The sequence below is a fragment of the Hibiscus syriacus genome, unplaced genomic scaffold, assembly GCF_006381635.1.
Source record: "Hibiscus syriacus cultivar Baekdansim isolate YM2019G1 unplaced genomic scaffold, ASM638163v2 tig00005108_pilon, whole genome shotgun sequence".
In the NCBI taxonomy this organism is placed as follows: Eukaryota; Viridiplantae; Streptophyta; class Magnoliopsida; order Malvales; family Malvaceae; genus Hibiscus; species Hibiscus syriacus.
In genome coordinates, this window is record NW_024062044.1 from 1 (window position 1) to 68,509 (window position 68,509).

The 68,509-nt window shown below is 32.2% G+C and overlaps 2 protein-coding genes and 2 pseudogenes across 2 annotated transcripts; 2 read left to right on the forward strand and 2 right to left on the reverse strand.

Moving 5' to 3' along the window:
- Positions 1-619: 619 nt before the first annotated feature.
- LOC120198925 lies at positions 620-2,987 on the forward strand (annotated as a pseudogene).
- Positions 2,988-3,990: 1,003 nt separating this feature from the next.
- On the forward strand, positions 3,991-5,192 carry LOC120198926 (annotated as a pseudogene).
- Positions 5,193-9,102: 3,910 nt separating this feature from the next.
- Positions 9,103-29,301, reverse strand: LOC120198927. The gene is made up of 3 exons (XM_039200160.1): positions 29,272-29,301; positions 13,154-13,160; positions 9,103-9,603 (listed from the first exon to the last, which is right to left on the reverse strand). Exon 3 carries the CDS (start codon positions 9,596-9,598, stop codon positions 9,215-9,217), a length of 384 nt encoding a protein of 127 aa, XP_039056091.1. The 5' UTR covers positions 9,599-9,603; positions 13,154-13,160; positions 29,272-29,301; the 3' UTR covers positions 9,103-9,214.
- On the reverse strand, positions 13,142-15,059 carry LOC120198928. The gene is made up of 6 exons (XM_039200161.1): positions 14,717-15,059; positions 14,492-14,602; positions 14,030-14,361; positions 13,519-13,694; positions 13,270-13,333; positions 13,142-13,183 (listed from the first exon to the last, which is right to left on the reverse strand). The coding sequence occupies exons 1-6, from the start codon at positions 15,057-15,059 to the stop codon at positions 13,142-13,144; spliced, it is 1,068 nt and encodes a 355-aa protein (XP_039056092.1).
- Positions 29,302-68,509: the final 39,208 nt, after the last annotated feature.

A 68,509-nucleotide genomic window follows, 5' to 3' on the forward strand; every position in this document is an offset into this window, starting at 1 on the left:
AGAAAAAGAGCAAGGAAGAAGATGAAGAGCAGAATAGGACACTTACGTTCAAAATGAAATAAAACTCAAATATTACTTCAAATTCTAATAATGGTCTAATTACATTTCTAGTCCTTGGTTTTTTGTCGCGTGTTTAAAAATCTCCTTTTTGTGGCTAATTGGGCCCAAATACAATCCAATTAACCCAACAACTTAATCATGAAATCTACGGGGTCTACTTACCTCTCGGATAACCGAAACTACTAGCTCAAAATTTGAGGTGTTTTACAAACATATTCGATTCTTTTCTCTTTTTTAAGAAAATAATCAATCCCTATTATCATCATTATTGATCAAGCATCATATGTTATCGGTCTTCATTTATAATAAGATCCGTATAAAAACATTCATATTTTATTTTTTTCTTATCAAATGTTTTTTTTCCCATAAAATTCACTCAAAATCAATCATTTGAGTTGATTTAGAAAACTCAATCTAATAAGAAAAAAGTATAGGAGTATTTTTTATTAATTTCCTGAGTTTTAAAGAGTTTGAAAAAATTCCAAACCAATAAATAGAAAAACGATAAAATTAATTTCAATATCTAAGGTGGTAAGATATTAGGAATAAAGGTTTGTAGTAATAATGTATCATTCAATGTTAATAATATATTAGTATCATCAATGAAAGCAGAGAGAATTGGATACTTAGATGACCTCTTTGTGTTTCCCTGCGTGGAAACGATGCTTATGGCCCTATTCCTTGCGGCGACATCGATCTTCCTCTTGAAGATGCTCACTTTACTCCCACTTTCATATTGTTTGTTAGTAAGCTTGGACTAATATTAGTACTCGAGTACGTCATTCTTAATCTTTCAGCTTACGAGTCGTCTTCCAGTCGTCTCACTCTTCTCCAACAGCGGTCTCCAGTTGTTAGGTATTGCTTCAGTTATAGTTAGAATGATTCGATTTATTTTCAGTTCCAAGTAAGCGCTGCTGTCATTACCTTCTGAGATGGTTGACATTGAATACTCATCATATTTAAGGCCGTTTACTACTTAAAACTGAACTAGAAGGATAAGAAGAATTGAATTTATTTGTAAACTGCTTGTTGTTATTTTTTTACATGGTCACTATTAGAAAGCGGTTATGTTAACTAAATGATTACTCAGTTCGATACAGGGAACCCAACTAATAAAACTTCTTAATTTATATAGTTAAGTGCCAGGATTGGTGATCTATGCTAATGTATTTTTCTTATTTCAATTGCCTTCTTGAAGCACTGAATTACTTCTTTTAGATTGAGTACTGTTTCATTTCTGATTGTCCTGACTGAGGGATCTACCATGCCAGTTGAAATTCATTTGTCACCTAGCTGTATCTTTTTGCCATTGTTCAAATTTGTCTTCCAATTAATTTTTTTCTCCTTCATTTTCAAGCTATACAAACTTGAACGTATATGGAATGATTTGATCTTTGAATGTCATTCTAAACAGGGGCGAATGGTTGAATTTGTCAAAAACTTGGCAAATTTTGCTGCTGCAAGTGGAAAGAAGCATTTTGTTCTGCTTTCTAGCTTGGATTTTGGAAGTGGCAGAAAATTGACATGTCAAGGTATTTCATCCTGAAATTTTCGGTGGTCAGTTCATGTTACCATATGTTGGGGACATCAAGTTATTCTTTGGAAATGTAGAACCTTGATTTACTTCTCTTCCAGGATATAACCTTGGAAAGTGGCAATGTGGTCTCAGTGGTCTGCAGATACATTACCTATCCAGCATCAATCCTGATGGAAGAGACGATCGCTGTGAGCAACTTGGATGGAAAAGGCTGCAAGAATACAATCCTGCTCAGAGATGTCGGAAGTATCTTAGCACCTTAGCTGAGGGAAATACTGTGCTGGAAAGAAATTTATCTTTCGAAGATGAGTTGGAAGACGAAGATATTACCCAAGTTTGCCTTTTGCAGCACTCTTTTCTTGTCTGAAGGTATACTTCTCCTTTTTAAGTTCATAACTGTTTTGCACTATGTTAAGGAGACTGCCTTTTGCAGCAATATTTTTGTGCTTTTATTTTAAATTTCTTTCTTTCAAGTACAAGACATGGGTTTGTTTTCTGTATATAAAGAACCTTGAATTTCTGTGGCTTACTTTGTTATTTTCTACACAGGCCAAAGGTTTGAAGATTACATGCTTATTATGCTATTGTTCAGAAGGGATATTCAATTGGCTGAGGCAGCATGCAGACTTTTGGGGCTAAATCCTAGTACTTTTCCTGGTAAGGCTCCTTTATACTTAAGAATCAATATTGCCTGTAACAGCTACTCTATTATGTTTTTTCAGAGCAATGACCTCTTTCATGAATATTTGCACATAGTTTTAAAGATTTAAATATGGTTGCCTTGAAGATTTCAACTTTAGAAATAAAACATCATTATATGCATTATCAAAGTTTTCTTGCAACCATATGCAGTTGCTAATGAACACACACCCAACACTATTTTCCTAATCATTTGGGATGTGTTTAATAATGGAGGACTATGTTATTCAGTTCCTTTAATTGCATCAATTTTCTTCAAATAATGTTTTTTCCTCTAAATTCTTTTGGTGTTTGCTTCATATCTAATCTCCAGATTTGTTTCATCATAAAGACTAATTTTATGTACAGTTAAAGAACTTTTAACCACGTCCATATTATTTGTTGACATCCTTTCTTGGTCCGTTAAATATTTCTTTAAGAATTTCAAGTACAAACAAGTTTTGTTTTTCTTCCAGTAACGGGGGTGGTGGTTGGGTTATCCCTTTCTCAAGGCAGACTGTTTATGGACCACCGCCAGATGTCTTTCTTTTAGGCTTAGATCTTATTACATTTTACTTGAAAGTTCACAAGCTAAATCTGCAACCCTTTGTTGAAACTTGAATGCTAGAGAAGGAGCATGTATTGCCCACTGATGGTAGCAGGCGACGTGAAATGCTCAAGTCGTTACATTGGTTGTAAAATGTTTCCTGAAAAATTTGGTCAATTATGAGCTTGGAGAAGGAAACCTTTTTTCTTCTTGTCGATGAAGTAGACCTGGTTTGAACAGGTTGGTAGAATTACCTTTTTGTGCCCCTACGTCCCTCACGTCAAGTGCAGTGAAATCGGGGTATAAAAAGGAATGAGAGATGATTTGTCTCGGTTTTGGTGTAGCGGGCCTCAACGGAAGGCCTGCCTGATTATATTATCGAAGAATCAGTACAACTTTAACTGCACCACAGAAGCTGTCAATTTTTCATGCACAAATATTGGTAAACGACATTGTTATGTCATTGGTTGATAGTGCTCCACTGCATATTGCCTAATATGCAGTGGAGACGTGAGATAATATTCATTCAAAAATTGACATGAAACCTGCATGAGTTTTACAAGGAACATGCATGATAAAAGTTTACGAAGATAGTAGGTTTTATTATTGAAGGTGATATTTTGATTGCTAGTAACCTCTTTGGTCGAGAGCTGGACCAATAGAAACATCTTTACATGTCACTACAATCTCCTAGGGCAATATTATTATTTTTTTGTCATTACTTCACTAATTAGTTAGTGATATTCCGTGAAGAAATGCATTTATTTGGCTGAGTGGAACATCTTTTTCCCTTATTATATTGGAGGCATCCCGTTTTCCACTAGTAAAGTTCTTGTCCTCATAAACCTTGAAGGCCATTCCTTTTGAACCAGAAAATGAAAGATTTGGTTTCTTTGGTGGTTTTACAGACACAACAAAGATGAATTCAACGCCGTCTGTTCTTCTGACTTTGATGTATTTCAGTGGTTGATCCGGACCATGATCTTCCAGCGCGCTACCCTCAATGTCTTATGTCAATTTTGGACATCTTGAAGTGAAATCAAGGGGTGTCTTCTTCACTTTTCTACTTTAGTAATATGCTATATACAGTTAAACACTTCCTTATCGGATGCATCATCTTTCTCTTCTACTTTTGAAAGGTTTCACCGAAGTTGGCCGTCTTTCTTGGAATTATTTGGTTTGTGGAAACACATGCATGGAGCACCAAATCATTGAATAAGTCACTACCATATGAACTTTAGACACGACGTATCTACGATCATTTCTGGTATATAAGTTTTGGTTGGTGGATTAAAACAGATGCAAAATCTTCATACCTGAAAACAAAAACTTCCATGGGCACATTTGTAGGACATTTGGTGCCAGGCCTGGCACTGACCCTTCTTGGCCTGTGGCACACCATCACAATATTATAGCCTATTGTCTCAAGGGCTCTACCAAATTTACAGTAAGGTTCTGGTATCCTCTCCATGGCCATGTTTCTAGATTCAAACATTTGGAGCTGATTTTATATTGGCCTTTTCCCTGTTAGCAATTTTCATGCAAATATTAGACTTACCTTTTATTCGCTTTCCTTTCGAACTCGATGGCCTTCAGCACGCAAGCATATTTTTCCATCAGTCCATCTTGCTATATTTGCAGGTTTCACTCTTTCCGTGGAGTTAACTCAGTCCACTGAGATTCTATCAGCTTTTTCGGGAATTATTGTGGCATCTGTTTTCAGTCAGGAGCTTTTCTTCCTCCATTTTCACTCTGCCGATCATATTGGACTTGAAGGCCATTATCACTGGATCTTGCAGCTCATAGTGCTCTTCTCCCTACTGGCAGCTATAGCAATATGTTTCTACCAACTAGTTTGCCCGCAGTTCTTGTTCTATCAGTTTCTGTTGTATTCCAGGGTTGTTCGTTCATGAACATGGGGTTTATGCTATGGAGTCCTCAGTTTGTTCCTCGAGGATGCATAATGCAGTTGGCTGAAAGCAACGGTGACAACATGCACGGTGCAGTGACATGTTTCTCACATGAAGCAGATATAAGGGCCAGAGCATTGGCCAACTTGCAATTCAGTTGGATACTCTCTGGAATTATGATATTCACAGGATTCATCTGCCTAATTTTTTCTGGAAAGCACCCCGAGACCACAATCAACCGAATACGAGCAACTTCAAATTAGAGGCAGCGATGTTTATATAACTATGGATAGCTTCAAGCCAGCTGATCCCTAGGTGTTTAGCTTTGTTTGATAAACATGTAAGTGTATGATGCACAACATTGGTTGATATTGAACATAAACAATCTCTGAATAAATGTAATGTGTTGTAGATGTATTATAAATACGATATCCCTCACAGTAGCCACATAAAACACCAATTAAACAAAACTTATAAAACATGAAATTTCCATTGCAGAAGCCATAAAAAACATGTTGCTAACTTGCAGTGTTTAGACAAAGCAATCAGTTGCAGTTAGAAATGATAAGGAACTAGAGAAATTTGTCAAAACCATGATGGTGTTAGGTGCTATTACATTGGAATCACTTTCTCAATGTCATCAGCCTCAACAAAACATTTACATCCACCAAAACATTGCCACTTCAATCATCATTACTATACCATCCCATTGCTAAAGTATACAAAAAAAATCCAAAAATGAAGGCCAGTTTACAGATTAACAATTCAAATCTGGTCCAGTACGAACAGTTAGCATATTATACAATTTTCATAAGACCGTTACAGTTCACCACAGAAGAAGAGAACCAAATGAGATTCCAAACATCATTTCCTTTGCAAGTTTCTCCATTTATCTTTGAGGTCAACCTGATATACAACAAAGAACATATATTATAAATTATCCATCAAAATGAATAAGTTCACACATCATATAAAGCAGGTGATATACTTACAGAAGTTCTCTCTCTAGATATTTCTTGATAGGTTTCCAATATGCGTGTCCACTGGTATCCATACCTGCATTATGAAAATAATCTTAGTGGGAAAGCAATGGTTATAAACTACCAAAACTATCTCTTCTCATATTGGTTAAACAAATAGTAACAACTACTAAAGCAAAAACCTAGAGCAAATTTAATATGCTAACAGGATTATACACCGAAAATTAAATGCAGAACCTCGGTTATATGTTAACCACTTACTTTCGTACACCCTCTGCCAAAGCATTTTCCTCCTCGTAGGTCCATTTATTTACTTTTCTCCGTCTCATCCACCTTTTAGGTTCGTCTATGTTTAGGAGAGAGATGTGTTCTGTCCTGGGGCTTGGTAAAGTGCATCTATTTGTCCCTTGGGAAGAGTCATCAACTGAATCCTCCAACTACAACAACAATCATACATAAGACAGATGAAAAACCAAAACATTATATGATTAAATGAACAAATAGGGATTTAACTTAAAGAATGCAAGACAAAATATCAAATGACCATAAAAGTTCATCCCAAGATTTCACAAAACAATGCCAAGTCAGACAGAGCATAAATAGTAATAACAGTTAAGGATATATATAGAAAAAGAAAACATAGCAGGAGATTACGATTATGATTTAAAGCATGCAATGCAATGAAAAGCAATAGTTAAAACAATGGAACATGCAATGTAATGCCGGTAATGATAATATAATATATGCGCACACAGACCTCAGTGCGAGCAGTGGCATTCCTGTCCTTGGTGCTTGGCACTTTCTTGGGCCTAGCCCTGCTAAAATCTTCATTCCCCTCCTTAGTTTGAGAGGGTTCTCCCGTATGATTAGCAAATGGAATAAGAGCATTTCCATCTATACTGTCGTGGTCTTTTTTGATGGCCTCATTAGGTGCCCCCTGTTCGTTATTTCCATGGCCTTGAGAGCCTTCAGAATGCAATCTTTTAGGTTCTGCCACATATGATACAACATCTTAGAACAACATATTATACTGCAAATTAAACATATAAATGACATAGCATAATAAAAATATTAAGACTTTGGAATAAAATCAAAAGAAGAGAGGGAGGAGGAGCCTACCGTTCCCTTCAGTAGGAGCAGAAGTAGGAGCATAGGCAACATCATCAGCAGTGGTGCCTCCTCTAAATAAACTCGAACTAGGCGCCGCGCTTCATCAGCAGTTTCAATGTGTAACAGCCTCTTAGCGGTCTCTCGATCCCACCGTGCCGCTTCGATATCCTTCCTTCATCTAGCTAAATCAGTCGAAAGAAGGCAGGAGGCACCAGACAGCTCCAAATCCCCAATTTCCTTTACCAAAATCCTCCATACGGCGTGAAAATAGTCGTCCCACGAGAAGTGTAACCACCGCAGCGTAAGATGTACAACAAGGGCGCAAAAAGCTTCCCGCATGGCGTCAGAGGCATGAACCCCCTGTCCACGATCGAATTCATCGACGAGGATCAAGGATTCAAGAACTCCATCGTGAAAATAGTAATATGTCGTCCTTTTTTTAATTGATCGGAGAATCAAGGCTTTAGTATGGAGACAATATTGATCATAGTTGCTGTAGTTGCCGCCATTGTTTCCGTTTGGCTGAGTGTAGAATTGCTTAAGAATGCGTAGAGCTGAAGGCGAAATATCCTCCATTTTTCCAAAACTTTCCCCTACTAGTATTGCTTAAGAATGGACAGAGCAGTTTTATATCGTTAAAGCCTTCATATTATCGCTTTAATGATAATCATTAATAACTTCATAGTTTTGAATTTAATAATATTATTATAAGTAATTTTAATCTAATTATAATTTATTTTCACTATTTAATTGGGATTAAAGATTGATTGCTTCTGTAATATAATTATATTATATTTTTAACATTTTATTAACATTAAATTAATGAATGTAATATGAATGAAAGTCTTCAATCCTATAGTTTGTCTTAATTAAATAAATGTAAATTTTAAACTATTTATGATAAAAACATATTTTTTCTTAAAGTTTTTAAAATTTTAAATTTATATTATATTTCTTCAAAAAAAATTATATTATATATAAATTGAACTTTTAAAATATTTTAAAGCTCTAACCATAAATCATAAACCTTCTATCCTACCTAATAAAACGTAAACTCTAATCTTAAATCATAAATTTTAAACCCTAACATAATTGTCAAAGTCCCTTAATCTGAACCTAAACCATATACACCAAACTTTGCTATGAGTCAAAGGACATAAGCCTGAATTAGGGAACTATGAACCCCATGTAACCTAAATACTAACTCTAAACCTTGGACCTACATCCTAAATGTATAATAAGTGCTAAAACTTAGTCTCTAAATCAAAAACCTTAAACCCTAACACTCAATCCTAAACGTTATATTGGGCATATGACCCTTAGTCTAAACCTTATACCCTAAATCTTACCTTAGGTCATAAGTCTTAACTCTGAACCAAGAAATTCTGAACCTTACTCACTAATTCCTAACTCTAAACCTCAAATCTTATAGCCTAAAATATAAAGTTTGAGATTTAAGGTTTAGAGTTTAAAAATTAATCGCTTGATAACTTTGTTCGGGGTTGAAAGCCCGTAGCTCTAGTTTGGGAACCAGAACCTTGAAAAAGCCAGCCTTGGGTTAGAACAAAAAACCATGGATCCTACCCAGTGAACTTTAATTCTAAATCTTAAAACTTTAAATCCTAAACTTTAAAGCCAGTCCGCGGTTCTTGTTCTATCGGTTTTGTTGTATTCCAGGGTTATTGGTTCATGAACATGGGATTTATACTATGGAGTCCTCAGTTTGTTCCTTGAGGATGCATAATGCAGTCCGCCGAAAGCGGCGGTGACAACGTGTGTTTCTCAAATGAAGCAGATATAAGGGCCAGAGCATTGAGTAACTTGCAATCCAGTTGGATACTCTCTTGAGTCTGGAATTATGATATTCACAGGATTCATCTGCCTAAAATTTGCTGGAAAACCACCCTGAGGCCACAATCTACCGAATGCGAGCAACTTCAAATAAGAGGGAGCGATGTTCCTATAACAATGGATAGCTTGAAGCAAGCTGATCCCTAAGAATTAACTTTGATAAACATGTAAGTATAACATGGACAACAATGGCTGATATTGAACTTAAACACTCATGGATAAGTATATAATGTTGTAGACGTATTATAAATAAGTCATATTAGACATCAGTTAAACAAGACATATAAAACATTACATTTCTATATATAAGCCATAGACACATGTTGCTAACTTGCTGTGCTTAGACAAAACAGATAGTTGCAATTAGAAATGACAAGGAACTAAAGAAATTTGTCTATTAATATATTTTATTCGATATAAGCTTCAAACAGCAACCCAAAGTGCTAATTCAGTTGGAATCGAAAAACAATTACGTTTTCACATAGCAATCAAAGTACAAATTCGGTAGAGACATTGATGAAGCAAATCTTGAATTTCTCACTCATGACTCGGCTTCTTCCAAAGACGCTTCGATTCGAAGGAGAACGAATCCCACGGCAACTCCGACAAGAACAAGTCCATTCATGATCGCTGCAATCCTGAATATCTCACCAACTGCATTGCAAGTTGAAGAGAGTGCACCACCACCACCTCTACCTTTACCACTTGATGGAGCTTTGAGTGAGCTGACAAAGTTTGCAAAAGATTGCTGAATGCACACTGGTTGGCCAAGTGAGACTACTCTGTTATGAGCTTTCAATCCACAGAAAGAGTTCGACCCGGTTATGTAATTCACATGAACACTACCAGACTTTCTCCTGGGGTGGCCAATGGTGGTGGCAGCAGCCAACATGGGTGGAGAGTATGTAGCTGAGGCTGTTGCCATTGCTAGACAGTAAAATGAAAGTTGAAAGACAACAGAAATTGGGTTTGGTTATTGTATGGAGAAGAGATGATGGAAAAGGTGAAGTATTTGGATGAATGGCTGGGAAGAAGATTAGATTAGGGGAAGATTTTGCAGCTTCGAATGCTGGCCACAAGATATTTGAGGCCAATTTCTGGTTATATTAGCCCATTTGATAATATATCCTTTTAAATGAACATTTCCTGCTATTGAGCCTTTCAACATGTAACAGCCCAAACTAGAAAAAGCCCTCAAACAATCTCTCCATGGCCCTACTTTCTCTTTTTCTATAGGTAAATATACATTTTTGTTATCTAATTTAACTTCTAAATTTAATTTGATATTTCAATTCATTAAATTAAACATATTAACTTAATTTTAAGATTCAATTAGGAATATATTTTTTATTTAATTAAGTATTTGAAGTTAGTTTTTTATTCAAATTGGCAGGGACAAAATCTAGTCACTGTGGATGTGAATGAAAAAATAGAGATATAATTAGAAATGTTGTCAAGTTGGAGGAGTAAAAATTGCATTATACCTTTAAAAAATTAACAAAAGTCCAAACAATGTTTCGAAGGCCGAGGGGAGTATTGGACGCTAAGCAACATCGGAACCGACTCGCAAGCTGCTCGCGCTTTATTACAATATGGTACTATATATTTAAGGTGCTTTATTACAATATTTTAGGACTCAAGTAAATTTGAGTTTTTTTATCAAGTAAACGATGAATTTAGCAAGATTGTCGCAAGCGTCAATATGATACTATATGTCGCAAGCTGCTCGCGCTTTATTACAATATGATACTACAGTATGTTACGGCGCGAGACGGACAAACGTCAACCTAACACCATTTGTCGCAAGCAGAAGACGACACGAGATATTTCCCCTCGTGCCGCCATTTTTGCTGACCCTCGTAGTCAAATTCATTAAAAGTGTTTTCTTTAATATCTTCTTCAATTCAACAAAAAAGTATGCCGATCGAACACAAAAACGGTTTTTTACGTTATTTTTTATTATCTTATCCACAACACTGACTGAGATATCGGGCAATTCAGATATATAGATTTCCAAACAAAATAATGTCGCGCGCCTGTTTATGTTTTACGAGGTAGCGATAACAGCAGAGCAATAGCATGAAACCTTGCGAACTAAACCGATCGATCTTGTTTTTCATACAACCAGGATTCGCACTATAAAAAGAACAATGCTCCTGGTTGTTTCTTCATCTTCATCATTCAATACCCAGGCCAAAACAAGAAATCTTCAACTTCTCTACGTCAAATGGCGCTTTTGTGGAAGGTGGTCGACGAAAATGATTCACGACAACTCACGGTTACGGGAAAATTCAGTTCCGAACCATTCCCCAATGCGGAGGCTAGCGGTGTGGCCGTGGTAGATGAATGTAACTCTCCATGGACGTTCAAATACAGGGTTAAGGGAAACAAACGGATCCTGTCGGGTCCCCATTGGGTGCAATTCTTCGGATGCAATAACGTCCAAGTTGGTGACCAGGTCGTCATTTACCACAACGACGGGTGGGGGCCTCAAGCAGACTACAAGATCCAAGTCATCAGACGGCCATCTTATTAAACAAATTATGGATCAATTGCATCTGTTATTTCATGTTTGTGCATCGTCTCTGTTACTTCGTGTTCTACTTTCATATTTGAAATATATACTCTTCAGTATGTTGTTATTTGTGTCTTGTAATTAGTCATGAATTATTTATTATCGTTCTTGTTATTTTAAGATGAATACAGCATGTTTTCCCCCCTTAAATAGTACTGTATTTGATCTAGTTTTTTATACATGTAAATAAGATACATATATAATATACGATTATGATTATAACGTAATGTAATGCTTGTATCATAATATATATATATGCATGAAGAGTACGTCAAAAACATTCGATTTTGAAGATAGTGGCCTCTGCTCGGATTTAATATTATTGTTTCCTTGTTTGATGGAGCAACAAAATCAGGTTATTCACCCTTAGAAATCACATTTCGCTTATTGCAATCAAAATATAATTGGATCGCAGAAAAGGAAGAGAGAATCAAAATCCTTCTTGCAAGCGCAACAACGACTGAATCAAGGTTGAGGTTTCATTATAATGTGAAACCGTTAAAAATACTATTTAATAAATATGTGATCCATGACTTTTGATCATCCTTTTTTTTATCCACTTGGACTTTTTAGGGAAACAAAGTAAAAAATTAAAAATAAATCCCTTTTGTAAAACTTAAAATCAAATATAGAGAAAATTTTGAAATTTGGAACGTTTTTGAGAAATCAAATACTGAATATATCTATTTTTCTAATAAATATAACAATTTTTTCAACAAACAACCTAAAAATCATTACGAAATGAAACGTTAGTCACAAAAAGCAAAGGTTTAAACCTTTGAAAAATATATAATTTAGATATTTATTTTCTATTAAAATTTATACCATAAATGTTATTTAATGATATAAACAAAAGTTAGTTTTACGAGTCATATAACACTAAACACTTTTTTTATTCATGAAAAATATATAGTTATTGTATTTTTTAAGCTAAGGTGATTCTAAAAAATATTTATTCTAGATACTCTTAACCATTTGACAATAAACACTCGATCATTCCTACTGTAATTATTAGTGCTCAAATTCAAAACTTCCAAAACTAACAATCATTCTTTTAATTACTAAGATAATTTGATTCAAACTATAATTGTTGCATTTGTGAATTCTTTCATTATAAACACGTGTACTATTGACTCTATAAAATTGAGCGGTATTTATTTATTTTTTACTCCTAAAAGATTTTAATTTTTATTTAAGATTTATTATTAAAAAATTAAGAAAATATATTTTAATAACATTCAATTAATTAATTTTTAAATATATTTTACAAGTGCTAACTTTGACGTGGTTGGAGAGGTAGTATGGCAAACATTGGAAATCAACGTGTAGTAGCAAACAAGAATGATCACGTGGTACACAGCAGATTTCATGGCTGCAATTTTACTAAATACAACACCTAGAATATACACATCCACTGCATCAATGGGACACAGACTAGGCTATGTCGTTTCCGCTTAGTGCTCCTGTAATAACTCTATACCAGAACCTTACTGTAAATTTGGTAGAGCCCTTAAACACTCCTGAATAAATGTATGTGTTATAGATGTATTATAAATACGATATCCCTCACAGTAGCCACATAAAACACCAGTTACATAACATATAAAGCATGACATTTCCATTGTAGAAGCCATAGAAAAACATGTGGCTAATTTGCTGTATTTAGACAAAGCAATTAGTTGCAGTTAGAAATGACAAGGAATTAAAGAAATTTGTCAAAAAACCATGATGGTGTTAGGTGCTTTTACACTGGAACCACTATCTCAATGTCATCACTCTCAACAAAACCAAACCATTCTTAAGTAGGCATTTTACAACTAAAGCTAAATGCTATGTCCCATAAAGGCTAAAAAGTATACAAAAAGAAAGAAAAACCCCAAAAGGATCCAAGCATCACTTTCTTTGCAAGTTTCTCCATTTATCTTTGAGATCAACCTGATATATAACAAAAAACATATATCATAAATTATCCATCAAAATGAAAAAGTTCACACATCATATAAAGCAGGTGATATACTTACAGCAGTTCTCTCTCTAGATATTTCTTGATAGGTTTCCAATATGCGTGTCCACTGGTATCCATACCTGCATTATGAAAATAATCTTAGTGGGAAAGCAATGGTTATAAACTACCAGAACTATCTCTTCTCATATTGGTTAAACAAGTAGTAACAACTACTAAAGCAAAAACCTAGAGCAAATTTAATATGCTAACATGATTATACACCGAAAATTAAATGCAGAACCTCAGTTATATGTTAACCACTTACTTTCGTACACCCTCTGCCAAAGCATTTTCTTCCTCGTTGGTCCATTTATTTATTTTTCTCCGTCTCATCCACCTTTTAGGTTCGTCTATGTTTAGGAGAGAGACGTGCTCTGTTCTGGGGCTTGGTAAAGTGCATCTATTTGTCCCTTGGGAAGAGTCATCAACTGAATTCTCCAACTACAACAACAATCAAAACATAAGACAGATGAAAAAATAAAACATTATATGAATAAATGAACAAATAGGGATTTAACTTAAAGAATGCAAGACAAAATATCAAATGACCATAAAAGTTCTTCCCAAGTTTTCACAAAACAATGCCAACCAAGACAGGGCATAAATAGAAATAACAGTTAAGGATATATATATATATATATATACAGAAAAAGAAAACAGCAGGAGATTACGATTATGATTTAAAGCATGCAATGAAATGAAAAGCAATAGTTATAACAATGAGACATGCAATGTAATGCCAGTAATGATAATAATACAAATATGTGCACACACACCTCGGTGCGAGCAGTGTCATTCCTGTCCTTTAATTCAGTCCTTGGCACATTCTTGAGCCTACTAAAATCTTCATTCCCCTCCTTAGTTTGAGAGGGTACTTCGGTATGATTAGCAAATGGAATAATAACATTTCCATCTATCCTGTCATGGTCTTTTTTGTTGGGCCTACTAAAATCTTCATTCCCCTCCTTAGTTTGTGAGGGTTCTCCGGTATGATTAGCAAATGGAATAAGAACATTTCCATCTATACTGTCATGGTCTTTTTTGATGGCCTCATTAAGTGCCCCCTGTTCGTTATTACCATGGCCTTCAAAATGCAATCTTTTAGCTTCTGCCACATATGATGCAACATCTTAGAACAACATATTTTACTGCAAATTAAACATATAAATGACATAACATAATAAAAAATATTAAGACTTTGGAATAAAATCAAAAGAAGAAAGGGAAGAGGAACCTACCGTTCCCTTCGGTAGGAGCAGAAGTAGGAGCATAGGCAACATCATCAGCAGTGGTATCCCCTGGCAATCGACTGAAGGCCTCCTCTAAATAAACTCTAACTAGACGCCGCGCTTCATCAACAGTTTCAATGCGTAACAGCCTCTTAGCAGTGTCTCGATCTCACAGTGCCGCTTCGATATCCTTCCTCCATCTAGCTAAATCAGCCGAAAGAAGGCCGGAGGAACCAGACAGTTCCAAATCCCCAATTTCCTTTACCCAAATCCTCTGTACAGCGTCAAAATAGTAGCCCCACGAGATGTACAACCACCGCAGCGTATGATGTACAGCAAGGGCGCAAAAAACTTCTCGCATAGCGTCAGAGGCGTGAACACCCCGTTCGCGGTCGAGTTTCTCAATGAGTATCAAAGAGCGAATAACTCCATGCTCAAAATAGAAATACTTCGTTCTGTTTTGAATTGATCGGAGTGTCGAGGCTTTGACATGGAGACAAAAAGTATCATAGTTGCCGTTTGTCTGAGTAGAATATTGCTGAAGAATGCGTAGCGCAGGAGGCGAAATATCCTCCATTTTTCAACTTTTCCCTCTACTAGAATTTGAAATTGAAACCCTAAATATTTGTGTTTCTTTCGTTGATTGAAGCAGGAAAGGAAGAGATCTTAGTCGAAACCCTTCTTGCAAGCAACAATGAGTGAATAAAGGTTGAGGTTAAATGTTTTAAAATTGACAATATATATTTTTTTTTGTATCAAGTTTCAATAATCCGGCTTAATTAATTTAGATTGACATATGTTGTAATTTTGGTAGTTAAGTCTTTCGGTAGAAATTTTCTGTATATATAAAAGCTAGAACTTAAAAATTTACTTAAGTGATATTAAATTGTTTACCACTTGAATCAACTTAGTTCTATTTTCTTAACAAAATATATCAATTTTATCAACAAACAACCTAAACATTATTACAAAATGAAACATTAGTCATAAGAAAAAATTAAACTTTTACAAATATTTAATTTAAACACTTATTTTCTATTAAAATTTATACCATTTAACAATCTAAACAAAAACTAGTTTTATGAGGTATATAACACTAAACTCCTTTTTTTACAAAAATAATATAGTTATTATATTTTTTATTAAATTAAAATGATTATAAAATAATATTTGTTCTAAACATTCTTAATTATTTAATAATAAAAACTCAATTACTCTTATTATAATAATTAATACTCCAATCTGAAATCTTTAAAAATAATTATACTCTTTTTAATCATTTATATAATTTGATTCGTGCTATAATTATTGCATTTCTAAATTCTTTCATTAAATATTTGCACTGTTGACCGTGTAATTGTGAGCGGTGGATGTGATGAGTTTGTAAATAGGGAGATAATATATAGGTAAACTACATGGATAACTATTCAATTATGATAAAAAATTATTTTGATCATTGATATTTTAATTTGATCAAACATATCATCTAAATATTTAAATGGTTCAATCAAATTATTGACCGTTAATTTTTAACGGTAGAGGTGATGTAGCAGTTAAAATTTAATTGAAGAAATGACTCTCAGTTAACATTTTGATATAATTATATATTTAATCATTGAAATGATCATCCAACTCAGTTGATAGAGCATAAGGTTCTTAATTTTGAGGTCGTGGGATCGAGTTCCATGGAGGGCGTTTCATATTTTGGAGGTCTCCTACGGAAGCTGCTCTCAACCTAGTGTGGGGGCAGCCTACTATCTTACCTCCCCTTATCCCATTATGAGAACAAGGGACATCTATTTTTTTTATATTCAATAAATTTAATCGTTTATTTTTGTTTTAACGTATTAAATATATTTTATATAAAATATTTAATAATATGGAACATTGGGTATGTAAATGCTTCCACCTCATCAGAAATATGGAACACATTGATGAATCATTGAAACTCATCTTATTATTTCAATCTTTCTTTCCTTTTTATCCTGTTTAAACATTGGGTTTCTTCTTCGATATTTTTTTTGTTTGGTTTCCGATAAAACCGTAGGAAATGAAGGGGAAAAAGGGAATTTTGCAAAGACACAATTTTATTATTTAAGATATATAAAATATTATTAAATATCAATTTTCTGATTCTTTATCCTTGTGAATCACCATAACCCCTATGGCTTGCATGATCTGTCGCACCAACGTCATCTCGTCGACCTCCGAGTACCTCATTTCTGCGACGACTCGATCAAACAACTCACCGTCGGAGCAAAGCTCCAATTCTAAGTGAAAGTCAATTTAATATTCGTAAACGTCGTGGAGGTCGATCACATTCGGATACGACGAAACTTTCTCGATGATATTTCACATCGCGAGGATTTTGTTGGTCAACAACGCGTCAGAGATGGAAACATGGTATTATGTCATCAATAACGTCGCTATTAAAGAAGCTCTATTTTTCTCGGCTCGAGACAATGTCATTGTCGTGGTTGTGAATCTTTTTAGAGTTTTAATGGTAAATTCTCTGTATTTTAACAATCTTCATTACTTCTTTTTATACCTTTTCTTACAATTGAGAACCCATTTAATTTGACTTCAAATAATTACTACTAATAATTAGAAACAAGAAGGCTATTGCAATGGAACATAGATGTATTAAGAAGAAGCAAAGAGAAGATGAGTAATATTGGGGTTTATAGAAAAAAAATATTTAAAACATGGGTAAATTGAAACGTTGTCCCTAAACTAATTTGAATTTACGAAAACACCTATAATAAGTATTTTGTCTAGAGTTTGGGAGTTAAAATAAAAATTAAATTATTTTACTAACGGTTCACGTCATCAAACTAACGGCTTTCAACGTTTACGTGATCAAAACTTAATAAACAGTAACGTAAGTGAACAAAACTTATGTTTTTAAAATTTTGTGAGTAAAAGTGTACAAATATAAAAGAAAGTTATTAAAACTTTCAAATATTACATCTTAATTAAAATAAAACGAAAATAATTAAATACTATGTATTTTAAATTTGATGAGAAAAAGTTTATAAAACTCTGAAAAATTATGTAGATAATCCTTTTGTTTAATAAGTTAAGAAATGGTGGGTCGGCGGTCGCCGAAACTTCTTTTGGTTTTACTTTGTTGAATATATATTATACTAATAATAACAGTTCTACTTTCTTTTGGTTGACTTTTTTTTAAAGATGAATGTATCAATGTATTTCCATAAGCAGGTAATAGCCGCAAACTACATCATTTCTTTTGGTTAACTTTGTTTAATATATATTATAATAATTTTCTAATCTAACAAGGTTGTTATTTATTAATTTTTTATGACAAAAAGATTTTAATTTTTATTATTAAAAAATATATTTTAAAAACGTTTAATTGATTAATTTTTAAATAAATTTCATACAAAATAATTATTTAAATATTTAATTTAGTTCTGATTAAAGTTTAGAAAATTATATCATAAAATAATTTTATTGGAACAAAGGAAATATAATATAATAGTCTTACTACTTTAAGTAAGTACTAAGTTTGACCTGGTTGGCACATGATGATCAACGTGTAGCAAATAAGAAGGATCACGTGCTACTTGACTATACACATCCACTGCATCAATGGGACAGAGAGTAGGCTATGCTTTTCCTCTAATAACTCTATACTCAAACTAATGATTAATTTTTAAATCGATTCATATAATTTTTTTATTTAAGTAAAAATGTATTTGCATACATATTATCTTTTAAATAAAAATTTTAAATAACTTAGACATTATATTTGTATAATAAAAAAATAATTTGTTCAATTTACCTACAACGATTTGTTTAAGTGATAATTACTTTTTATAGACACTAAAATAATACAAAACACAAAAATATAAATAAGTTTTGCTCTCTAGAGTAAATTTTTAATAGAAAGTGATGAAGACTCAAGAATCAACGGAGGAACATTACAATAACTCAAACTGATAACACCTAACCATGAAAAAGGAACATTAAAATATATCAATCGTATACATAACTGTTTTTTAAATATAATTAACTACGTTAATAATATGTTAAATGTAAAATATAAATAGAGTACATTTGAAAAGGGTTGGTGAACTTTTATTTTGATATCTTTCAATTCCGTAATGAATGATAATTTAGTAAAATTTATTGTTAAGTAATTTTATATTTCACTGATTATATTATAATGAAATAAATCAAACAAGATATAACATTGCAATTTACAAAGAACGTATCAAAATAATCTTATTCTTAAAAATAACTTTAACCAAACACTCCTTAAATAAAAACACAACAAAAAAATAATTTCACAGGAACCTATGTTTCTTCGGTCTATATAAACCATGCATGGAAGGGCCACCATCATGAACAATGAGCTTCGTAACTTAACAGCAATCAAATTACAAATATCTTTGTAAGGGCTACTAACATGGTAGAAATATTCACAATCACTCTTAGAAGTGACCATGAATCAAGGCTGATGTTTAACTACCACGACGGCAAACTCCCTGGTGTTCTAATCGACATGGTGGATCAATTGTCGAAGTGAAGATGGCGGTCGGTTCATTATTGACGGCTCTGGATGGAATAGTTTCTTTAATTCATACAATATCAATGATATTGTCACTCTTTATGTTTATGTCGGTGACGACTTCTACACCATTAGTGTTCACTAATGCCAATTAGCTGCAAAAATATAATCTCTAGGTAATTGTTTGGTTATGGTGTGCCAGTGCTACTATACTAGGAATGTTAAGAATCTATATCACATTTTCTTCGAGCAAATATTTATTTTTTAACTTCTTGTACTTTTGGAACCCTACTACGTTTTATTAGAGTTTTTTAATATTTTAAAATTATATATATCACCTCTTTTTTTGTAAAGTTTTTTGTATAAATATTTTAATACTTTAAATGGTAGAATTTTGAATTTCAATGACACAATAAAAAATCTAATATATTATCAACGGATCCTATAAAATTGTTTTGTTTAAAATCTCATATATTCAAAAGTCCATATCTATTTTCCTCGTTCTTAATATTCGACGGGATAAAAAATTCTACAAGCACTCTACCAAAATTTGTATATTAAAAAATCTGAATTTCCTACTTTCGAAATTTGATTATAAGTGTCGATAACATTGAATTAATCGATTATCGAAGATTCCTTTCTTATTAGTAGTATACATATTACATTTTTTTAATATAAAAACACGTAGTTCAAACTTCAAAAATAAAATAGTCAACCATCAACACATTATTGTCTAAGTGGGATTTTTTTTCCTTTCTTGATCGTCTTAATAGATGTTCTTTTATTTGGTTAAATAATAAAATAATAATAATGAAAACAAAAAACAATTTAGTATAGTTTTAAAGAAAATAAGTATAGTTAATATCAATCAATTATTAAAAATACCTAATTAAGTTTTTTTTATAGAAAGCCACTAATTTTATTAAAAATAAAAATATACAGAATTACAATGAAGATTTACAAGCATAACTGTAAATGTAAACTAAATTATAATTAGGACACTTTCCTATAACCATTAACACAAAAACTAGCCACCTAGATCACACAATGACCATAAAAGAAAAATGTTAAAAAACCTAACCAATGCTCGGATAAAATAAAGATACGAACAAATCATCTGACTGTATCGGAAGCGAACCATAAAAGGGTATGAAACTACTAAAAGACCACCGACAAATTACAAATCAGAGTCAAGCGACGTGTGAAAACTATCCACGAGTGTAACACCCATAACTCGTATACGCGAACCAATACGAGTTACAGATGTCACATCAAAAAATCAAAACATTTCTTTAACTAAACTGAATAAAATTTTGTTTCATTCAAACATCACCAGTTTCATAACTTGAAAAAATGTTATAAAATAATTATTAAAAAAATCGTAATATAATATTTTTGGTTACCAATTCAAAACCAGTTTCAAGAAGTGATAGACGGTTATGTTATATTTTCATAAAATAAATAAGATTGTCTAACACGTTTGATTTAAAACCCAATTAATTTTATTTAAGCATAGTTTAATATCATAATATTTATTCATACTATTAATTATATTTAATACTAACTATATTAAAAAAATGCAGACATTTCATTCTCGTATACATGCCAGCTTGTAAATATTTCCTTGGTGATTGATGTCAAACTCAGCTCCTTACTCATTTTCTTTTTTTTCCTACGTGTGAAAATCATCACACGCTAAGCTACACTTAGTGAGGCAATCATATAAATATTCAAAACAATGCAACATATAAATATAAATGAGTAATAATATTCAATGCAATGTGATCATTTTACCTGCGTTCCAACCATGTTACCATAAATTAACATGATATAACCAAATATAAAGTTTCTTACCAATGAACTTGTAATTTATCTCATAAGCTCGTAAGCTTATTTGCATGTTTATCATTTATTAACCAATAAACCAAAGCCCAATTTAAACCCTAAGGACCTTGGGTATTCGAGTCAAATATATGCACCGTAATACTTACACATAAGGTCGTGCCAACCATATGCACCAAAGTGCTTACACATAAGGTCGTGCTCACCATATGCACCGAAGTGCTTACACATAAGGTCGTGCCCACCATGTGCACCGAAGTGCTTAATCGATATGCAGCTGCTGCTAGACTTTATGGCATGCCAACTATACCCTGTCCCTCAATGACTTACTTAGGCATATAGTCTATTTTTTTTCCATCAATGACAATGTATATTAATAAAATTTTAACATTGGGCAGTCTATACTCGAAGTAACATTCGTAATAAAAATGATATATATTCATGATAAAAATCATGTATATAATAACCAGTGATCAATGAATTTTATATTCAACTTTTGACATATTTAGAATATGTCAAATATATGATATATGACATAAATATCATGTCAATATAAACAAGGTAGACATATAGTAAGTCCTACCCAATGATGTATAAAACATTCATATATAATGTTATGCATGCATTGCACTCACTTTGAAATTATATACAAGTAAAAATATAAGTCTCACTAAGCTTTAACTTGATCATTTGCTTCTAATTTGGTTAAATCCCAAAATTTATCATAATTTCATATTTTGGTAGTTTGCACTACCTTCAAAGAAATATTATTCTGTATTAATATACACACTCAAAAATTATTCCATTTATACCAAAGAAAACTAGACTCAAATATAAATATATCCATATAAGTCACTCCTTTTAGTTCAATTTTTACAATTTATGGTGAATTTTCAAAGTTGATCGACATAATCTGTTCTAAGCAGAATCTGATGTCTCGTTTTCTAACATATCATCAGTTAAAATTTCATATCTTTTTATATACACCTCCAAATCAGTTTCCGTTTGTTCTAAATAAAACTATACTGGTATAATAATCCAACGGTATAAAAATCATTCTCTAATCATTTTTTTAGAATTTATGGAGACTTTCTAAACTTACTGTCCAGAACATAAATTCAAAGCAGATTTCACCAATTTGTATTTTCAACTTGTTCACTAATTCTATTAGCTCACCAAATGCACATATATGCATGCATCACAAATCACATAACATTTTTGGAGTCACTTCTTACCATAGTAACTCTGTCACTGGCTCGTCGCAAGCCAATGTTTGTTCGATAACATAAGTACAAATTAAATTTGCACTCACCTGGTGTCCTTAGCTTGCAACCTTCCTTGGAATTTCCCATTTCATCCTTAAGCTTCTCTTTAACTTTAATAATATTTGATCTTGATTTCAAACACTCAATCTAAATGAACAACATTACCAAACATATACAAATTCAAACCAAATGTTAGAATCTTACTAACATAGGTATACTTTGGAAATAAATTCCTAACAAATTTTTCGATGCTTATTCGATACAATTTCCATGTCACAACATAAATGTTGACCTTAATACTTATAATTGACCACTCAAGTTCCTTTTTATCCCAACTTCACATAACATTTTCACTTAAGCTCCCAACCTTTCCATATTTGTGATTTAAACCTCAACTTTTACAAGGTTTCCAAAATAATTCAATTTCACATCCTAACTTCAATTTCAACACTCAAACATTAATGTCTAACATAGTAAATCAATTATTTAACAATTACACAACAATACATAACTTTTCCAAAATTGTCGATTTGGTCCCCAACTTTTTAAAAATTATAGAATGATCACCAAATTTTTCTAAGGCTTTTAGAATACTTCTTACATCATTTCCATCCCCTGCATAATTTTTCCATAATTTTTCTCATCCTCTATAGTCAAGGTCGAATGCTTTGTATGTTCAAGATTAGGGTTTTCATGATTTTACTCGATTTTGATTCGATTCAAGCATGAAATCAACTTCGATTCAACCTTATAAAATCTATAAAATCAAAACCATAACTTAATTTCATCAAAAACACATATTTCTCCCAATATTAGGGTTATGTCGAAACTTCATATGTTCATATGATCATGTACAAGTGATTTTAATCATTAATCATGTTTGGAAATGATTCTACAACCTCAATAAATTTCTAATGGCTTCATAAATTCCATAAACCCTAATGTGAACATAAACCCTAGAATTTTGGATCTTTGAACACAAACCAGATTAGCAAACAATAATGGTACCAAATTATAGCGTTTTTCGAATAGAACAATTTTCTATTCACGTCATGATCCAAAATCCAAAGGAAATTGCTCAAAAATGAAAAATAAAAATTCTCTTACCTTTTTCACGGGAAGAATGAAATATTGGCTGAAAATGGCTAAGTTTTCATAAAATTTCTAATGAATTTCATGTTAATTTAACCTTTATTTAAGCTTAAATGAATAAAATATTCATTTAATGTGAAATGTCCATTTTTCCATTAATGAAACTTGATATTTACAATAATACCAAGCCACATAACCTTATCATATTTCCAAAGTCAAAGATGAACAAAATATTTTACCCTTTTCCAATTTTACCAAGCAATTTTCCAAAATTGCAATATTGTCACTTAAATCCAACAATCCAAATTGAACACGGAAATAAATTATCAAATCCAATGCTCCATATTATTTTCCATCATTTTAAAATGTTGAAATAATATTTATAAGCTTAATTTATAATCCTTCAAATTTCCCAAAAATTCTATTCGATTCGATTTACAAAATTCTTCTCGAACTTTATCGCTTTATAGCTTTTAATACAAAATACGTACGAAAAATCTGATTCCCAAAGAAACGTCATTCTTGGGGTAACTATTCATTTACGGGACCGGGTTACATAACTTTTTAAATTACACTTTAGTCCCTAAACCATTCCAAAGTTTATACTTTGGTCACTTAACTTTCAAATTTTACATTTTGGTTACTAACCAAAATTTTCTGGTATTGCAATTAGCGCAAAAAGCGTATCCAAATTAAACCAAGGGTCCAAAGCAGTGAAGATCTGCATAATAACAAATAAGCGCCATCTTGATCAGTCGTGGCGATACCAAATCCAACCTTGTGAAAAAAGATAAACGAAAAGAACATCGAAAAACCATAAGCTACCAAAAGGCAGAGAAAAACTTGTCACAAAGGCAGAGATAAATATGCCATAAAGCCAGAGAACATGTTACAAAGACATAATTATTCTTACTAAAAACTATAAAAACAAAGAAAAAAAAGATAACTGGCGGGTGGCAACCAGCATCAAAACCAGTGCCACCTTCGGTTAAACAAAATTAAAGAAGAAAAATTAAGATTTATAAATAAAATTGACACAAGTTGTAAAAAAGAAAAGAAAAAGAAAAGAGAGAAGAGAATAAAGAAAGCGACTAGGGTTTTTCTTAATTCTACCCCTAATTAAGTTAATTTAAACTAGAGCTAAAATTAATTAAATAATATGATTTACTTATAATAAATTTGAATTTAGATACAAAAAGAACCAATACTTAATAGATCTATTAGTTAATCGAATAGGCAAGAATATTAATGTTATCTCATTTTCTGTAGATTCAAATTTTAATACTTATCTCAGAAATATAACACCTTTTTACTTAATAAAAAATACAATACCTCATGCTCTTATCAATCGTATTAATACTTCAAAACAAATGCAATACATACAAACATTCAATTTACATTATTATATATAATATATGGATGATTCGTCTGTGCTCGACGAGCTGCAATGAGCACCACTAACGATGAGCATCATTAATTTAATTTATAAAATTTAAAATTCTAAAGGGTTTAACACATAATTATAAATTAATTAAAAAAATTAAAGGTAAAATATTTAAAATAAAGGGTAAACTATAACAGTGATCATTTAACTATTGCCCCTTCCATTTTGACAACCATTTTTGAAATTTTGTCAATTAGGTCACTCAACTATTTAAATGCATTAAATTAAGCCACTTGCCGTTAATATTTAACGGAGAAGCTGATGTGACAGTTAAAATATTTTGTATAATTACACATTTGGTCACTGTTACTTATATATTCTATCAATTTGATCCTAATTTTAATAAATTAAAATAAATTTAACCCTCAATGCTAGTAATAGCAACAAAAATTGTAAAAGTCATCCTTTGCTGGGTAAAATGAATCGACATTGGATCTTGAGAAATTGATTTGGGAAATAGGTTTTTGAACAATAATTGTAAAAGTCATCCCTTACTGGGTGAAAGGAATCAACATTGGATTTGTTGACAACTTTGACATAATAAAATAAAGAAAACAATTTAAATAATTTTAAAAATGAAAAAGAAATAAATAAAAGGAAAATGCTAATAAAAAATATATTTTGTTTACATAATAAAATATAATTTTAAATATTAAAATGAAAAAATATTGTCATCCACATTGACTAATCTCGCTTATAATTTGATATAATTTTATTAAAAAGAACAAGTGAAATGAATAAAATGCACATAGAAATCAAAGCAACCTCTAGATATAATTAATTTAAGTATTAATTAATTATTGAATTTATATTATGTTGGGGTTCCTAAGCCAAAGTCGAAGGGTTAAGTTTATTTTAATTTATTAAAATTAGAATCAAATTGATAGAATATATAAGTAACAGTGACTAAATGTGTAATTATACCAAATATTTTAACTGTCACATCAGCTTCTCTGTTAAATATTAATGGCATGTGGCTTAATTGAGTGCATTTAAATAGTTGAGTGACTCAATTGATAAAATTTCAAAAATAGTGATCAAAATGTAAAGGGGAGTTAAGTGATCAATGTTATAATTTACCCTTTGTTTTAAATAATTTACCTTTAACTTTTTAAATTAATTTATAATTATATATTGAACCATTTAGAAATTTAAATTTTATAAATTAAATTAATGGTACTCATCGTTAATGGTATTCTTCATCTCTCGTCGAACACTTTAGAATTTTCCATAATATATTAAATATGATGTAATATAAAATTTAGAGCCGAGATACATCATTAAAGTTCATCTAGAGTCGCAAAACAATTTTAAAAAAAATGAGAGTCGGCTACCAAAAATCTGTGACGTGAGACTGAAAGCATCATGCTGATTCACACAGTGTTGCAAGCAAAAACACACATTAACTATTTCTAGATAATAATTCTATTTCACAACTGGTCACACTTGGCTTATTTTCACACAAGAATGTCGGTCACTACGATTCTTCAAGCCGAATTGCGAAGAATATTCGAAGGTCTAAAACTCGTGGAAACTCAAAACATCTAGAATATTATCGTCCAATCAGATAATTCAGACGTGATAAAGCTGCTATCTCCGCCGTCCTCCAACTGCCCTTTTCCGCTGGCTCGCTCCATTGCTCGTCTTTGTGAGAAAGAATGAACATCTTTTTTATTCATGTACCTGATGAGGCCAACATGGTTGCAAATTGATTGTCCAAGATTACCTATCCGCCCGAATTAGTCGGTCTATGAACCAATTCCTCCTCCCGTTGATATCTTGAAGTTACTTGATCGAGACTATAATGACCCGCTCTATATTCGTGTAAGGAGCATGTAATGTACAAACGAATATACAATAAGTGACATTTATTGAAATGTACCATTAATGACATGTATTTAAATGTACCGGTAATTAAAATAGGGTAAAATTCATAAATAGACACAATTTTTTTTAAATTGATTAATTTTATTTATAATTGAATCTTTAAAAGTTACAAAATAGACAATAAATTTAAATTTTATTAAAATAAATAAATAACAATTGTTAAATGCTATTAAGGGGTGGTTAACATGCTAAATAAGATATTTGCAACGCCTTACACCAAACTAATGTTCTCATCAAGAACATTAAATTCAACAAACTAATGCTGTTAACGTTTATTAAATTTCATCAAGAATTTCAAGTAGTAACAATGAGTTGATTTTATTAAGGGGTGATTAACATTCCCACCACAGTTTCTCATCAAGAAAATTAAATTTTGTCAACGCCTTACACCAAACTAATGCTCTCATCTTTGTATAAAATATAAGATATTTACTTTTTTCCCGAAAAACAAAATCATTTCTTGTTGTCCAAAGACTCCATAACGCCGCCGCAAAATACACAAACCAGACTAATATTCTTGTTCCTGACCAGCAAGTTTGATAGTAGAAATCAAACAGGTCGTCCACCGTTTGGACATTTCGCCCATTAATATGCCACCACCTACAGAAAGAATTCAAGAAAAAAGCCATGTAAATGCAGGAGACAAATAAATGATCAGCTTATTCACTAGCATCCCCACACCATGGGCATAAACATTGGTTATCTGACAACATGATTTCTCTACTCTCAAGGAAAACTTTAGTTGGTACTCTATTCAATTTTAACATCCATAGGAAAAAATTAACCTTCGTAGGAACCTTAAGACTCCAAATTTTATCAAAATTGAACGGATCATCTACTTCACTACTACTAGGAAAAATCAATAAATCAGTCAGTTTTTTAACCGAAAACATTTCGTCCTTCTCATGAATCCAAATGATGCGAGCAGCAACACTCGATTTTAATTTTGTCGATGCAACTTCATCTCTAATGTCCTGGGTAATGGTTCGTTCCCTATCCAAAAGCTATCTGACAAACAAAGCTCCCCTATCTAGTCTTAGCCACTCTCCAGAGCTGAGCACTTCAAAGACTGTTCTGAATTTTCTTAACACTAACCTATAAAGGCGAGGAAATCTTGACTTTAGCGCTTTCTCTCCACACCAAGCATCCTCCCAAAATAAGGCTGATTTCCCATCTCCCACTAACCATCGAAATGAATCACCACTCATCCATTTTACTATTTCATCACTTCTCAAATTTTTTATTATCCCCCTCCACGTTACAGAAGCGTTTTTGATTAAAGCTAGGCTTACCATCCAAGTCAGTTCATCTACTCCGCATTTATGGCAAATCACTGACCTCCAAAGTGCCTCTCTTTCATTTTCAAACCTCCATCCCCATTTTGCTAATAACGCCTTATTTTTTTCCTTGATATTAATTATTCCAGCACTACCTTTTTTTTAGGGAGACAAAGCCTACCCCAATTCACTCATGGCCTCTTCTTAGTGTTCCCATTAAAGCCCCACAAAAATTCTCGTCTAATCTTGTCAATCTTTGTTAACACTGCTTTTGGCATAGGAAAGATCGACATATAATAGAGCAGCAACATTGACAAAATTGAATTTATTAGGACCACTCTACCAGCAAATCACAGCGTTCTGTTTTTCCAACCAGCCAATTTTACTCTACATTTTTCAATCACCGGATCCCACGTCAAGATTCTTCTTGGGTCCACACCTAATGGGATTCCCGAATACTTAAACGAGAGCTTACTCACAGCACATCCACATGACAGAGCAAGCTGTTGAACTTTTCCATCTTCTACCCCGCACCTGCTAAACACGATTTTTTAAAGTTTATGCTTAGCCCGGAACCCACTTCAAATCATCTTAGAATTCTCTTAATATTTTTGAAATATCGTTGTTTTGGCCGGAGAAATAATATTGTATCATCCACGAAATGCAAGTACGAAATGGTAGAGTTAGGAGCCACATTGTGGATGCCTTCAATAAATCCTTTACGCTCTGCAATTTTCAACAGTAGATGAAACGCCTTCGTAACCATAATAAAAAGTAACGGGGAAAACGGGTCTCCCTGCCTTAGTTCTTTCTGCATTTTGAACTCTTTTGTTGGAGACCCATTTAACAACACTGAGACTTTTACTATCGAGATGCATTCCCATATCCACCCTCGCCATTTTCTTCCAAATCCCATTCGTTGTTGCACTATATCAAGAAACTCCCAACAAACACAATCGTAAGCCTTGGAGAAGTCTAACTTTAAAATCAATTCACCTTTCCCGTGTCTTTCTTTATTCAATGAGTGGATTACTTCATTAGCCACAAGAATTCCATCAAAGATTTGTCTTTCTGATAAGAAGACGCATTGTGTATCACTGATTAATTGACCCACAACTCCTCTTAACCTTCTAGTTAAGACTTTCGCTATTATTTTATACAAACAGCTCACCAAGGAAATTGGTCTATACTCTAAAATATCGGATGGACATTCCGCTTCCGGAATAAGTGCTAGGAAAAATAAATTCACATTTTTTCCAAGTCTCCCAAATCTGTAAAATATGTCCATTGTCTTCATTAAGTCGACATTTAACCACTTCCAGCATTTTTTGAAAAACATTATATTAAAACCATCGGGACATGGTGCTTTGGGCTCATTTCAACTCCACACAACTTCTTTAAATTCTTCTATAGTAAACGACACTTTCATCACTGCAACATCAACCAACGATAATTGCTTGAAAGGAAGATTAATCACCGATTGCCAATCTTTCTTATTGCGCCAAAAATAATTACTAAAAAAGTTGAAAACCTTTGCCTTCAGTTTTATTGGGTCAGCAACACTATCTTCCCCCAAACTCAGACCGAGGATCATTCTTTTTTAGTTTTGAATCTTGACAACTCTATGGAAGAAAGCAAATTTTTTATCTCCATTTTTCAGCCAATTCATTCTTGATTTTTGTCTACAAACATCCTCCTTTGCTCTCAATAGATCCTATAGTCTCTTCGTACAATTTGTTAACTCCTCACTCTCTCGATCATCCAAGCCTTTAGTATCACCTTTCATTTCTATCTTATTTATCCTTAGCTTCATCTTTTGCTCTTCATTATCAATATTCCCAAAGCATTCCTTATTCCACTTTTGCAATGCTCCTTACCCAAGTGTTTAGCCAAGTGTTTATCAGCTTTCTTGATTTAACCAAAGCATTCCGTATTCCACTTTTGCAATGCTCCTTATTCCTCATTCCTTATTCCTTTCTAGAGTTTCCTTAATAATCTCCGTGCAACTTTCTTGATTTAGCCAAGTGTTTATCAGCTTGAATGGTCTCGGACCCCAATCTATAATCTTCTTACCCAATAATATGGGGATATGATCCAATATTGATCTCGATAATCCCCAAAGAGTTGCATCACTATTCTCATGAAACCAGTCATCCTCTACAAAAATTCTATCTAATTGACTCCTCCTATTTCCTGGACCAAACCATGTGAATTTTCTCCCTGATAATGGCATGTCAAATAGCTTGCAATTTTCTATGAAAGAGTTAACCACGACAATTCCAGATTGTCTATATGAGTAGCCATTTCTCTCGCTTCAGTTGCGAATAGCATTGAAACCTCCACCCAAAAACCATCTACTATTGTTTTTTCTCTTTAATAACTCAATCTCATTCCAAAGGGACAATTGTTCACTAGCGTCACATGGAACATAAAGATCCACTAAAGAGCATATCGAAGCATCCGAGGCGCATTTCCCTTTAACAAGAATAAATCTACTCTGAATTAGGGTTGTAAAAAGTTGACCCGACATGTAAAACTGACTGAAACAGACTCGAGTCAAAATTATTTTTGACCTACACTGTGGCGATCTGAAACCGACTTGAGTCGGAACTGGTGTTTACCTGAATCCGATTTAGACCTGGAAATTGTAGATCCGAACCCGACCTGCATCCGACCTGAGAACGACCTGAACCCGAATTGAATCGAAAAAATGATACCTGAAACCGACCTGCATCCGACTGATATGAACCTGAACCCGAGATTGACCTGGTAAATAACTGGTATTACCCGACCAGTTTTCAACCTGACTTGTTTTCAACCTGGCCTGTTTTTAACCTGACTTGTTTTTAACCTGACCTGTAAATGATCCAACTTGTTAATGACCTGATATGATATTTACCTGACTTATATTACCATGGACGAAATTATAAGATTTTAATAAAATTATGAGTTTTTTAACTTATAATGTAATTAAAAAATTAATATGATTACTTTTTAAATGTTATAACAAAATATTTATTTTGATAATTAAATTAATAAACAAACCTATTATATAAAATTATTTAATAAAATTAATAAAATTATTTAAATGTAAATTAGATAAAACATAATTAATAATGAAAATAAAAATTAATATAGTTTAATTTATATAAATTATATGGTTTAATTTATATAAAGAAAAAATAATATTAATAATGAAAGTATTTATTATGTAATATATATTAACGTTTTACATAAGCCCACTCTTTTATTGCAAATATATATGTATTAGTGCTAGTCTATTTATATTAGGGTTTGTGGTTTAGGGTTTAGTGTTCAGTGCTTATGGTTTAAAGTTTAGGGTTTCTATAAACTATATACTTTATTACTTTATATAGTTTATGCATAGTATTTCTATAAATTATATAAGTAATTTACTTTATATAGTTTATATATATATAGTTTATATATACTATATATGGTTTATACATACATATTATATAAAATTATTTAATAAAATTAATAAAATTATTTAAATGTAAATTATATAAAACATGATTAATTAGTTGTTAAATAATTAGTATGTCACATTGCATATTATATGGTTCATAAATAGTAGTACATGTCATATTAATTTCATTTGCATAATTAGTATTTTAGCTGCATGTTAGGTTAATTCACATTAATAGCCCATTTATTTTTTTGTTATGAATAAGTAATAATAAAACCAAAAAATAAGTCCATTTGCATTAGTGCTAGTCCATTTACATTAGTTTACATAGACCCAATATATAAACTCACTCTTTTATTACAAATATATATGCATTAGTGTTAATCTATTTATATTAGGGTTTAGGGTTTAGGGTTTAAAGTTGGTTGAATTCTAAAATTTAGTGAAAATGTCTCATTGGAATGGAAGAATCCAAAATTTCATCATGCTCGACGGATCTTCATTTACACTTACGTGACCGATTTCTCGAGGTTTAGGCATTTCCATGCTTACATTTATCAGTTCCAGAAATAAGTCAGATTATGAGTTAGATAAGAAAGAAAGAACTCACATAGAAATAAATAATAAAACAAAAAATGCCAAGCTTACAAAGGCACAAGTTTATGTTAGAGGAGTAAGTTTATAAAATTTTCAAGGAAGTTGTAAATTTATAAACACTCTTGTAAAATTTAAGAGGTAACAATAATTTTTTTAATTAAAAATAAAAAGAAAGTATATATAGGAATTTAATATTTTAAATGGACGATGTCATCTATTTTTTATATGAAATCTCGTTTCTCTTTAGAAAAATAAAACTAGTTTGTGAATTCAATTCAATTAGAAAAAGAACTATGTGAAAGATGGTGGGTGAATCCCATTGGTTGGATGGATAACCCACAGATTGGCATTTATGATTCAGTCATCGGACGGGTGACATCGTATCTTGCAGTCCTCAGCAATAACAGTGAAAAGCAGCTTAAAAGAACGAATCTTATTAGTGGTTTTCCATCGCCCATATATCAGACATTTGATAAAAGCTCAGTCGTCCATACCTCAATTAGCTACGGTTCAAATTTACTCATTTAAAATCTTTAGTAAAAAGAATTTTTTAATTTTTGGGAATTTCGGGTCTGGCGGGAAGGTTTAGTCCCAAGAAAATGTATTGGGTTAATTAGGCCCTCAAGCCTTCATCAATCAGAAATTTTTTTATTTTGTTATTTAAATTTAATTTTTTTTTTCATTTCAGTCATGGTTTAATTGTAAATCATTTATTGATTTTTTTCATTCAATACAATTTAGTCATGTATATAATTCTAATTATTTTTAATTTTCTCTTCTTTCTTTAATGTCCATAATTATTAAATGTTAATGTTAATTTTAGAATCTTTTATTTTAGTCAGTTATGTTTAATGATATATATACATATATATATATACATAGTTTATATATACATGTACTATAAGCTACATATACAGTTCAGAGTTTATGTTTTAGGGTTTATAGTTTATGGTTTAGGGGTTAGGATTCAAGGATTGATTTAGGGTTTAAAGTTTAGGTTTAGGGTTTGAGTTTGGGTTTAGGTTTGAGTTCTAGTTTAGGGTTTAGAATTTTTATAAACTATATATTTTATTAATTTATATAATTTATGCATATTGTTTCTATAAATTATATAAGTAATTTACTTTATATGGTTTTTATATATATATATATATATATATACATAGTTTATACATACATGTACTATAAGTTACACATATAGTTTACATTGTATACATATACTATAAGTTACATATATTAACTATTGTTTATAGACTATATGTTAATTTGACATATATAATTTATATAAACTATTGTTTATATAAACTATATATGAATTATCAAATGTGTCTATACATAAATAGTTTATAAAGTTTAGGATTTAGGGTTTATGTTTTAGATATAGGGTTTAGGGTTTTTATAAACTATATAATTTATTACTTTATATAGTTTATGCATAGTGTTTCTTTAATATATATATATATATATATATATTATATTAATTATACATACATATATATACTATATTAGTATAAATTATAATATATAAACTATATATTTTATATAATTTATACATATATAGTTTATATACATATATTTATATATATACTATATTAATATAAATAATATTTATAAACTATATACTTTTTATAGTTTATACATATATAGTTTATATACATAGTTTATATATAGTTCACATAATCATAATTTATATATATATAGCTTATAATAATTATATAGTTTATAATATAAATATAGTTTATATGTAAACTTATATATATATATATTATTTTTTCAATTTTTTAAATGAATGCAATTTACTAAATTTTTCATTATTTCTTCACATTTGTATTTATTTCGATTTAATCCTTTTGTGTTTTTTAATTTATTTCAATTTTAAGTCTTTCACTTTTATATGTATTCAATTTAGTCCTTAAATTTATATTTGCATCTTCATTTGACCCATTTTTAGTTGTTATTTATTTATATTTTTGTAACTGTCCCATAATTTTTAAATGTGTTTAATTTAGTCTTTTTATATTAATTTAAACCTCACATTTTAAATTTATTTCGATTTAGTCCCTTACTTATGTGTGTTGTTTAATTTATATTTTAAGATTCTATTTGTAATTTTACATTTCTTCAATTTTGTCCTTAAATTTATATTTTTTACAAAATTGATCCATGGATATTTATTTTTCTCTTAATTTACTCGAAATCATATACAATTACAACTTGCAATCAACAATCATGAAAGATGACAAAATAATTAATAAAAAAATAAAAATGACCCGACCTAAACTCAATCCGTATCCGGTAAACACATGACCTGAATTTTATCTGTCAATGATGTGACCCGATCTGAACGAGATCCGACTGAAGTCCACCCGAAACTGAATTAACCTAGTCTTTATCTACTTCGGACCTGAACTGTTTTGACCTGAACTGACATCGATCCGAACTGAAAATGACCTGACCTGAACCCGATCTGGATCTGGTGTCAAATCAACCTGAAAATAACCCGAACTTATTTGACCTGACCGGAACCCGATCTGGATCTGGTGTCAAATCAACCTGAGTTGACCTGTATCTGATTTTACCCGACCTGCCAATATCCGACTGAAACCTATCCGATTACCTAATTTTATAACCCTACTCTGAATGACACTATCCTCAACCTGTAATCTACTTTTGACCCAAACAGTAAGACGACCCCCCGCTCTGCCAACCGCTTTTGAAAATCTAAAATCAAAATCATCATCATTCCAGAAACGCCCAATTTCTAGTTCATTAAAATCTTCTTTCTTTGTTTCTTGAATCAACACAACTTCTATCCTATTAACACGAATTATCCTGCATAATTTATAAATTTTAGCATCTGACCCCATACCTCATATATTCCAGGAAAGGATCGGACATTCCCACTGTACTTGTTGACTAGAAAGCTATGGATTGAGATTCACCTTTTGAGGCTTCCAAAGCTGCTAATTCACGAACCAAAGCATAAACGTTTTCTTCGCTTCCCTTTTTTGACGCATCCATCTTGCTCATAAATCGGAATTTAAGAATGACCTACCTTCTAATTCAGACAAATTCTTCATCACACTCTTCTTTTTTCTTCTTTTTGTTTATTCACCCATTTCTCTTCTTCCAAGGGGTGGTATTAACTTTTTACTGAATAACTTGAATAAAACTATATTTTTTACTTTTCCCCGCCATGGCTCTTTGATTCTGTTGGGTTCTTGATAAAATCACTTCCTCATGCGGTAGGAATGAATTATTCAACATATCAACCGGACCCTCCCGGTCTTCCACCGAATTGGGCTTCATTCCTGCTTGGTTTGCCAACACACCATCCTCTTAGCCTTCCTACCCATTAAGTCTCTTATTAGCAACTTTGTTTTCAAAGCCCATACAAATTACATCTTCCAAGGCCCTACTATCTGATCCACCTTCCCACAGTGACATATCTTTTAAATTCTCTTTAATTGCGAAGTGTACATAATCTGAGTTGACTAGCTCCCTACTTTCATCAAATGCCTCTCTCTCCTCTGGTTCCACAAAATCCAGACTTTGCTTCCTCACACTCCCAGACTTTTCATCATTGTTGCTCAGGCTCATAATTACTTCATCTCCAATGTTTCTTTCCAACTCATCCCCAAACGATAAGGAGTCACCTCCAAGTATATTTGCCATGCAAAGCAAGTGAGATTCACATTCTTCTAAGCGACTTTTGGTGTTCTTCTCCTCCAATGAACCCTTACTTCTTCCTGTCGACGACACCGAGTCAGCCTCTAATGGATATTCCTTGACCTCTCGCTTTTGGGCATATGTATAATTTATACATGTGCGTTGTTCCACCACTCGAACTATGAAAATATCTCTTCCAGCCTTCAGCTCGGCCACTCCGTCAATTATTTCTGCCTGATTAGTAGCTATTAGAATCTTCATCTTCTCACGGTCATTGGATTGGAAAGCATTCTCTCCCAAAGCTAGGAATTATCCCCACTGCTATATTATTCTCTTGAAAGTGATGTGGTTCCAACACTGCAGCGGAACACCTGGACAGTTGGATCCATGTTATCCTTTTCGTCGATCTATATGATTCGGACCATGGTTGTACTTCCAAAAACACTTCCTTTAGGTAGGACCAATTATGTTCCTTCATAATACTATAAAGCTCCTCTTCGTCTATCTCTATTAAGAAATCTCGCCCTCTCAAGTACTTAGTCCTTATTTCTCCAAGGCTGCCTGCTCGTAGCCTATCTTCAAAATGTCTTGAGCTACAGACAGTCACCATCGTACCTACTAGGCATTTCTCAAGCTTACGTATAGACTTCTCCTCAATATACCCGTGGATAGTTCTACTGCTCCTCATTGCATGCTCCTATAACCCTTTGCAGGAAGGATCCCCGCCCTTGATGTTGTCTGTTACCGCCCCCATATCCTTTGCCAAGCCATTGTTAATATATAACCCGTTAGCATCATTTCCCTGATCTACCCTGGTTGCCACCTGAGAAAGATATGGTCTATTTGATTTCTAACTTTAGGTTTTAGCTATGTAAAGAGCTTCTCTTACTTATAATTTGTAACCAAAAATACTGAATCCATTTAATCTTTGCATCACTCTAGCTGCATCTTCTCTGTTGGAAAATCTAACGAATCTGAAACGCTTCCCTGTCATATCATTCTTCCTAGCTATATAAGAATTAACCACGTTTCCATGCCTGCCAAAGAGTTGTCTCAATCCGCTCCAATGATAACTTAGTGGAATATTTTGAACAAACAGTGTTAATATCTCACTTTCCTTCCAGCTTCCGATCTTGAACCCCCGGAATCCACCGGTCTGAGCCATCGGAATCCTCTTGCAGCCATTGTTTTATATGTCTAACCTAGTTTATCATGCATGCATGAAGGTTTTGTGGTTTCACTTGCAATAACTAACAAAGATGCGAGAGGTTAAATAAATCATTCGACTTGGAAGATTGTTGGAAGATTTAAGCCTCAGCTCGTGATATATTTGTGCGATGGAGTAAGTAAAAACTGGTTCTTCACCCTATATAAACCATATCGTGGGGAGAGACGGAATAAATTCACAAACATCAGAGAGGAGTGGAATCAAATTATAATCGGAGTGTAAAAATGGCAGAGATATTTGTAGTGGCTCTTGGAAGCAACAATGAATCAAGATCGAGATTTTATCATAGTGACGGTAAACTCCCAGGTGTTTTGAGGGTTAGAGAAGAATATGGAGGATCCTAGAAGTTTAACTGCAAGAGTGAAGGTGGCAGCTACTTCACCATCAGCGGCTCTGGTGGAGGGCTTTTGCTGAATCCAGGATTAATGTTGTGATCACTCTTTTTAGAGAAGATGACAACCTCTACACGATTAGGGTCAGATATTGAGTTGTCTTAATCAGAGTTTTAAATCACGGTCTGAAAACGTGATAGCGCCCAATAACACCCGCAACGACCACAATCACTATAAACTCGAAATGACCGAAAACACGATCGTGACCGCGATTTGAAACATTTTCTAAGTAACTGTTTGGTTATTGTGAGTTAATACTACGTATTAGTAACCCATTCGATATGTATTTCTTTTCCTTCTAGAAAATGCTTTATTTTTCATTTTGTACTTTTAAATATTAGTCATTGGTTTCAGTTTTTCTTATACTTGTGTTTAAATCTTTGAAATTTAATAATTACTTGATTAAGAAATTACCACATCAGTTTTATCATTTTCACTCCTTATGATTTATTCGTATTATTTTGGCTTAAATATAAAATAGTTCTCAAACTATACCGTTTTTTACAAATAAGTGTCTAAAGTATTTTTTGATTCAACCCAGTGCCTAAAGTTATAAACGTTACCACTTTAGGTGCCCAGGCCGTCAACAATGTTAATTTCCCCGTTAAGTGACACGTGTCATAATCGGGTAATTTAAAAAAATATTAAAAAATAAAATTATATATTTAAAAAAAATAAAAAAAAAAATAACCACAAAATTCAAAAACCATCATTTTAACCCCTAAACCCATGTCGATCGTCACCCTTTTCCGTTGACGAAGCTCCACCCGATCTTACATCCCCTCGGCGACTAAAACCCATATGAACGTGATCGATCGGTGACGAATCACTGTTTTATACCCCACGAATCCTATGATGAAAAATCACAATCCCATGCGATTTTGAAGGCCAATCGGCAACACCTTTGATGGCGTATGACTAGGAGGATGGCAGAGACTACGTAGACGGCGGTGGTCGTGACTGGAAAGGACGACGACAAGGGATTAAAGTTAGGATTTGGGGATTTTAGGAAATTAAAGTTTTTTTTATAATTTAAGAGAAATTATTTTTTATAGATATAATAATATTTTTAATAATTTTAAAAAAATAAATTCTAAAATCATCATATTGTGACACGTCATTTAACGAAAGAAATTAACACCGTTGACGGTCCGGACACCTAAAATGGTAACATTTGTAATAGGCATCAGGATGAGTCAAAAAATACTTTAGGTATATATTCGTGAAAAGCGGTATAATTTGGATACTTATTTTATATTTAATACTTTTCATAGGATGAAAATCTCTCGTTTGGCTTGGCTTGGGTCCCAAGGGACCATAAAATAAGGCTTAGGTTGGCTCGCGCGATAATAAACCATATCTGGCGATGTTTGAACTTACGTTATCATGCAAACCGGATTTGCATCACATGCAAGTAAACTGAAGTCTTCTTGCAATAACTAACAAAGACAACCAACATTTCGAACAGTGTCAAGGCAGTGGCCATCGGATGTCCTGGGTGGATAAAGTTCTTTATATCATACAATATCGATGATATTGTTGCTCTTCCCATCGAGACGGCCGATGACTTGTACACCATTAACGTGCACTAAAGTTAATTAGTTACTGTAGTATTTTAATCGTGAAAAATAAATCTAATTCAAAAAGTTATAATCAAGCCCCTCATTAATCAATTGTAACAATCAAATCATTGCATTATAAGATTCACATTGGCCATCTCGTTTGATTCATCGTATTAGATTTCTAAGAAACTTTTAAAAGTAGTTTCCCCAATTTGTGTCATCCGCAGTTTAATGACCTCCATCTCTGAATATGTTCTTCCAATCACCAATTGCATCTACTCCACCTTTCAAATTGTCAAATGAAGCTCCTGATCTTCGAGAAGGTCAAAACCCAAATCACTAATTTATAATAAAATTAATTGAGTGACTTGATTATAATATTTTAAAATATAATGACTTATTTGTAAATTTACTAATAATAGAGTGGCATATGTTATAGTATATCCGACAAAAATAATTGAAAATGTTTACTAAGGACACATTTAACACTGTTTGAAACTCAATAATCTATTCTTACAATCAACTAATTAAATGATTAGAATGTAATATTTTAAAATACGATAGTTTATTTATAAACTTACTAGTAACATGGAAACACGTTACTTTAATAAGAAAAATAATAACTCATGAACAACTAGAATCGTCTTGATTTCAATTTGAAACGAGGTTGATTTAACACACAAAAAATCTCTTATCAAACAATCTTTATCTTATCCACTGAAATTTTCTGTCGAAAAACAACCTCGTGCGATAACAAATAACAGCAGAAAAGTAGTCGACATGTTTCCAACTAATAAAGCCGATATTGTCAAACACTGAGGCTCTGCACATCAAGTTTGCATGCGATATATAGCTAACGAACACATTTAAGAAAATATATGCAAAGCTCCGGAAAGCAGTCGACTCAGTGCAATGTTGTAAGATCTAAAGCCTTTTGCTCGCGATATATAATATTATAATCTTTCATTGTTTGATCGAGCAAGAAGAGCTGCTGCTTTTTCACTCTATATAAACCCTTCGTACACAACAAAGAGCTTCATAACAGCAATCATATTACAAATATCTTTGTAAGGGCTACACCTAGTAGCAGATAAAATGGCAGAGATCTTCTCTATCACTCTTAGAAGTGACTATGGATCAAGGTTCAGGTTTCACCACGGCGGCGGAGCTCTCCCCGCTGTGCTGAGGGTTAGAAATGGATATGGCGGGTCTTGGAATTTCAACTGCAGGAGTGAAGGTGGAGGCTGGTTCACCATCAGCGGCTCTAACTGGAGAAATTTCTTTAATTCATACAATATCGGTGATATTGTCACTCTTTCCGACGAAATCGGTGACGACGTCTACACCATTAGTGTGCGCTAAAATTCATTAGTTGCAAAATTAAAATCTCTAGATAATTAATTGTGTTGTCTATGGTGTGCTGGTATATTTATGCATATGTTCTTTTAGGAAAGGTTTCTTTTTAATAATTTACTATTTCTGTAATTTTTTTTATTTTCGAGTTATTATACATATTTTCAATACGTTAGAATATTTGAAGTCAAAAGATGAGTGTTGGATGCCGATCTATTTTTTTAGTTTTGTAACATAGCAAGATTTCGTTTTAGACGTCCGAACTCACTCAAGCCAAAACAACGTTAGACAATTCCCTCACGTCCTGCTCCATAATTAATATCATTTTTTCTGTTTCTCTAAATTCATCAATAAACTTTAAATATAAATTGTGAAATATTTATGAAAAATATTTTTTGGATAAATAGTTTTCATTTGAGTCTACTCAGTGAATAGGGTAATAAATAAAGTTATTAAAGAAGTCTTGGAACAGCTAATTTATTTTCTTATCCACTAATCATTTTCCAACTTTATAAATCAAAACAACCTCGGGCAATCTAAACGAGACATGACAGTCCGATTAATAAATATAAACTATATCGAAATGACAACAAGTGGTAACATGAAATCTTGCGAGCTAAGCAGATCGATATTAATTGTCTGGAAAACAAAACAAGCTCGATTACATGCTATCCAACCATCACGTTTCGAAAGAAAATCGATCGACGTCTCGCTTACAGAATGAAGCTTACGATCCTAAGCAATCTAGTTGAATAGGCTAATTAAGTGTTTATGATTGTATTATAATCTTCTGAAACAATAAAATTGAAGTGCAAAACCTAGTCAAAATGTTTTGTCTTATAGTTTTATAAAAAATGTTCTCTTAAACCATATCTGATGACGTCGCCAAGTTTGACCTAGTTTTCATGCATGCACTTGTAAATATGCATGAAGACGTTGAGGTTGAGGTTGCACTCCAAGTTAACTATCTTTCGATACCTAAAAAAGGCGATTAAGAAAACACCTAAAGGTTATGTAAAAACATTCGACTTTGAAGATTTTCGACAAATTTAACTTTTAAGCCTATGCTCGCGATGCATCGGATTTCATGGTTTTTTCTTTCTTTTTCTTCATTTGATCGAGTAAGAAAAGCTGGTTCTGCTATCCATAGTCTATATAAACCCTAAAAGCTAGACGCAAGGTGGGGCAAATCAGAAATGGCAAAGATATTCAAAGTTGTTCTTGGTAGAAACAATGAATCAAAGTTGAGATTCCATCATAACGGCGGCGAACTCCCCGGCGGTTTGATTGTTCTGAGGGTAAGAGATGAAAAGGGAGGATCGTGGAGGTTTAGATGCAAGAGTGAAGGTGGCGGCTACTTCATCATCAGTGGTTGTGGGTGGAGGGGTTTTGCTACATCCAGGATTAATGCTATGGTCACTCTTTACAGGAAGAAGATGACGATTACTTGTACACAATTAGGGTGAGTATTGACTCTTACGTATAAAAGAAAGAAAGGTTTATGATTTAATCATTTAATATTCATGGAATCAGCTTTTATAGCAGTGAGCGCCCAGCTAACTACACTATCCAACAGCCTAACCACTTTACATTGTATAACCCGCCAAACTCACCAAACTAACCGTAAAGGTGCTAAAAAAACCATTACGCAAAACATGTGAAAATTAACCCACGTGATAGCACTTCCAAATAGTGAGGCACTGGAGCTTATAATTAATTAATCTCTAGGGTTTGTGAAACTGAAACCCTTCTGTTTTATACGTCCTTGGGGGATATATTCTCCATGTAATTATTCGGTTATGGTGTGGCAGTGCTCTGTATTGATCAATTTTGATTTAGAAAATGTTTTTGGGGTTACTTCTATGATATTAGTATATGCTTAATTAAGGTATTCTGTTTTTGTTCAGTTTAATTATTATATGTATTTTCAATTACTAGTTCATGGTAAAGCTAAAATATCATTGATTTCTATTTTTTAATACTCGTGATTAGATCATTAACATTCATGAATTGCTTTAACCCAATTAAAAACTCGAGTTGCTTTAGCCAATGGAATCATAGAAGTGAAGGAATAAGAATTCATCATTTGTTTTTAGGTTTGAGTTTCATCAGTGAATTATATAAATTCGAATAAATATTAATATTATTTGATTAAAAACGTTAGTATTTTACGAGTAAATTATTTTTTGTAACCAAATTTTATTGGTGTTTCTGTTGATTATAATCTGAATCATATTTATTATTCAAAATTTAAGATAAATTACATTAAAGATAATTATGATTTTAAACATAATAAAATTTATAATACAACAACAGTTAATTAAGTTAACGACAACGGGATCATCTTGGTATTTGCAATCAACATATAAGAAAAATCTTTGTACTTTTAGTAAGACATAAATTAGGACAAAGGTTATAGGTGAAATAGCTAATGTCACACGGCTGACTCATACGAACTATTGCAAGCAAAATCCTCGTACCATTGCCATCATTATATATACATATAGGCTATAGCTTCTAGGGAATTATTTTATTTGGAAGTAAGAAATGCACTTGGGAACTCAGAATTTTTTTTATAGTGGGCCAATATAATATAACTAAATTTTTATCTAAAGTAATTTATACATGTTTTTTAATTTAGGGAAAACTAACTATTTGGTCATCTATCTATTACTTAATTTATGTTTTCGTCACTCAATTATTATCTCTTTAAAATCATGGCTAACCTTACATTTTGGTTCTATTTTGAACACTCACCATTAAAAAAATTAATAATAATGTTAATGTAACATTTTTTTAATTATTTTTAATCATAAAATGATATTATTTTATGATGACACATCAATATCACGGCTACATTTTTAAAGATGAGTGACCAAAATAGAAATAAAACATAAATTATGATTTAAAACAAATAATAGTTATGTGACCAAAATAGAAATTAAATAATTAATGAGTAAATGAAAAAGTAACTTATCCTTTTTAGCATAGGGCGGGCCATAGCCTAAGCCTATGCTTGGATACGCCCCCGAGAAAATGGCGGCTCGCTAGAGTTACGGCCAAGAGTCTAGTCATATAATATTGGAAATCGCGCGCGTAAGCATGCACGAAAACTCTGAGGCTAGACGTCAAGTTTTCATGCGGTATAACAATTAAGATAAGGGTAAAGAATATTGTTCTTTACTTAATTATTTTCTCCCTCGTATTCTTTTATTTAAATTTTAATTTACTCGCTAAATTTAGTGATTGAATTATTTTATTTACTCTCCCATTTTTCTCTAACTATCAGATGATGTCACATTTTTTATTATTTTTTAATATAAAATAATTAAAATTTTAAATTAAAATAGAAATTGGTTGGATACTATTGTCGACTACCGTCAACTGCCGTAGATGGTGGTCGTTCGGTTTCAAATTTCATGGGTCTTTTTGAATCGACATCGTAAGTCTAAATTCGACCTCCATTTTGTCAGAAGTTGATATGAAGTCCATAAAATTGAGATTGAAAGTAGTCATGTAAATGAACCGAACAAATACGAACGGAGGTATGTTTATGTTCGTTCATTTAATTTTAACAGAACAAATGAACGAACACAAACATAAACGAACAAAAATTTCTTGTTCGTATTTGCTAGTTAAGGAATGTAGCTTGTTCATTTTCGTTCATGATTGTTCATTCCTTATTCCACTTTTGCAATGCTCCTTATTCCTCATTCCTTTTTCCTTTCTAGAGTTTCCTTAATAATCTCCGTGCAACTTTCTTGATTTAGCCAAGTGTTTATCAGCTTGTTTGGTCTCGGACCCCAATCTATAATCTTCTTACCCAATAATATGGGGATATGATCCAATATTGATCTCGATAATCCCCAAAGAGTTGCATCACTATTCTCATGAAACCAGTCATCCTCTACAAAAATTCTATCTAATTGACTCCTCCTATTTCCTGGACCAAACCATGTGAATTTTCTCCCTGATAATGGCATGTCAAATAGCTTGCAATTTTCTATGAAAGAGTTAACCACGACAATTCCAGATTGTCTATATGAGTAGCCATTTCTCTCGCTTCAGTTGCGAATAGCATTGAAACCTCCACCCAAAAACCATCTACTATTGTTTTTTCTCTTTAATAACTCAATCTCATTCCAAAGGGACAATTGTTCACTAGCGTCACATGGAACATAAAGATCCACTAAAGAGCATATCGAAGCATCCGAGGCGCATTTCCCTTTAACAAGAATAAATCTACTCTGAATTAGGGTTGTAAAAAGTTGACCCGACATGTAAAACTGACTGAAACAGACTCGAGTCAAAATTATTTTTGACCTACACTGTGGCGATCTGAAACCGACTTGAGTCGGAACTGGTGTTTACCTGAATCCGATTTAGACCTGGAAATTGTAGATCCGAACCCGACCTGCATCCGACCTGAGAACGACCTGAACCCGAATTGAATCGAAAAAATGATACCTGAAACCGACCTGCATCCGACTGATATGAACCTGAACCCGAGATTGACCTGGTAAATAACTGGTATTACCCGACCAGTTTTCAACCTGACCTGTTTTCAACCTGGCCTGTTTTTAACCTGACTTGTTTTTAACCTGACCTGTAAATGATCCAACTTGTTAATGACCTGATATGATATTTACCTGACTTATATTTACCATGGACGAAATTATAAGATTTTAATAAAATTATGAGTTTTTTTAACTTATAATGTAATTAAAAAATTAATATGATTACTTTTTAAATGTTATAACAAAATATTTATTTTGATAATTAAATTAATAAACAAACCTATTATATAAAATTAAATAAAATTATTTATAATGTAAATTAGATAAATTAAATAATAATGAAAATAAAAATTAATATAGTTTAATTTATATAAATTATATGGTTTAATTTATATAAAGAAAAAATAATATTAATAATGAAAGTATTTATTATGTAATATATATTAACGTTTTACATAAGCCCACTCTTTTATTGCAAATATATATGTATTAGTGCTAGTCTATTTATATTAGGGTTTGTGGTTTAGGGTTTAGTGTTCAGTGCTTATGGTTTAAAGTTTAGGGTTTCTATAAACTATATACTTTATTACTTTATATAGTTTATGCATAGTATTTCTATAAATTATATAAGTAATTTACTTTATATAGTTTATATATATATAGTTTATATATACTATATATGGTTTATACATACATATTATATAAAATTATTTAATAAAATTAATAAAATTATTTAAATGTAAATTATATAAAACATGATTAATTAGTTGTTAAATAATTAGTATGTCACATTGCATATTATATGGTTCATAAATAGTAGTACATGTCATATTAATTTCATTTGCATAATTAGTATTTTAGCTGCATGTTAGGTTAATTCACATTAATAGCCCATTTATTTTTTTGTTATGAATAAGTAATAATAAAACCAAAAAATAAGTCCATTTGCATTAGTGCTAGTCCATTTACATTAGTTTACATAGACCCAATATATAAACTCACTCTTTTATTACAAATATATATGCATTAGTGTTAATCTATTTATATTAGGGTTTAGGGTTTAGGGTTTAAAGTTGGTTGAATTCTAAAATTTAGTGAAAATGTCTCATTGGAATGGAAGAATCCAAAATTTCATCATGCTCGACGGATCTTCATTTACACTTACGTGACCGATTTCTCGAGGTTTAGGCATTTCCATGCTTACATTTATCAGTTCCAGAAATAAGTCAGATTATGAGTTAGATAAGAAAGAAAGAACTCACATAGAAATAAATAATAAAACAAAAAATGCCAAGCTTACAAAGGCACAAGTTTATGTTAGAGGAGTAAGTTTATAAAATTTTCAAGGAAGTTGTAAATTTATAAACACTCTTGTAAAATTTAAGAGGTAACAATAATTTTTTTAATTAAAAATAAAAAGAAAGTATATATAGGAATTTAATATTTTAAATGGACGATGTCATCTATTTTTATATGAAATCTCGTTTCTCTTTAGAAAAATAAAACTAGTTTGTGAATTCAATTCAATTAGAAAAAGAACTATGTGAAAGATGGTGGGTGAATCCCATTGGTTGGATGGATAACCCACAGATTGGCATTTATGATTCAGTCATCGGACGGGTGACATCGTATCTTGCAGTCCTCAGCAATAACAGTGAAAAGCAGCTTAAAAGAACGAATCTTATTAGTGGTTTTCCATCGCCCATATATCAGACATTTGATAAAAGCTCAGTCGTCCATACCTCAATTAGCTACGGTTCAAATTTACTCATTTAAAATCTTTAGTAAAAAGAATTTTTTAATTTTTGGGAATTTCGGGTCTGGCGGGAAGGTTTAGTGCCCAAGAAAATGGATTGGGTTAATTAGGCCCTCAAGCCTTCATCAATCAGAAATTTTTTTATTTTGTTATTTAAATTTAATTTTTTTTTCATTTCAGTCATGGTTTAATTGTAAATCATTTATTGATTTTTTTCATTCAATACAATTTAGTCATGTATATAATTCTAATTATTTTTAATTTTCTCTTCTTTCTTTAATGTCCATAATTATTAAATGTTAATGTTAATTTTAGAATCTTTTATTTTAGTCAGTTATGTTTAATGATATATATATACATATATATTATATATACATAGTTTATATATACATGTACTATAAGCTACATATACAGTTCAGAGTTTATGTTTTAGGGTTTATAGTTTATGGTTTAGGGGTTAGGATTCAAGGATTGATTTAGGGTTTAAAGTTTAGGTTTAGGGTTTGAGTTTGGGTTTAGGTTTGAGTTCTAGTTTAGGGTTTAGAATTTTTATAAACTATATATTTTATTAATTTATATAATTTATGCATATTGTTTCTATAAATTATATAAGTAATTTACTTTATATGGTTTTTATAATATATATATATATATATATACATAGTTTATACATACATGTACTATAAGTTACACATATAGTTTACATTGTATACATATACTATAAGTTACATATATTAACTATTGTTTATAGACTATATGTTAATTTGACATATATAATTTATATAAACTATTGTTTATATAAACTATATATGAATTATCAAATGTGTCTATACATAAATAGTTTATAAAGTTTAGGATTTAGGGTTTATGTTTTAGATATAGGGTTTAGGGTTTTTATAAACTATATAATTTATTACTTTATATAGTTTATGCATAGTGTTTCTTTAATATATATATATATATATATATATATATATATATATTAATTATACATACATATATATACTATATTAGTATAAATTATAATATATAAACTATATATTTTATATAATTTATACATATATAGTTTATATACATATATTTATATATATATATATTAATATAAATAATATTTTATAAACTATATACTTTTTATAGTTTATACATATATAGTTTATATACATAGTTTATATATAGTTCACATAATCATAATTTATATATATATAGCTTATAATAATTATAGTTTATAATATAAATATAGTTTATATGTAAACTTATATTATATATATATATTTTTTCAATTTTTTAAATGAATGCAATTTACTAAATTTTTCATTATTTCTTCACATTTTGTATTTATTTCGATTTAATCCTTTTGTGTTTTTTAATTTATTTCAATTTTAAGTCTTTCACTTTTATATGTATTCAATTTAGTCCTTAAATTTATATTTGCATCTTCATTTGACCCATTTTTAGTTGTTATTTATTTATATTTTTGTAACTGTCCCATAATTTTTAAATGTGTTTAATTTAGTCTTTTTATATTAATTTAAACCTCACATTTTAAATTTATTTCGATTTAGTCCCTTACTTATGTGTGTTGTTTAATTTATATTTTAAGATTCTATTTGTAATTTTACATTTCTTCAATTTTGTCCTTAAATTTATATTTTTTACAAAATTGATCCATGGATATTTATTTTTCTCTTAATTTACTCGAAATCATATACAATTACAACTTGCAATCAACAATCATGAAAGATGACAAAATAATTAATAAAAAATAAAAATGACCCGACCTAAACTCAATCCGTATCCGGTAAACACATGACCTGAATTTTATCTGTCAATGATGTGACCCGATCTGAACGAGATCCGACTGAAGTCCACCCGAAACTGAATTAACCTAGTCTTTATCTACTTCGGACCTGAACTGTTTTGACCTGAACTGACATCGATCCGAACTGAAAATGACCTGACCTGAACCCGATCTGGATCTGGTGTCAAATCAACCTGAAAATAACCCGAACTTATTTGACCTGACCGGAACCCGATCTGGATCTGGTGTCAAATCAACCTGAGTTGACCTGTATCTGATTTTACCCGACCTGCCAATATCCGACTGAAACCTATCCGATTACCTAATTTTATAACCCTACTCTGAATGACACTATCCTCAACCTGTAATCTACTTTTGACCCAAACAGTAAGACGACCCCCCGCTCTGCCAACCGCTTTTGAAAATCTAAAATCAAAATCATCATCATTCCAGAAACGCCCAATTTCTAGTTCATTAAAATCTTCTTTCTTTGTTTCTTGAATCAACACAACTTCTATCCTATTAACACGAATTATCCTGCATAATTTATAAATTTTAGCATCTGACCCCATACCTCATATATTCCAGGAAAGGATCGGACATTCCCACTGTACTTGTTGACTAGAAAGCTATGGATTGAGATTCACCTTTTGAGGCTTCCAAAGCTGCTAATTCACGAACCAAAGCATAAACGTTTTCTTCGCTTCCCTTTTTTGACGCATCCATCTTGCTCATAAATCGGAATTTAAGAATGACCTACCTTCTAATTCAGACAAATTCTTCATCACACTCTTCTTTTTTCTTCTTTTTGTTTATTCACCCATTTCTCTTCTTCCAAGGGGTGGTATTAACTTTTTACTGAATAACTTGAATAAAACTATATTTTTTACTTTTCCCCGCCATGGCTCTTTGATTCTGTTGGGTTCTTGATAAAATCACTTCCTCATGCGGTAGGAATGAATTATTCAACATATCAACCGGACCCTCCCGGTCTTCCACCGAATTGGGCTTCATTCCTGCTTGGTTTGCCAACACACCATCCTCTTAGCCTTCCTACCCATTAAGTCTCTTATTAGCAACTTTGTTTTCAAAGCCCATACAAATTACATCTTCCAAGGCCCTACTATCTGATCCACCTTCCCACAGTGACATATCTTTTAAATTCTCTTTAATTGCGAAGTGTACATAATCTGAGTTGACTAGCTCCCTACTTTCATCAAATGCCTCTCTCTCCTCTGGTTCCACAAAATCCAGACTTTGCTTCCTCACACTCCCAGACTTTTCATCATTGTTGCTCAGGCTCATAATTACTTCATCTCCAATGTTTCTTTCCAACTCATCCCCAAACGATAAGGAGTCACCTCCAAGTATATTTGCCATGCAAAGCAAGTGAGATTCACATTCTTCTAAGCGACTTTTGGTGTTCTTCTCCTCCAATGAACCCTTACTTCTTCCTGTCGACGACACCGAGTCAGCCTCTAATGGATATTCCTTGACCTCTCGCTTTTGGGCATATGTATAATTTATACATGTGCGTTGTTCCACCACTCGAACTATGAAAATATCTCTTCCAGCCTTCAGCTCGGCCACTCCGTCAATTATTTCTGCCTGATTAGTAGCTATTAGAATCTTCATCTTCTCACGGTCATTGGATTGGAAAGCATTCTCTCCCAAAGCTAGGAATTATCCCCACTGCTATATTATTCTCTTGAAAGTGATGTGGTTCCAACACTGCAGCGGAACACCTGGACAGTTGGATCCATGTTATCCTTTTCGTCGATCTATATGATTCGGACCATGGTTGTACTTCCAAAAACACTTCCTTTAGGTAGGACCAATTATGTTCCTTCATAATACTATAAAGCTCCTCTTCGTCTATCTCTATTAAGAAATCTCGCCCTCTCAAGTACTTAGTCCTTATTTCTCCAAGGCTGCCTGCTCGTAGCCTATCTTCAAAATGTCTTGAGCTACAGACAGTCACCATCGTACCTACTAGGCATTTCTCAAGCTTACGTATAGACTTCTCCTCAATATACCCGTGGATAGTTCTACTGCTCCTCATTGCATGCTCCTATAACCCTTTGCAGGAAGGATCCCCGCCCTTGATGTTGTCTGTTACCGCCCCCATATCCTTTGCCAAGCCATTGTTAATATATAACCCGTTAGCATCATTTCCCTGATCTACCCTGGTTGCCACCTGAGAAAGATATGGTCTATTTGATTTCTAACTTTAGGTTTTAGCTATGTAAAGAGCTTCTCTTACTTATAATTTGTAACCAAAAATACTGAATCCATTTAATCTTTGCATCACTCTAGCTGCATCTTCTCTGTTGGAAAATCTAACGAATCTGAAACGCTTCCCTGTCATATCATTCTTCCTAGCTATATAAGAATTAACCACGTTTCCATGCCTGCCAAAGAGTTGTCTCAATCCGCTCCAATGATAACTTAGTGGAATATTTTGAACAAACAGTGTTAATATCTCACTTTCCTTCCAGCTTCCGATCTTGAACCCCCGGAATCCACCGGTCTGAGCCATCGGAATCCTCTTGCAGCCATTGTTTTATATGTCTAACCTAGTTTATCATGCATGCATGAAGGTTTTGTGGTTTCACTTGCAATAACTAACAAAGATGCGAGAGGTTAAATAAATCATTCGACTTGGAAGATTGTTGGAAGATTTAAGCCTCAGCTCGTGATATATTTGTGCGATGGAGTAAGTAAAAACTGGTTCTTCACCCTATATAAACCATATCGTGGGGAGAGACGGAATAAATTCACAAACATCAGAGAGGAGTGGAATCAAATTATAATCGGAGTGTAAAAATGGCAGAGATATTTGTAGTGGCTCTTGGAAGCAACAATGAATCAAGATCGAGATTTTATCATAGTGACGGTAAACTCCCAGGTGTTTTGAGGGTTAGAGAAGAATATGGAGGATCCTAGAAGTTTAACTGCAAGAGTGAAGGTGGCAGCTACTTCACCATCAGCGGCTCTGGTGGAGGGCTTTTGCTGAATCCAGGATTAATGTTGTGATCACTCTTTTTAGAGAAGATGACAACCTCTACACGATTAGGGTCAGATATTGAGTTGTCTTAATCAGAGTTTTAAATCACGGTCTGAAAACGTGATAGCGCCCAATAACACCCGCAACGACCACAATCACTATAAACTCGAAATGACCGAAAACACGATCGTGACCGCGATTTGAAACATTTTCTAAGTAACTGTTTGGTTATTGTGAGTTAATACTACGTATTAGTAACCCATTCGATATGTATTTCTTTTCCTTCTAGAAAATGCTTTATTTTTCATTTTGTACTTTTAAATATTAGTCATTGGTTTCAGTTTTTCTTATACTTGTGTTTAAATCTTTGAAATTTAATAATTACTTGATTAAGAAATTACCACATCAGTTTTATCATTTTCACTCCTTATGATTTATTCGTATTATTTTGGCTTAAATATAAAATAGTTCTCAAACTATACCGTTTTTTACAAATAAGTGTCTAAAGTATTTTTTGATTCAACCCAGTGCCTAAAGTTATAAACGTTACCACTTTAGGTGCCCAGGCCGTCAACAATGTTAATTTCCCCGTTAAGTGACACGTGTCATAATCGGGTAATTTAAAAAAATATTAAAAAATAAAATTATATATTTAAAAAAAATAAAAAAAAAAATAACCACAAAATTCAAAAACCATCATTTTAACCCCTAAACCCATGTCGATCGTCACCCTTTTCCGTTGACGAAGCTCCACCCGATCTTACATCCCCTCGGCGACTAAAACCCATATGAACGTGATCGATCGGTGACGAATCACTGTTTTATACCCCACGAATCCTATGATGAAAAATCACAATCCCATGCGATTTTGAAGGCCAATCGGCAACACCTTTGATGGCGTATGACTAGGAGGATGGCAGAGACTACGTAGACGGCGGTGGTCGTGACTGGAAAGGACGACGACAAGGGATTAAAGTTAGGATTTGGGGATTTTAGGAAATTAAAGTTTTTTTTATAATTTAAGAGAAATTATTTTTTATAGATATAATAATATTTTTAATAATTTTAAAAAAATAAATTCTAAAATCATCATATTGTGACACGTCATTTAACGAAAGAAATTAACACCGTTGACGGTCCGGACACCTAAAATGGTAACATTTGTAATAGGCATCAGGATGAGTCAAAAAATACTTTAGGTATATATTCGTGAAAAGCGGTATAATTTGGGTACTTATTTTATATTTAATACTTTTCATAGGATGAAAATCTCTCGTTTGGCTTGGCTTGGGTCCCAAGGGACCATAAAATAAGGCTTAGGTTGGCTCGCGCGATAATAAACCATATCTGGCGATGTTTGAACTTACGTTATCATGCAAACCGGATTTGCATCACATGCAAGTAAACTGAAGTCTTCTTGCAATAACTAACAAAGACAACCAACATTTCGAACAGTGTCAAGGCAGTGGCCATCGGATGTCCTGGGTGGATAAAGTTCTTTATATCATACAATATCGATGATATTGTTGCTCTTCCCATCGAGACGGCCGATGACTTGTACACCATTAACGTGCACTAAAGTTAATTAGTTACTGTAGTATTTTAATCGTGAAAAATAAATCTAATTCAAAAAGTTATAATCAAGCCCCTCATTAATCAATTGTAACAATCAAATCATTGCATTATAAGATTCACATTGGCCATCTCGTTTGATTCATCGTATTAGATTTCTAAGAAACTTTTAAAAGTAGTTTCCCCAATTTGTGTCATCCGCAGTTTAATGACCTCCATCTCTGAATATGTTCTTCCAATCACCAATTGCATCTACTCCACCTTTCAAATTGTCAAATGAAGCTCCTGATCTTCGAGAAGGTCAAAACCCAAATCACTAATTTATAATAAAATTAATTGAGTGACTTGATTATAATATTTTAAAATATAATGACTTATTTGTAAATTTACTAATAATAGAGTGGCATATGTTATAGTATATCCGACAAAATAATTGAAAATGTTTACTAAGGACACATTTAACACTGTTTGAAACTCAATAATCTATTCTTACAATCAACTAATTAAATGATTAGAATGTAATATTTTAAAATACGATAGTTTATTTATAAACTTACTAGTAACATGGAAACACGTTACTTTAATAAGAAAAATAATAACTCATGAACAACTAGAATCGTCTTGATTTCAATTTGAAACGAGGTTGATTTAACACACAAAAAATCTCTTATCAAACAATCTTTATCTTATCCACTGAAATTTTCTGTCGAAAAACAACCTCGTGCGATAACAAATAACAGCAGAAAAGTAGTCGACATGTTTCCAACTAATAAAGCCGATATTGTCAAACACTGAGGCTCTGCACATCAAGTTTGCATGCGATATATAGCTAACGAACACATTTAAGAAAATATATGCAAAGCTCCGGAAAGCAGTCGACTCAGTGCAATGTTGTAAGATCTAAAGCCTTTTGCTCGCGATATATAATATTATAATCTTTCATTGTTTGATCGAGCAAGAAGAGCTGCTGCTTTTTCACTCTATATAAACCCTTCGCACACAACAAAGAGCTTCATAACAGCAATCATATTACAAATATCTTTGTAAGGGCTACACCTAGTAGCAGATAAAATGGCAGAGATCTTCTCTATCACTCTTAGAAGTGACTATGGATCAAGGTTCAGGTTTCACCACGGCGGCGGAGCTCTCCCCGCTGTGCTGAGGGTTAGAAATGGATATGGCGGGTCTTGGAATTTCAACTGCAGGAGTGAAGGTGGAGGCTGGTTCACCATCAGCGGCTCTAACTGGAGAAATTTCTTTAATTCATACAATATCGGTGATATTGTCACTCTTTCCGACGAAATCGGTGACGACGTCTACACCATTAGTGTGCGCTAAAATTCATTAGTTGCAAAATTAAAATCTCTAGATAATTAATTGTGTTGTCTATGGTGTGCTGGTATATTTATGCATATGTTCTTTTAGGAAAGGTTTCTTTTTAATAATTTACTATTTCTGTAATTTTTTTTATTTTCGAGTTATTATACATATTTTCAATACGTTAGAATATTTGAAGTCAAAAGATGAGTGTTGGATGCCGATCTATTTTTTTAGTTTTGTAACATAGCAAGATTTCGTTTTAGACGTCCGAACTCACTCAAGCCAAAACAACGTTAGACAATTCCCTCACGTCCTGCTCCATAATTAATATCATTTTTTCTGTTTCTCTAAATTCATCAATAAACTTTAAATATAAATTGTGAAATATTTATGAAAAATATTTTTTGGATAAATAGTTTTCATTTGAGTCTACTCAGTGAATAGGGTAATAAATAAAGTTATTAAAGAAGTCTTGGAACAGCTAATTTATTTTCTTATCCACTAATCATTTTCCAACTTTATAAATCAAAACAACCTCGGGCAATCTAAACGAGACATGACAGTCCGATTAATAAATATAAACTATATCGAAATGACAACAAGTGGTAACATGAAATCTTGCGAGCTAAGCAGATCGATATTAATTGTCTGGAAAACAAAACAAGCTCGATTACATGCTATCCAACCATCACGTTTCGAAAGAAAATCGATCGACGTCTCGCTTACAGAATGAAGCTTACGATCCTAAGCAATCTAGTTGAATAGGCTAATTAAGTGTTTATGATTGTATTATAATCTTCTGAAACAATAAAATTGAAGTGCAAAACCTAGTCAAAATGTTTTGTCTTATAGTTTTATAAAAAATGTTCTCTTAAACCATATCTGATGACGTCGCCAAGTTTGACCTAGTTTTCATGCATGCACTTGTAAATATGCATGAAGACGTTGAGGTTGAGGTTGCACTCCAAGTTAACTATCTTTCGATACCTAAAAAAGGCGATTAAGAAAACACCTAAAGGTTATGTAAAAACATTCGACTTTGAAGATTTTCGACAAATTTAACTTTTAAGCCTATGCTCGCGATGCATCGGATTTCATGGTTTTTTCTTTCTTTTTCTTCATTTGATCGAGTAAGAAAAGCTGGTTCTGCTATCCATAGTCTATATAAACCCTAAAAGCTAGACGCAAGGTGGGGCAAATCAGAAATGGCAAAGATATTCAAAGTTGTTCTTGGTAGAAACAATGAATCAAAGTTGAGATTCCATCATAACGGCGGCGAACTCCCCGGCGGTTTGATTGTTCTGAGGGTAAGAGATGAAAAGGGAGGATCGTGGAGGTTTAGATGCAAGAGTGAAGGTGGCGGCTACTTCATCATCAGTGGTTGTGGGTGGAGGGGTTTTGCTACATCCAGGATTAATGCTATGGTCACTCTTTACAGGAAGAAGATGACGATTACTTGTACACAATTAGGGTGAGTATTGACTCTTACGTATAAAAGAAAGAAAGGTTTATGATTTAATCATTTAATATTCATGGAATCAGCTTTTATAGCAGTGAGCGCCCAGCTAACTACACTATCCAACAGCCTAACCACTTTACATTGTATAACCCGCCAAACTCACCAAACTAACCGTAAAGGTGCTAAAAAAACCATTACGCAAAACATGTGAAAATTAACCCACGTGATAGCACTTCCAAATAGTGAGGCACTGGAGCTTATAATTAATTAATCTCTAGGGTTTGTGAAACTGAAACCCTTCTGTTTTATACGTCCTTGGGGGATATATTCTCCATGTAATTATTCGGTTATGGTGTGGTAGTGCTCTGTATTGATCAATTTTGATTTAGAAAATGTTTTTGGGGTTACTTCTATGATATTAGTATATGCTTAATTAAGGTATTCTGTTTTTGTTCAGTTTAATTATTATATGTATTTTCAATTACTAGTTCATGGTAAAGCTAAAATATCATTGATTTCTATTTTTTAATACTCGTGATTAGATCATTAACATTCATGAATTGCTTTAACCCAATTAAAAACTCGAGTTGCTTTAGCCAATGGAATCATAGAAGTGAAGGAATAAGAATTCATCATTTGTTTTTAGGTTTGAGTTTCATCAGTGAATTATATAAATTCGAATAAATATTAATATTATTTGATTAAAAACGTTAGTATTTTACGAGTAAATTATTTTTGTAACCAAATTTTATTGGTGTTTCTGTTGATTATAATCTGAATCATATTTATTATTCAAAATTTAAGATAAATTACATTAAAGATAATTATGATTTTAAACATAATAAAATTTATAATACAACAACAGTTAATTAAGTTAACGACAACGGGATCATCTTGGTATTTGCAATCAACATATAAGAAAAATCTTTGTACTTTTAGTAAGACATAAATTAGGACAAAGGTTATAGGTGAAATAGCTAATGTCACACGGCTGACTCATACGAACTATTGCAAGCAAAATCCTCGTACCATTGCCATCATTATATATACATATAGGCTATAGCTTCTAGGGAATTATTTTATTTGGAAGTAAGAAAATGCACTTGGGAACTCAGAATTTTTTTTATAGTGGGCCAATATAATATAACTAAATTTTTATCTAAAGTAATTTATACATGTTTTTTAATTTAGGGAAAACTAACTATTTGGTCATCTATCTATTACTTAATTTATGTTTTCGTCACTCAATTATTATCTCTTTAAAATCATGGCTAACCTTACATTTTGGTTCTATTTTGAACACTCACCATTAAAAAAATTAATAATAATGTTAATGTAACATTTTTTTAATTATTTTTAATCATAAAATGATATTATTTTATGATGACACATCAATATCACGGCTACATTTTTAAAGATGAGTGACCAAAATAGAAATAAAACATAAATTATGATTTAAAACAAATAATAGTTATGTGACCAAAATAGAAATTAAATAATTAATGAGTAAATGAAAAAGTAACTTATCCTTTTTAGCATAGGGCGGGCCATAGCCTAAGCCTATGCTTGGATACGCCCCCGAGAAAATGGCGGCTCGCTAGAGTTACGGCCAAGAGTCTAGTCATATAATATTGGAAATCGCGCGCGTAAGCATGCACGAAAACTCTGAGGCTAGACGTCAAGTTTTCATGCGGTATAACAATTAAGATAAGGGTAAAGAATATTGTTCTTTACTTAATTATTTTCTCCCTCGTATTCTTTTATTTAAATTTTAATTTACTCGCTAAATTTAGTGATTGAATTATTTTATTTACTCTCCCATTTTTCTCTAACTATCAGATGATGTCACATTTTTTATTATTTTTAATATAAAATAATTAAAATTTTAAATTAAAATAGAAATTGGTTGGATACTATTGTCGACTACCGTCAACTGCCGTAGATGGTGGTCGTTCGGTTTCAAATTTCATGGGTCTTTTTGAATCGACATCGTAAGTCTAAATTCGACCTCCATTTTGTCAGAAGTTGATATGAAGTCCATAAAATTGAGATTGAAAGTAGTCATGTAAATGAACCGAACAAATACGAACGGAGGTATGTTTATGTTCGTTCATTTAATTTTAACAGAACAAATGAACGAACACAAACATAAACGAACAAAAAATTTCTTGTTCGTATTTGCTAGTTAAGGAATGTAGCTTGTTCATTTTCGTTCATGATTGTTCATTCCTTATTCCACTTTTGCAATGCTCCTTATTCCTCATTCCTTTTTCCTTTCTAGAGTTTCCTTAATAATCTCCGTGCAACTTTCTTGATTTAGCCAAGTGTTTATCAGCTTGTTTGGTCTCGGACCCCAATCTATAATCTTCTTACCCAATAATATGGGGATATGATCCAATATTGATCTCGATAATCCCCAAAGAGTTGCATCACTATTCTCATGAAACCAGTCATCCTCTACAAAAATTCTATCTAATTGACTCCTCCTATTTCCTGGACCAAACCATGTGAATTTTCTCCCTGATAATGGCATGTCAAATAGCTTGCAATTTTCTATGAAAGAGTTAACCACGACAATTCCAGATTGTCTATATGAGTAGCCATTTCTCTCGCTTCAGTTGCGAATAGCATTGAAACCTCCACCCAAAAACCATCTACTATTGTTTTTTCTCTTTAATAACTCAATCTCATTCCAAAGGGACAATTGTTCACTAGCGTCACATGGAACATAAAGATCCACTAAAGAGCATATCGAAGCATCCGAGGCGCATTTCCCTTTAACAAGAATAAATCTACTCTGAATTAGGGTTGTAAAAAGTTGACCCGACATGTAAAACTGACTGAAACAGACTCGAGTCAAAATTATTTTTGACCTACACTGTGGCGATCTGAAACCGACTTGAGTCGGAACTGGTGTTTACCTGAATCCGATTTAGACCTGGAAATTGTAGATCCGAACCCGACCTGCATCCGACCTGAGAACGACCTGAACCCGAATTGAATCGAAAAAATGATACCTGAAACCGACCTGCATCCGACTGATATGAACCTGAACCCGAGATTGACCTGGTAAATAACTGGTATTACCCGACCAGTTTTCAACCTGACCTGTTTTCAACCTGGCCTGTTTTTAACCTGACTTGTTTTTAACCTGACCTGTAAATGATCCAACTTGTTAATGACCTGATATGATATTTACCTGACTTATATATTACCATGGACGAAATTATAAGATTTTAATAAAATTATGAGTTTTTTTAACTTATAATGTAATTAAAAAATTAATATGATTACTTTTTAAATGTTATAACAAAATATTTATTTTGATAATTAAATTAATAAACAAACCTATTATATAAAATTATTTAATAAAATTAATAAAATTATTTAAATGTAAATTAGATAAAACATAATTAATAATGAAAATAAAAATTAATATAGTTTAATTTATATAAATTATATGGTTTAATTTATATAAAGAAAAAATAATATTAATAATGAAAGTATTTATTATGTAATATATATTAACGTTTTACATAAGCCCACTCTTTTATTGCAAATATATGTATTAGTGCTAGTCTATTTATATTAGGGTTTGTGGTTTAGGGTTTAGTGTTCAGTGCTTATGGTTTAAAGTTTAGGGTTTCTATAAACTATATACTTTATTACTTTATATAGTTTATGCATAGTATTTCTATAAATTATATAAGTAATTTACTTTATATAGTTTATATATATATAGTTTATATATACTATATATGGTTTATACATACATATTATATAAAATTATTTAATAAAATTAATAAAATTATTTAAATGTAAATTATATAAAACATGATTAATTAGTTGTTAAATAATTAGTATGTCACATTGCATATTATATGGTTCATAAATAGTAGTACATGTCATATTAATTTCATTTGCATAATTAGTATTTTAGCTGCATGTTAGGTTAATTCACATTAATAGCCCATTTATTTTTTTGTTATGAATAAGTAATAATAAAACCAAAAATAAGTCCATTTGCATTAGTGCTAGTCCATTTACATTAGTTTACATAGACCCAATATATAAACTCACTCTTTTATTACAAATATATATGCATTAGTGTTAATCTATTTATATTAGGGTTTAGGGTTTAGGGTTTAAAGTTGGTTGAATTCTAAAATTTAGTGAAAATGTCTCATTGGAATGGAAGAATCCAAAATTTCATCATGCTCGACGGATCTTCATTTACACTTACGTGACCGATTTCTCGAGGTTTAGGCATTTCCATGCTTACATTTATCAGTTCCAGAAATAAGTCAGATTATGAGTTAGATAAGAAAGAAAGAACTCACATAGAAATAAATAATAAAACAAAAAATGCCAAGCTTACAAAGGCACAAGTTTATGTTAGAGGAGTAAGTTTATAAAATTTTCAAGGAAGTTGTAAATTTATAAACACTCTTGTAAAATTTAAGAGGTAACAATAATTTTTTAATTAAAAATAAAAAGAAAGTATATATAGGAATTTAATATTTTAAATGGACGATGTCATCTATTTTTTATATGAAATCTCGTTTCTCTTTAGAAAAATAAAACTAGTTTGTGAATTCAATTCAATTAGAAAAAGAACTATGTGAAAGATGGTGGGTGAATCCCATTGGTTGGATGGATAACCCACAGATTGGCATTTATGATTCAGTCATCGGACGGGTGACATCGTATCTTGCAGTCCTCAGCAATAACAGTGAAAAGCAGCTTAAAAGAACGAATCTTATTAGTGGTTTTCCATCGCCCATATATCAGACATTTGATAAAAGCTCAGTCGTCCATACCTCAATTAGCTACGGTTCAAATTTACTCATTTAAAATCTTTAGTAAAAAGAATTTTTTAATTTTTGGGAATTTCGGGTCTGGCGGGAAGGTTTAGTGCCCAAGAAAATGGATTGGGTTAATTAGGCCCTCAAGCCTTCATCAATCAGAAATTTTTTTATTTTGTTATTTAAATTTAATTTTTTTTTCATTTCAGTCATGGTTTAATTGTAAATCATTTATTGATTTTTTCATTCAATACAATTTAGTCATGTATATAATTCTAATTATTTTTAATTTTCTCTTCTTTCTTTAATGTCCATAATTATTAAATGTTAATGTTAATTTTAGAATCTTTTATTTTAGTCAGTTATGTTTAATGATATATATATACATATATATTATATATACATAGTTTATATATACATGTACTATAAGCTACATATACAGTTCAGAGTTTATGTTTTAGGGTTTATAGTTTATGGTTTAGGGGTTAGGATTCAAGGATTGATTTAGGGTTTAAAGTTTAGGTTTAGGGTTTGAGTTTGGGTTTAGGTTTGAGTTCTAGTTTAGGGTTTAGAATTTTTATAAACTATATATTTTATTAATTTATATAATTTATGCATATTGTTTCTATAAATTATATAAGTAATTTACTTTATATGGTTTTTATATATATATATATATATATATATATATACATAGTTATACATACATGTACTATAAGTTACACATATAGTTTACATTGTATACATATACTATAAGTTACATATATTAACTATTGTTTATAGACTATATGTTAATTTGACATATATAATTTATATAAACTATTGTTTATATAAACTATATATGAATTATCAAATGTGTCTATACATAAATAGTTTATAAAGTTTAGGATTTAGGGTTTATGTTTTAGATATAGGGTTTAGGGTTTTTATAAACTATATAATTTATTACTTTATATAGTTTATGCATAGTGTTTCTTTAATATATATATATATATATATATATATATATTAATTACATACATATATACTATATTAGTATAAATTATAATATATAAACTATATATTTTATATAATTTATACATATATTTATATACATATATTTATATATATATACTATATTAATATAAATAATATTTTATAAACTATATACTTTTTATAGTTTATACATATATAGTTTATATACATAGTTTATATATATAGTTCACATAATCATAATTTATATATATATATAGCTTATAATAATTATATAGTTTATAATATAAATATAGTTTATATGTAAACTTATATTATATATATATTATATTTTTTCAATTTTTTAAATGAATGCAATTTACTAAATTTTTCATTATTTCTTCACATTTTGTATTTATTTCGATTTAATCCTTTTGTGTTTTTTAATTTATTTCAATTTTAAGTCTTTCACTTTTATATGTATTCAATTTAGTCCTTAAATTTATATTTGCATCTTCATTTGACCCATTTTTAGTTGTTATTTATTTATATTTTTGTAACTGTCCCATAATTTTTAAATGTGTTTAATTTAGTCTTTTTATATTAATTTAAACCTCACATTTTAAATTTATTTCGATTTAGTCCCTTACTTATGTGTGTTGTTTAATTTATATTTTAAGATTCTATTTGTAATTTTACATTTCTTCAATTTTGTCCTTAAATTTATATTTTTTACAAAATTGATCCATGGATATTTATTTTTCTCTTAATTTACTCGAAATCATATACAATTACAACTTGCAATCAACAATCATGAAAGATGACAAAATAATTAATAAAAAATAAAAATGACCCGACCTAAACTCAATCCGTATCCGGTAAACACATGACCTGAATTTTATCTGTCAATGATGTGACCCGATCTGAACGAGATCCGACTGAAGTCCACCCGAAACTGAATTAACCTAGTCTTTATCTACTTCGGACCTGAACTGTTTGACCTGAACTGACATCGATCCGAACTGAAAATGACCTGACCTGAACCCGATCTGGATCTGGTGTCAAATCAACCTGAAAATAACCCGAACTTATTTGACCTGACCGGAACCCGATCTGGATCTGGTGTCAAATCAACCTGAGTTGACCTGTATCTGATTTTACCCGACCTGCCAATATCCGACTGAAACCTATCCGATTACCTAATTTTATAACCCTACTCTGAATGACACTATCCTCAACCTGTAATCTACTTTTGACCCAAACAGTAAGACGACCCCCCGCTCTGCCAACCGCTTTTGAAAATCTAAAATCAAAATCATCATCATTCCAGAAACGCCCAATTTCTAGTTCATTAAAATCTTCTTTCTTTGTTTCTTGAATCAACACAACTTCTATCCTATTAACACGAATTATCCTGCATAATTTATAAATTTTAGCATCTGACCCCATACCTCATATATTCCAGGAAAGGATCGGACATTCCCACTGTACTTGTTGACTAGAAAGCTATGGATTGAGATTCACCTTTTGAGGCTTCCAAAGCTGCTAATTCACGAACCAAAGCATAAACGTTTTCTTCGCTTCCCTTTTTTGACGCATCCATCTTGCTCATAAATCGGAATTTAAGAATGACCTACCTTCTAATTCAGACAAATTCTTCATCACACTCTTCTTTTTTCTTCTTTTTGTTTATTCACCCATTTCTCTTCTTCCAAGGGGTGGTATTAACTTTTTACTGAATAACTTGAATAAAACTATATTTTTTACTTTTCCCCGCCATGGCTCTTTGATTCTGTTGGGTTCTTGATAAAATCACTTCCTCATGCGGTAGGAATGAATTATTCAACATATCAACCGGACCCTCCCGGTCTTCCACCGAATTGGGCTTCATTCCTGCTTGGTTTGCCAACACACCATCCTCTTAGCCTTCCTACCCATTAAGTCTCTTATTAGCAACTTTGTTTTCAAAGCCCATACAAATTACATCTTCCAAGGCCCTACTATCTGATCCACCTTCCCACAGTGACATATCTTTTAAATTCTCTTTAATTGCGAAGTGTACATAATCTGAGTTGACTAGCTCCCTACTTTCATCAAATGCCTCTCTCTCCTCTGGTTCCACAAAATCCAGACTTTGCTTCCTCACACTCCCAGACTTTTCATCATTGTTGCTCAGGCTCATAATTACTTCATCTCCAATGTTTCTTTCCAACTCATCCCCAAACGATAAGGAGTCACCTCCAAGTATATTTGCCATGCAAAGCAAGTGAGATTCACATTCTTCTAAGCGACTTTTGGTGTTCTTCTCCTCCAATGAACCCTTACTTCTTCCTGTCGACGACACCGAGTCAGCCTCTAATGGATATTCCTTGACCTCTCGCTTTTGGGCATATGTATAATTTATACATGTGCGTTGTTCCACCACTCGAACTATGAAAATATCTCTTCCAGCCTTCAGCTCGGCCACTCCGTCAATTATTTCTGCCTGATTAGTAGCTATTAGAATCTTCATCTTCTCACGGTCATTGGATTGGAAAGCATTCTCTCCCAAAGCTAGGAATTATCCCCACTGCTATATTATTCTCTTGAAAGTGATGTGGTTCCAACACTGCAGCGGAACACCTGGACAGTTGGATCCATGTTATCCTTTTCGTCGATCTATATGATTCGGACCATGGTTGTACTTCCAAAAACACTTCCTTTAGGTAGGACCAATTATGTTCCTTCATAATACTATAAAGCTCCTCTTCGTCTATCTCTATTAAGAAATCTCGCCCTCTCAAGTACTTAGTCCTTATTTCTCCAAGGCTGCCTGCTCGTAGCCTATCTTCAAAATGTCTTGAGCTACAGACAGTCACCATCGTACCTACTAGGCATTTCTCAAGCTTACGTATAGACTTCTCCTCAATATACCCGTGGATAGTTCTACTGCTCCTCATTGCATGCTCCTATAACCCTTTGCAGGAAGGATCCCCGCCCTTGATGTTGTCTGTTACCGCCCCCATATCCTTTGCCAAGCCATTGTTAATATATAACCCGTTAGCATCATTTCCCTGATCTACCCTGGTTGCCACCTGAGAAAGATATGGTCTATTTGATTTCTAACTTTAGGTTTTAGCTATGTAAAGAGCTTCTCTTACTTATAATTTGTAACCAAAAATACTGAATCCATTTAATCTTTGCATCACTCTAGCTGCATCTTCTCTGTTGGAAAATCTAACGAATCTGAAACGCTTCCCTGTCATATCATTCTTCCTAGCTATATAAGAATTAACCACGTTTCCATGCCTGCCAAAGAGTTGTCTCAATCCGCTCCAATGATAACTTAGTGGAATATTTTGAACAAACAGTGTTAATATCTCACTTTCCTTCCAGCTTCCGATCTTGAACCCCCGGAATCCACCGGTCTGAGCCATCGGAATCCTCTTGCAGCCATTGTTTTATATGTCTAACCTAGTTTATCATGCATGCATGAAGGTTTTGTGGTTTCACTTGCAATAACTAACAAAGATGCGAGAGGTTAAATAAATCATTCGACTTGGAAGATTGTTGGAAGATTTAAGCCTCAGCTCGTGATATATTTGTGCGATGGAGTAAGTAAAAACTGGTTCTTCACCCTATATAAACCATATCGTGGGGAGAGACGGAATAAATTCACAAACATCAGAGAGGAGTGGAATCAAATTATAATCGGAGTGTAAAAATGGCAGAGATATTTGTAGTGGCTCTTGGAAGCAACAATGAATCAAGATCGAGATTTTATCATAGTGACGGTAAACTCCCAGGTGTTTTGAGGGTTAGAGAAGAATATGGAGGATCCTAGAAGTTTAACTGCAAGAGTGAAGGTGGCAGCTACTTCACCATCAGCGGCTCTGGTGGAGGGCTTTTGCTGAATCCAGGATTAATGTTGTGATCACTCTTTTTAGAGAAGATGACAACCTCTACACGATTAGGGTCAGATATTGAGTTGTCTTAATCAGAGTTTTAAATCACGGTCTGAAAACGTGATAGCGCCCAATAACACCCGCAACGACCACAATCACTATAAACTCGAAATGACCGAAAACACGATCGTGACCGCGATTTGAAACATTTTCTAAGTAACTGTTTGGTTATTGTGAGTTAATACTACGTATTAGTAACCCATTCGATATGTATTTCTTTTCCTTCTAGAAAATGCTTTATTTTTCATTTTGTACTTTTAAATATTAGTCATTGGTTTCAGTTTTTCTTATACTTGTGTTTAAATCTTTGAAATTTAATAATTACTTGATTAAGAAATTACCACATCAGTTTTATCATTTTCACTCCTTATGATTTATTCGTATTATTTTGGCTTAAATATAAAATAGTTCTCAAACTATACCGTTTTTTACAAATAAGTGTCTAAAGTATTTTTTGATTCAACCCAGTGCCTAAAGTTATAAACGTTACCACTTTAGGTGCCCAGGCCGTCAACAATGTTAATTTCCCCGTTAAGTGACACGTGTCATAATCGGGTAATTTAAAAAAATATTAAAAAATAAAATTATATATTTAAAAAAAATAAAAAAAAAATAACCACAAAATTTAAAAACCATCATTTTAACCCCTAAACCCATGTCGATCGTCACCCTTTTCCGTTGACGAAGCTCCACCCGATCTTACATCCCCTCGGCGACTAAAACCCATATGAACGTGATCGATCGGTGACGAATCACTGTTTTATACCCCACGAATCCTATGATGAAAAATCACAATCCCATGCGATTTTGAAGGCCAATCGGCAACACCTTTGATGGCGTATGACTAGGAGGATGGCAGAGTCTACGTAGACGGCGGTGGTCGTGACTGGAAAGGACGACGACAAGGGATTAAAGTTAGGATTTGGGGATTTTAGGAAATTAAAGTTTTTTTTATAATTTAAGAGAAATTATTTTTTATAGATATAATAATATTTTTAATAATTTTAAAAAATAAATTCTAAAATCATCATATTGTGACACGTCATTTAACGAAAGAAATTAACACCGTTGACGGTCCGGACACCTAAAATGGTAACATTTGTAATAGGCATCAGGATGAGTCAAAAAATACTTTAGGTATATATTCGTGAAAAGCGGTATAATTTGGGTACTTATTTTATATTTAATACTTTTCATAGGATGAAAATCTCTCGTTTGGCTTGGCTTGGGTCCCAAGGGACCATAAAATAAGGCTTAGGTTGGCTCGCGCGATAATAAACCATATGTGGCGATGTTTGAACTTACGTTATCATGCAAACCGGATTTGCATCACATGCAAGTAAACTGAAGTCTTCTTGCAATAACTAACAAAGACAACCAACATTTCGAACAGTGTCAAGGCAGTGGCCATCGGATGTCCTGGGTGGATAAAGTTCTTTATATCATACAATATCGATGATATTGTTGCTCTTCCCATCGAGACGGCCGATGACTTGTACACCATTAACGTGCACTAAAGTTAATTAGTTACTGTAGTATTTTAATCGTGAAAAATAAATCTAATTCAAAAAGTTATAATCAAGCCCCTCATTAATCAATTGTAACAATCAAATCATTGCATTATAAGATTCACATTGGCCATCTCGTTTGATTCATCGTATTAGATTTCTAAGAAACTTTTAAAAGTAGTTTCCCCAATTTGTGTCATCCGCAGTTTAATGACCTCCATCTCTGAATATGTTCTTCCAATCACCAATTGCATCTACTCCACCTTTCAAATTGTCAAATGAAGCTCCTGATCTTCGAGAAGGTCAAAACCCAAATCACTAATTTATAATAAAATTAATTGAGTGACTTGATTATAATATTTTAAAATATAATGACTTATTTGTAAATTTACTAATAATAGAGTGGCATATGTTATAGTATATCCGACAAAAATAATTGAAAATGTTTACTAAGGACACATTTAACACTGTTTGAAACTCAATAATCTATTCTTACAATCAACTAATTAAATGATTAGAATGTAATATTTTAAAATACGATAGTTTATTTATAAACTTACTAGTAACATGGAAACACGTTACTTTAATAAGAAAATAATAACTCATGAACAACTAGAATCGTCTTGATTTCAATTTGAAACGAGGTTGATTTAACACACAAAAAATCTCTTATCAAACAATCTTTATCTTATCCACTGAAATTTTCTGTCGAAAAACAACCTCGTGCGATAACAAATAACAGCAGAAAAGTAGTCGACATGTTTCCAACTAATAAAGCCGATATTGTCAAACACTGAGGCTCTGCACATCAAGTTTGCATGCGATATATAGCTAACGAACACATTTAAGAAAATATGCAAAGCTCCGGAAAGCAGTCGACTCAGTGCAATGTTGTAAGATCTAAAGCCTTTTGCTCGCGATATATAATATTATAATCTTTCATTGTTTGATCGAGCAAGAAGAGCTGCTGCTTTTTCACTCTATATAAACCCTTCGCACAACAAAGAGCTTCATAACAGCAATCATATTACAAATATCTTTGTAAGGGCTACACCTAGTAGCAGATAAAATGGCAGAGATCTTCTCTATCACTCTTAGAAGTGACTATGGATCAAGGTTCAGGTTTCACCACGGCGGCGGAGCTCTCCCCGCTGTGCTGAGGGTTAGAAATGGATATGGCGGGTCTTGGAATTTCAACTGCAGGAGTGAAGGTGGAGGCTGGTTCACCATCAGCGGCTCTAACTGGAGAAATTTCTTTAATTCATACAATATCGGTGATATTGTCACTCTTTCCGACGAAATCGGTGACGACGTCTACACCATTAGTGTGCGCTAAAATTCATTAGTTGCAAAATTAAAATCTCTAGATAATTAATTGTGTTGTCTATGGTGTGCTGGTATATTTATGCATATGTTCTTTTAGGAAAGGTTTCTTTTTAATAATTTACTATTTCTGTAATTTTTTTTTTTCGAGTTATTATACATATTTTCAATACGTTAGAATATTTGAAGTCAAAAGATGAGTGTTGGATGCCGATCTATTTTTTTAGTTTTGTAACATAGCAAGATTTCGTTTAGACGTCCGAACTCACTCAAGCCAAAACAACGTTAGACAATTCCCTCACGTCCTGCTCCATAATTAATATCATTTTTTCTGTTTCTCTAAATTCATCAATAAACTTTAAATATAAATTGTGAAATATTTATGAAAAATATTTTTTGGATAAATATTTTTCATTTGAGTCTACTCAGTGAATAGGTAATAAATAAAGTTATTAAAGAAGTCTTGGAACAGCTAATTTATTTTCTTATCCACTA

What these genes read in the sequence shown, in the direction of transcription:
- LOC120198928 (XM_039200161.1), bottom strand. Translation starts at nt 15,059, where the DNA reads ATGGAGGATATTTCGCCTCCTGCGCTACGCATTCTTCAGCAATATTCT. An exon ending in TGGGGATTTGGAACTGTCTG is followed by an intron (nt 14,603 to 14,716) that starts GTTCCTCCGGCC and finishes CTGTTGATGAAG; the next exon opens with CGCGGCGTCTAGTTAGAGTT. An exon ending in ATGACACTGCTCGCACCGAG is followed by an intron (nt 13,695 to 14,029) that starts GTGTGTGTGCAC and finishes TTGTTGTTGTAG; the next exon opens with TTGGAGAATTCAGTTGATGA.
- LOC120198927 (XM_039200160.1), bottom strand. Translation starts at nt 9,598, where the DNA reads ATGGCAACAGCCTCAGCTACATACTCTCCACCCATGTTGGCTGCTGCC.